Raw genomic sequence first — 72,089 nt, 5'->3', positions numbered from 1 at the left:
AGACCTGGCTGATGGATGTAGCACATTGTGGAAACGAGGAAAGAAGGGTTATGAAATGAGAAAAGGATTTTGAATATAAAATAAATGAAGACTGGTCTGATTTTTTGGTTGTTTTGGGTTTTTTTGTATCAATTTATGTACATAAATATAAAACCTCCAGCAGATTCCTAATTTTTTTTATCTGTGTGTTTAGCTGTTTCCAAAGGGAACGGAAGAATCAGAATATACTTTTCTGGAAACACCATTACCTTTTGCTTCACCTTAAATGTTCTATTGTAATGCTCAAAGTGTGTTCAAGATGCTGTCTCCCCCCATTTAATCACACAGTATACACCCAGGGCAACATTTTCCCACTCTACGGATCACAAGTCTCTTTTTATTAAGTGCATGATAAATAAATAAAGAGGAAGAATCTCCTATTGGATTATGTGGGTCACCATAAAAAAACTGTCTAATTAGTCAAGAAATATGTTTTATTTTATCTGTAAGCATCCGTGTTGTTTCCTAGAATGACAGAAATGGGGATGTCACGCGTAGAAAGGAGATTTCTGCGAATAGCAAAGGAAGGACAAAAGGCTGCCTTTGTACCTAGTAGCCTTTTGGAGCTTTTGCTTCTCATTAGTTCTCTTACGTCATTTCCTAACAAAAAAGCTCTTTATGCCAGCCTGAAGTCAACCCCTAAAATGAACATCATCTTTAAAAGAGGGAAACCCATTCACATTTGTTACAAGCCACGTTTGTGATTTATTACTCAACTGTTAAATCCTTACTCCTTGCAATTTATTGATGTGAGTGGAAATTTTCTATGGCAGAAGGTCCATTAGTTGGGTGAAGTTCTGTGTGAGGCTTTGATACAGCCTGAAGTGGCTCTTTGCTGTGGTCCCGAGGGCCCCTTTGAAAGTTTCACTTCGGTGTGGAAGGCAGCAAAAGGAAATAACAAATAACTTAAAGTAAAAAAAAAAAAAAAAAAAAAAAAAAGAAAATGAGTGCTATAACTGTTTTCCTATATATATGTGTGGCTTAAACACAGAAACATGGTTGTAACCTCTGAGGCAAGTTATTTTACTTTAACTATAAAGAACTCGTATGACCTCTCTGTAAACTTGTGACTTTTGTTCCGCTAATAGGAAACTCAAGTAAAACATTAAGTCAGAGTCTTTAAAATTCAGACTACCCAAATGTGTGTTGGCATCAAAAGTTCCATTCAGATGTATGTTGTACATGCTCACGGAGACCTAAAGATGAACTATAGATCAGCCTTTCTCAAGCTTTTTAACATGGGAGAACCCTTGAAAAAACTTTCTGATCTACAATAATTCCTATTATATTATTATATCCACAGATCACAGTATATTAGTATGGCGGTCAGTGAGAAGAATTCCTCTTACATTGCTGGCCATTGGGAAGAATGTCACCCTTACAGATAGCCAAAAAGATCACTTGAGTCAGACAACCTAACTTGAGGGTAACAAATTGCTTATTGCTCAAAAAACCCCTGGCAATGCCAGAAGGAATCTTATGGATTTGTAGAACCCTAGTTGAAAAACACTGATCTAATGTCTCTACTCAAGTCATATTTTGCTAAAATAAATCTAAGACCAGTTTAATAGTAGAGGCTTGAAACCTGTCCAAACCTTATGTGGATAGTGTCCAGACCCAAATTCAAACCCCAGGACTTTTGTGGTTTAAGGCACAAGTCTTAAGCAATGAGCCCCCAAAGCCATGCATTTGAACTAATATTCATCTAAAACTAAAGGTTCCACTATGGATTCTTCCACAGCCACAAATCACCTGGTATTAGTAGATGTAAAATACAACTAAATAGAAAAACAGTTTTAGACAAATTTAATAATACACACTTGGTTCATTAAAATCTCATGAAATGTTTATTATTACATCTAGTGTGAGAACCTAAACCCTTCTTGAAACCCTTCTACTTCTAATTGTTCTATAGTAGTGCTTATTGAAAGTGGGAAGGTTTTTACCACTGCAGGCAATTTGCTATTATTATTGGAAAGTCAGTCCACAATATGATCACCATGTAACAAATCCTTGACCAGCTATCACCACCAATTGCAGACCATAGGACACAAGACATGAAATACAGAAAATGGGTAAGTCCAGCCTTACCATTGCAGTATTCAGCAGGCCTGCCAAGGTTGGGGTGCCAGTAGATCTACAGAAAGACTTTCCATTGTTGGCACCAGCACTACCATTTGTGCTGCCAAAACAGTCTGTAGATGATCCATCCCTTACAGTCCCGATACCCAGAGTCCCATCATCCATCACAAGGAGAAGAACTAGAAGAAAGGTTGTTTGCAGCCTTGCAAGTGTAGCTTCACAATATTATTCAAGTGAACATTAGTCATTTACTCCTCCAAATTACAAGATAGAAATCCATGTTACCAAGAGTCCTGATACCAAGAGTCCCCTAAACCAAGACATAGAAGAACCAGCAGAGAGGTTTTGGTAGCTTTGCAGGTGTAGCTTTACAATAGTATTTGTGCTGCACTTCAAGAAAAGTACATTAGCGTGCCATATGGGGTGCCATATGGGTCAATGACACCACATTGCATCAACACAATTAATATGTGTTGCTGTTCTTTATTGTATAGTACAATAGTGTAAATGGGACCTCGCGGGGTGGAAAGGTTCAATCAAATGGAATCAAAATGGAAAGACAACCACTATTATGCAGATTCCATAAAAAGAATATAAGAATTGATTATAAGCTTGGGTGAAGATTAGCGTTAGCTCAATTTAAGCACCACCTCCCCCATCACCTGGCCAATGCCCCCTACCATTTTAATTTAGTACAATAACACTTTTTTCTACCATTTTTTGCTTGGTTATGTATCCAGGCTGAAGTGAGGTCCTATTTAATCATTGTCATTCAACCAGTTCTAGGAACTGAGGCTGCCATGATAATACCTCATGAATTGAATATATGAGGCATTTGACTCAAAAAAATTGTTCGAATGGCACTTGCTAAAGACCTGGCTGATGAATGGAGCAGGTTATGGAGATTTGGAGGGAGGAGATATAGAGATAAGCACAAGGAAGAAGATACGGAAGGTCAACTGAGACACAGACAAATTTGGTTTCCAATGATGGGAAGTCCTTCCAAATGTGGGGCACTCGTATTTTGACAAACCATGACATTATCAGGCTGCTCATGTTTGGCCACCAATTCAACAGTGCCAAAAATGAAATGAAGACCTCAAACTCAATCCAAGCAGTAGATTTACAGACCCATTGAGTCATTCAATTGTTCTATATGTTTTAGGTCCTTTGTTAGGTTTGTATTCACTTTTTGTTCTCAGAATTGGCACAAGTAGTTGGCTACCAGGAGCATTTTTCTCAGAACATGAAGGGATTGTGTAACCACTTCTGGATGAAATGACCATGGTGTTGCCAATGTCTATGACAGCATGAAATTTCAATAAATGATGAGTGAGGATTTAGGGTAAACACACTAAACATTGACATTTGTGTAATATTTTTGACCTTGCTGACTAATATGTGAGGTGACGTTACTCTGTGTTCTTGTCAAGCAAATGATTGTTAAAAATTTTAGATGATGATGCATGAGACTTGGGAAAAATATAATGATCACATTAGCTTTTTAGCCTTGGCAACCAATTAAAACAAGCTCTTTGTTTTCCAATAAAATAAAAAGGTGAAACATGAGTGATGGTAGTAGCACTCCAAATTTATTTTCATTGTTTTCTGTACAGCACTCATGATTCACTCATCAGAGGTTGGGAATACAAAGTCATGGCAAATCATGTTCTGTTCATTTATTGGCTTGTTTTGTATTTTTTTTTTTTTAAGAAATTCACTGAAGGTATGTTTATTATAGGTTTTATGTACCTATATTTGTAGGTGTGGCTTTAGTTACCATATTTTCATGCAAATATCAACCAAAAATCAATGCATTTTAGCCTAATTGATTGTACATTTATAAGCAATCTGCTCATATTTTTCCTTCCTTTCCCACTCATCCCATTCAATCTGCTAATACATTTTTTGAAATAAACAATTTTTATTTAATTGCATACATTATTCTAGTTCTAAATATGTCACCATTGTGCATCCCTGAGCAATGCAGACAGTTTATGATGGCTCTGGGGAACAACAAGGTGGTCTCCAAAGTTTCCTGAAAACAATACACCACCCTACCTTGTACCTGATACAAGCAGGGGCCGGCTCTTCGGGGAGTTATGCAAATATCAGAATGCCTTAGTGGGTGGAGGTGAGTCTGGGGAAGAGGGAGCTCCCAGGCAAGCTGTACAGGCCCACGCCTGATGCTGAGCGTCCATGTCTCCATAGCTGAAAGAACTGCAATCCTATAAATGAAAAGCGGTGGGCCTGAGACAGTCAGACAGGGAAGGTAAGAAATAGATAATGCAAGAAATCCTTCAACCAGTTAAAATTGGGCTTGCGATCAAGTGAATTAGGTTTGCCTGCTTCTTTCAACAGATAGAGGTCTACCCATCAATGCTTTCACTCAAGATTAAGGCCAGTTTTAGGGAAAGGGCCAACGTGGAAAATAGTGCCAAGTAATCTCACCTTCTCCAGAGCCCCAACTAACAGAATGGCACAGGTTCAGGAATATGAAAATCTGTGCTTTTGGGGCCACCACTTTATATTTGCCCAGGGCCCCATTTTGTCTACAAGGTTCTCCACAGTATAGACTTCTGTGGTTAACGCTAAGTCTAAGATCTCTTTTACATAGTAGAACTCATATATGTTACTTGGAATGCTACATTGGCTTGCAATTCTATCTTCCCCATCTCTAAATTCTTGATATGTCCAGGTTCTCCTAATGATTCATATCAAGCATCAGGGCTTCTGGAAGCTTTATTAGGTGTATCCCAATGTTCCCCTACAGTTGAAAGCTACAGGTCTGTTGAGTTGGAATATTTTCCTGAAGTACACATGGACTCTCAGTGGTTTGACCCCCATGTTTTCTATTTGGTTTAACTCATTTGGACAGGATCTTCCTCATCTGGATTTAATGATTAATTTCTTCACAATGCTTGTGGATAGAGAGATAAATGATGGAACTTTCATTGCTTGATTAGAATATGTAAATACTTTACCATGGGCACATATTTACTTTAACAATGGTAAGATAAATTCCACAACTTAATTTAGTGGAGCTTTATATTTAGTATGAAATGTAGGCTTTTCACTTGACAAACCCCCTGGCAAAAAATACTTCCTATTCTAGGTGAATGTGATGATATGCAAATATTACCTAATTACGGTCAAGGAGAACCAAAACAAACAGGATTTTTGCTTGCTTTGATTGGATAGTTGGACTCAGCAGCACTTTTGTTTATTTATCCCCTTGGGAGGGGATGTTTCAATTTGCTATGTGAACAGTCCATATTATCAGCCCCATTGTGTTTTGAGTTGTTCAAAATTCCAGCACCGTATTGTACATTATATGGAATTAAAATCTTTAGAATTATGCATTAAACATTTCAGAACACATTCAATCATTGTAATTTAATCCTCACCACATATGGCTCACTGTATATGGTACGTAATCAGACTGATTAAACTTTGTGCTGTAACAAACATAAATTACTGTACATTGTTTCCAATCAAACTAATTTGTCTTTTAGCACTATGCATAATTCACTGTGCTTCATATTCAATTAAAATAATGTTCTGTTTCAGGTTGGTGACAAGATATCCTGGTGGTAAGACAATATGGAGTTACAAGGAATGTAAGGGGGAAAACTTGTTTTTTAAAAATGGAGTAGATGAAATTCTACTTATGAGAGTTTTGCCCCAAATCAAGGCTGGTAATAAGGTAGGGCACAATGGGCAATTTTCCAGTGCCCCCACATTCTCTTGGTCTCCAATTGACAGAATGCTGTGCATTTGCCCCCCCCCCCCCCACACACACTTAATGTTTGCCCATGTGCTCAAATCCTCATGGTCTAAAACCATCCCTGCACAACAACCACAGACAAGAATCTTGTGGACAGCCTTCCCCAGACAAGTGGAGTCTATTATGACCATAGAATAAGAAGCCAATTTATATTAACAAATCCCTTTCCCAGGACTATATACACCCTATGGACCAGAGTTGCTCTATTGATTCATGTCTGAAAGATGAATCTAGTGTAGGGTATACTAATTCACCTCCTCTAATGTTTAAGGTGCTGCTTACCCCTATGGATGAGCAATAGCAAATGAATAAAGAATAGGAGAAAGTAGGGTATTTTAAATGCAGCAGTGTATTAAAAAAGTAGACAAAACATATACAGTGTTACATCACACAGTTAGTACATATACTTCATGTTCCTACAATCCCCTGAGCAATATGCCATGGGGGATGTGGAGAGCTAGACATTGACCCCTATTATAGAGGTGATAAGCGCATAGGAAGTTGAAAAATAGATGTTGAGTTCTGACGCGTTTTCCCTATATTGGCTTCTTCAGAGGACTTTTAGACATTGAAATATGAAGTTAAGAGTGGGTTAAAGAAGATTCAAGGAGCCACAATCACAAATGATTGACAGGGCACATCAATTCAAGTGCTGATGGTTGGCAATGAAACAGAGCTGTATGCTAACCACCAGCACCACCACCAGGCGCATTGGTTCATAGAAAATTGCAGATACCAGCTCTGCTTCATTACCGGGCATCAGCACTTGAATTGATGTGCCCTGTCAATCATTTGTGACTGTGCCTCCTTGAATCTTCTTTAAACCCACTCCTAAATTCATATTTCGATGTCTAAAAGTCCCCTGAAGAAGCCAATATAGGCGAAACGCGTCAGTACAACATCATCCATTTTTCAACCCCCTATGCGCTTTTCTCCGCTATAATAGGTGTCAATGTCTAGCTCTCCACATTCCCCACGGCTCATTGTTCAGGAGATTGTAGGAACATGAAGTATATGTACTAACTGTGTGATGTAACACTGTATAAGTTTTTCCACTTTTTTAATACACTGCTGCATTTCAAATACCTTACTTTCTCAGATTATTTATTCATTTGCTATTGAGTCACGTCATTAAAAAGAACATAATTTATTCTATAATTTATCTTATGACATTCACAAATTTTAGTATTACAAATAAAATAATGGGTTTTTCTTTATTTTGTCCATTTTTAATACAGGAGTACAAAATAAAAATAAATACAAGTAGACAATCGAAAATTCGTCCATCGATAATCCGAATCCTTCAGATTCCCAGCATTAATTTTGGATCACATTTCCAATACAGAGACTGCTGTACACTGTTTGGCCACTAATGTTTTCATGGTGCTGTTCTGCAGAAACAGCTGTTAGGTCTTGCTTGCTAAACTAAATACACGTTGAGACATCCCTGCTGCCTGCTCCCTGGAACTGTGCCAGATGTCCGCGGTGCTGCGAGAGGAAGGCTGGCCTGTGTGTGGAGGTAAGAATAAAGAAAAAAAAATTCGGACTTTAAAAAAATCCGACACTCCTCAGGTCCGGAGGTTGTAAGATTTTAGAATGTCGGCCTGTATAATATAATAATAGAAATTAATAAACAAAACAGCAAAAAATCCCTAAAAAAAGAAGGGAAAAAAAGTTATTTTGGAATGATTATAGTTAACTTAGTTTTTTATAGTATAACGCTCATTTTTTTTTTTTAACTGACATGAAATGCAATGCAGGTCAGAGGTCACCTTTTTAAGAATTCTTTAATGTTATACATGCCCAGCAGACAGCAGCTTATGTTGCACACTTTCCACATATACCAAGGCAACTTCTGGGGAAGCCAATTCATTTACCTGCATGTGGGGGAACATGGAATGCCCAGCACATGAAAACCTATGCAGTTCAGATAGGGCCCTGGTCAAGATTCCAACCTGACACCCCAGCACTGCTGGTTGTTGCACTAGGCAAACTAGCCACCAGGATACCCATGGAGGTCACTTTTTTTCACAATATACATTGGATTAGTATCTATATAATAAAAAATATTAAATATTGCTACATCATAACTATTTTTAACAATGTAGTTACTGTATCAAGTGACACTAAGTAAGTTAAGTTCTAGCTGTCATTGTGACAGCTTGGAATTGCTGCCAAATGCGGCTGAAGACCTGCGGAGAACTAAGTGGGGCTGGGCATACTAAACACATCCAAAATATAAAAGTGAAGTTTTTTTCTTGGTAATGTGCAGCACACCCAACAACCATAAATGGTTCGTGAATTTTGGAATAAGATGTCTACCAAATCCTAATAGGCTTGATGGTCAGAAGTCCACAAACTTTGACCATACATTGTATAATAAATATACCAACGGCATCCTAACATATTTACTAACCCCTTCTATCAATACAAGTAACATAACTCATCACTTTTTTAAAACTTACAATAAAGTGATATCTATATTTTATAAAAAATTGGCTACTCTAGCCACTTTTGGAGAAATATCTGGTCTCCAAATTAACCATAAGAAATGCTCAGCATTGAATATTATTCTGCCAAACTTGCTTGTCACTCACCTCAAGGTATCCTTCTCATTTTGCTGGGAGCAAGTCAAAATTACTTTATCTGGGTGTATATATCACAGTATCTTAAGATATGCATTTGCTGCAAATTATCCAGCCTTGATATGCCAGAGAAGGCTACTTCTTGAGACCTGGAAAATGTACCAGATATCATGGTTGGGGCGTGTAGCAGCAGTGAAGATGACACTTCTGCCTAAATTTTTGTATCCCTTCAGGGTGCTCCTAATTTCAGTACTTTTCTCACCTTCTCACTACTTAGGTATAATTCAAAGAATGATTCCTAATTTTATCTGGGGTAATAGTAGACACCGTATCACCAAACAAACCCTCTTCCAATTGAGCAAAGATGGAGGCCTCTCTGTACCACATATTTAAAAATTGTTATATAGCAGAACCGTTAGCTTATATTTCAGTATACCATTCTGAAACGGACACACCTTTATGGGTGGCCATAGAGGCAGAAGAGGTGTCCCCCCTCTGTATACAGTAGATGGTCTCTTATGGATCCCAGCAGCATTGCAGGGTCATATCTCTAATCTGATAATGGAACATACAGTGGAGGGCGCATAATTTGAAAAGGGTCTTTGACATACTGTCTATACATGGTACTAGAAGCTTTGCGTCCGTAAGACAAAAACATCATTTTCCGCCCAATGAGATTTTCCGTTATCTGCAGATTAAACATTTTGTGACTGAAACTTGTAAAAATACACCTAATCTGTTGGGCATGACCAGCTTTTAAAGAATTTGCAGGCTACTATCTATCCTAAAAGGTAATATAACAATAATTTATGGTTCTCTATTAGCAGGTACAACATCTAAGTCTCACACCTATATGTTTAATTGGGAAACAAATCTACAAATGAAACTTCACCCTGAGATGTGGTGCCAAATATGGGATAGCACAGCTAGATGCTCTCCCAATAGTAATGGCACCTGAGGCTAACTATAAATAATAAATTATTAATGCGTTGGTGCATGGTACCTGCCAGGCTCTGCAGATTTTCGTATGAATGAATAGAGAGGAAAGAGAGAGGTTTGAGGCTCATATGTTTTTCATGCAAAAAGTAAAGTGTATTGATTTAATATTTAGTACATAAGCCATCTAATACACATATAAACATATATTGTTTCCATCTCTGTCCTGTTAATATTTTACAACACAGAGTAATTATACATACTATACAGTATGAATTTTTTCAGAAAATAGTACACATACCCATAAAACCGTTCAAAAGACCGTGTCGTGGCGCGCAATGATTCAACACATTTCGCAACGAAGGGCTTTCTCAGGGATAGATAATAATGCATGCTTATTGGTCTGTTATGTATAGAAATATAATAGGTCAAGGATAGCATAGTGGAAAACATTTTAGGATAATAAATCCAACAAAGTACACCGTAAATTGAATACAGTTATAACATGATATATGAAAACATGCTAAGGACAGAAAATATTTGACAATGGTTTAAGGGTAATCAGTAAGTATGACTAAAGTCAAAGAATACCTTTGGGTATGTTCAAAGTGATTCATTCAGAGTAATTGGTTCAGACAGTATTCGAAGAATTAAAAAAATCATAAAATGCTACTGTTTAAACAGAGGAGCACATATGGATATATAATATAATATTGTTATTCACGTCCCTGAAATTAGGAAGATGCCCCACAAGGGGGGTGTATATATGGAGTTGCTGCTGGTGATAATGGTGAATATGATCAATAGAGTATGATTAAGTATACACATATGGAATAGGGGGTATATTCAAAAGATAGCAGTAGGTATAGGAATACATACCTAAGGTTTGAAGTAGTCATTTACACTTTTGTTAGAAGTTTTAGCACAGTTTACAAATGTTTCATGGGTGCGGTAAAAGCTGGTCCTTGCATCCATCAACCAATGTTATAAATGGGCCCTTGCTGTGGATGCACACCCAGCCCCTCCTCCCGCATGTAGGAGAATCCCCGTGACATCAACGGGGCTCCACAATGCAGGAGAAGGGTGTGGGACAAGTGTATCTGCCCCCTTCAACCTGAATGGGTGATTCGCCCTGACATGGGGTGGATCATACAGGGGACGGGATGGCCAGCACAGCGTGTGCCGCGCAAAATGTACGGGGTTACAATATGTGGTTTAGACAGAGGCTACTGAATATTACATTCTGGCATTTGCAATCAATATGTAAATTGTTAAAATAAAGTGCTTACATTTCTTTGTACATTGCATTATTACAAAAAAAAAAACAAAAAAACAACCAATTGTAGAAGTTTGGGTAAAAATGTTATACATACACAAAAACTAAAGAAATTTAAAACATATATATATCAGAAGGGATATAGGACAGAGGTACAAAGAGTCCTTGTGATGATAAAAAGTGGATAGTACTAGTAAGTTTGAAGTAAGTGAAATTTGTTACTTAATGATATATAATGTATAGGTATGAATGTGTACAGGAGTATAAGAACCTGATATCATAGGCGTATTGGAATTAGAGAAAGGATTTGAAGCTTACTGCTTTGTTTAAGCCTGGTGGGTAGGTTGCTTTGAGGTTTACTATCCACTATGTAAAAGTTTTTTTATCTAGGTCGCCTCCTCTCGAACTGGGGAGTATGTGTTGAGACCAAAAAAGTTTAGAACTTTTGGATTATAGTGGTTTTTGGTGCCTACATGATGGCATACAGGTGTAATTATTTTGCCCACTTCTATGGAATGTATATGTTCGTAGATCCTCTTTTTAAGGTCGTATTGTTTTTCCTATATAGAAGGAGTCACAGATGCTGGTAATCATATAAATTACGCCTTTTGTGTTGCAATCAATATATGTATTAGGTCTATGGTTATCACCATTTGGTAGAGTGATCGTACATGATTCATGGATCCACATACATTGGCTGCAGTGTCAAAATTTGAAGGTGCCATTCGTAGTTTCTCCAGATATTCTGCCGCTTCCTCCAGAATGTGTTTCAGAGGATGCACAATTAAGGACACATTATTCCACATCTGGTGGGAGAGCCCAAGGATACACAGATTTTGGATTGCTGTGTTTCAGCTTGTTTACACGGTGCTGGGAAGACTCATACCAAAAGACCCTAAGGTCGTTTTACTAAATGTTAAACCAGAACACTGTACGTTGTCCCAGTTCTGTCTGTTGCAGTTCATTTTACTGCAGCTAAACAGGTGTTGGCTAAGGCTTGGAGATCAGCTAAGCCAACGGTGGCTCAAGAGAAACGGAAAATGTCCTGGTATCTAACCAATGAGAAGGTGTCCGTTATTCTAAATGACAAACATGATGAATTCCTGGGAATATGTGAACCCTAGATTAAACACTATTTACCATCTGATTTTGATTGGTCACCATTAAGCATTTCAATCAAAGTTCTGCACCACGACTTGTGTGAAAGAAGCTGCGGGTTCGTGAAGTAGGTTGCAATACCATAGTTTTTTTAGCCCAGTCAGACCCCTTCCGCCCCCCTTAACTTTGTTTCCCACCCCTCTGTGTGTTGTGTTGTTGAGTGTTTGTGAATATTAGAATATAATATCAAGTACTGCTCCATATGCCCCAGGTTATTTGCAGCACACTGATATACTTCCACTATATTTCCCCTTCTTTTTACCTTGGGACATTGGGAATTGCTGGCGCTGCGGCTGAAGACCTAAAGGGCAGTAAGAAATTTTGGGATCAGATGTCCAACAAATGCATATGGGCGTGATGGTCTGAAATCCACAAACATTGCCCATACAGTGTATAATCAATATACCAACGGCATGCCAATATTTTTACCAGGCCTTTCTATCAATACAAGTGACATCACTCATCACTCTATTCCCACACTGCATATTGATGGCAATTGATGCAAACACACTGGGAATAAGATTAGAAAAGGCAAACAGAATGATAGATGCACATAGCATTAAATCAGCATGGATACCAGTCTAATTGTATCTTTTAAGAAATTCAAGGATATTTCATTTTATTTGCTGTGGATTAAGACTTGCTTTGCTAACCAAATATTTTAAAAGCTGATTCTGAGTTTTTATTAGGCAGCCCCACTAGTCTACTGATTTTGATTACTGATTTGGATGACTGCTTTCAAAGTAATGAATCATTTTAACGGGTGGGAAAACCTAAATACACAAATCATTTTTTATTCTCAATGACAAAAATATACAACTGTTTTATTAGTGTGGTGCCTTGCCGCATTGAATTTTCTGTGTTACCTAACCACTACACAGGTAGTTGATCCATCTATATATGTACCTTGTTGCACCATTGACCAATGGCAGAACTGGACCTGTGGGGGAAAAAAATTATGTATGTTAGGAAGAAAAGAAAAAGTTGACTAAATACACTATATGACCAACAGTATGTAAAGATAGCTATGTCATAGATATGAATTGTTGGAGATACCATCCCAAAACCAAGGACATTATTATGAGTCCCCCTAGCCTTATTCCCTTGAGACAATAACTGACTCCATTATTCTGGCAAGGCCATTCATAAAACAATGGAGTATATGAGTATTTAGCCAAAAGTAGGTCAACCGTTGGACTTGAAGACTTTGCTCACAATTGATGTTCCAATTCATTAGGATGTTCAGTAGAGGTCAGAGCTCTTTGCAAGCTACTCAACATCCTTTATACCCAACTAGTCATGTCTTTACGTGGCTGGCTTTGTATATAAGGCACAGTCATGTTGGAACAAAAAGGTTCTTCACCAAACTGTTACCACAAGGCTGGAAGACCATTTGTATGATGTACCTGTTACCACTGTGCCCACAGCTCCTCTTTCTTTAGCAGCTTGCACCATTCCCAGCCTCCCTTTAGTAATATGCGCTCTCCTTATCTCTGCATCCCTGGTAATCTGTGTACAACTGGAGGGGATTAGAGACTATGTCCTACAGCCAATGAGCAGATTAGTTCCTGGTCGTAATCCTACCCTACTATTGGTTATCAGTCCTATTTAAACCTTTATAGTTTCAGGTTCTGGTTGCTGAATCCTTAATATAGTCATCCATTATTCTTCCTAGCATTATCTTGATTCTTCTCAGCTTGACCTTGACTTTGCCTGTGATTTCCATCTGCCCTGGCCTAAAGGTGCGTACACACTTCCAATTTTTATCGTTCCAATCGAACGACGAACGATCGATTGGGCAAAAAATCGTTCGTAAAAAAGTAACCAACGACGCCGACGAACGAGGAAAGTTGTTGGAAACGAACGGCCGGACCGGCGGATCGGATTGGGCGACGATCGTTGAACATCGTTCGTGTGTACGGTCGTTCGTTGATCGTCCATGGGCTGAGCATGCGTAATGAACGAACGCTCGTTCACTTTCCTGTCGTGCACATAGTTCCTCTATCGCTCAAACGATCGGATCTATTGTGTGTACAATATCTACGAACGATCGTGTCGTTATCTCTATGTGCAGGATCGGTGCTATACGATCGTTCGTAGATATCGTGCAGGATCGTTCGTCGTTCGTTTTCCAACGATAATAATTGGAAGTGTGTACGTAGCTTAAGCCTGTTAATTGACTTTGCTTTGGTTGCTGCCTACCCTGATATCAGTCTATTCTACTATTCAGCCTTGATGTGTTGTGTTTCTGCCTGATTAGCCATTCCCACACTAAAGCTGTCTGATCCCAGTCACCACTGGTAGGGCCTTTTAAGCCAAGCTCTGGTTGCTGGATCCTTAGCGTGTTATCCAATATTCTTTCCAGCGTTCTTTTGATCCCTCTTGGCTTGACCTTAACCTCAATTTTGCCTGTGATTGCCATCTGCCCGGATCTCAGCCTGTTCTACTACTCAGCCTTAACTTATTTTATTCCTGTCTGATCTCAGTCACTGCTAGTGGGACGACCCTGAGGACTGGGACCTGGTGACCAGCTTGCAGAAAAGTAGTCCAGTTGTCACTAGGGTCACTGATCCATCACTCCATATGGGGAAATTTGGTGAAGACCAAGAGACTGCCAGGGGGGACCCATGACAGTACCCTTCACCAGAAAAAAACCTAAACCCCAACGTTATTTTCATATCCCTTTAGCAGAAAATGTAGGAAAACAAATTTGTTACAAATGATCTGTTTCTTCTAATACAACACTTTTATATGGAATATAGCAGAGCTGATGCGTCATTGGGTACTTATTGTGCAGCTCCAAGCTTAACAAGCACAATTAAAACTATAAACCAATGTGGCTCATGATGTAAAAATGTTGCAACTGTTTTGAAATATTTATTGTGAATCATTTGACTGAAGAATTATACTGTAGTCAAAGATACAAAAAAAGGGAAAATATCCATTAAAAACAAAAATTTGGCCAAAATAAATTAAATAAATTATAAATTAAAGATCATTGTAATCTGCTGTAGCAGTGTTTCTCAATCAGGGTTCCATGAATATCCTGGGTTACTTCAGAGGTTACTAGGGGGTCCTTTGAATAATGAGCAATTTGCACCTCTCAGGTCAGTTTAGGTGACACAAATTATGTTTCTGGTTATCTGTAAGGGTGACATTCTTCCCAATGGCCAGCAATATAAGAGGAATTCTTCCCACTGACCACCATACTAATGTACTGTGATCTATCGATATAATAATTTTAGGGGTTCCCTGAGGACATGAAGGTTACTTTAAGGCAGTGTTTCTCAACCAGGGTTCCTCCAGAGGTTGCTGGGGGTTACTTGAGCAATGATCAGTTTGCACCTCTCAGGTCAGTATAAGTGACACCAATTATCTTTTTGGCTATCTGTAAGGGTGACATTCTTCCCAATGTCCAGCAATGAAAGAAGAATTCTTCCCACTGACCACCACACTAATGTACTGTGAGCTGTGGATATAGTAATTATAGAAGGGGTTCCCTTTTATATTCCCCTAGGAAAGGATTGCCCCGCCGTTTTTTTGCAGACTCTGCCGTGCCACCGTGCACAAGTCTACGGAGTCCCCGAGGAACAAGATCTGTAACCTCTGCGGGGAGAGAGACCACCTCTACCGGGCATGCCCCAAAAGGACACGTTCCTGTGCGGGAGTGGTCAGAGGCACAGGACACGTAGGCGAAAATACCGGACGTGACAACAGAGGGGGACCATCTGCCAGAGGTAAGCATAGGCCCCCAGATGCCCGAGGACAGCCCGCTTCCCCACCTGTTATTTCCAGACCCTCCTCCTCCACCCCTAGGCCCCCACCGCCCAGCCTCCCACTGCCCAGGCCCCCACCCAGGCCACCCGGCCAAAATCCTCCCCCAGGTCCACTGGACCTGGCCCTAAGGAGACCCCCTCCTCTCCCCCCTGTCCAGTTTACCAAGGACCTCGCTGAGGTCGTTGACTATCTGGACAGTATACCCCACGACCCCAGTCTTTTCCAACCCCCCCACGGAGGAGGACAACGCGTTCTGGGAGTCGGTTGAGGAAGAGGGAACTGCCCCTCTCTTGGTGAAGGTCGTACAGTCTCCGACTGAAGTGTCACTTTTCTCCAAACTATCATGGCTAAGATATCAATCTTTTCCCTCAATGTGAGGAGCATAAGAGACCCCGTCAGAAGGCAGACTGTACTCAGCTTCGTGGACACCCAACCAGTTGTCATTGTCATGTTGCAGGAATGTGCCCTTCCCTCCTCTAGGAGATACAGGCATCTGTGCTCCCAGGGTCCCTCTTACTGGTCTGGGGGCAAGTCAGCAGGCATAGCCATTCTGATCAGGGGTGGGCGTTTCACGCTTGACGCTGTCCACGATCTCGTCTGTGACCGACTTCTGGTCATAGACGATTCGTGGGCAGGGGAGACCGTTAGGCTCATCAATGTGTACGCCGCCCCTGAAAAGAATGAGCGGCTGGAGCCCTCAGGTTTCCAGACCTTGAGGACCCAACTCGCAACCACCAGGGCAGTAATAATGGGCGGTGATTTCTACTGCCCAATAGAGGAGGATGGGCGCAGCTCCGGCATCATGGCAAAGTTGGACGTTACCTCCCGCCTTCTCAAAGAGATGGTGGCAAAAGCTTCCTTGAAGGATGTCGTAGGCTCCATCGGAAGTGGCAATCCACGTGCAAACTACTCCTGGTGCCGCCCGGATGGATCTGTCTGCTCAAGGATAGACTTTATCTTTACATCGAGAGAGATAACGTTACATTTATCTTTACATGGAGAGAGGACGCCCCCTCACTTTGGAGGAGCTGTCCTCTGCCGTCAAGTCCTTTAGGCAGGGTAGGACCCCGGGTTGCAACGGTCTCCCAGCGGAGCTCTATGTAGCGCTGTGGGATCTCGTAGGCCCGGACCTGCTCGAGCTGTACAAGTAGTTGGTGGTGGAGGGCAGAATGCCGCCATCGCTGAGGGAGGGCATGATCACGATCTTGTACAAGCGCAAGGGCGAGAAATGCTACCTCAAAAACTGGCGCCCCATCTCTCTCCTTAACGTGAACTACAAGATCCTTGTCAAGGTACTGGCCAACCAGCTAAAGAAGGTTATCGGACAGTTCATCCACCCGGACCAGACCTGCGGAATCCCAGGGCGACAGATTGCGGACAGCCCCGTACTGGTTAGAGACACAGTCCACTACATCCACGCTGCCCTGGTCAGTCTGGACCAGGAGAAGGCCTTCGACCGTGTCTCCCACGGGCTCATGCTTAGAGCCCTCCGTAGGTATGGTCTCGGTGAATGTTCTGTTCATATGTTAACCTGATGTACCTTGACATCCACAGCACAGTGCTGGTGAACGGCTGGAAGACTGACCCCTTCCCGGTCCTCTCCGGGGTCAGACAAGGCTGCCCTCTGTCACCTCTCCTTTTTGTCTGTTGTATAGAGCTCTTCACCGAATGCATCAGACGGAACCCAGAGATCAGAGGGATCACCACACGAGGACCAGACAGAAGGGAAGTGAAGTGTTCGCTCTACATGGACGACATGACGGTGTTCTGCGCGAACAAGTGTTCCATCGACATGCTCGTCCAGATCTGCGAAGACTTCGGCCGAGCTTCAGGGGCAAAAGTCAACTGTGGGAAGTCAGAAGCCATGCTCTTCGGGAATTGGTACCTGCCTTCCTCTGCGTCCATCCCCTTCAACATCCAACTGGACTTCATCAAGATCCTCGGTGTCTGGTTTGGGAAGGAAGGAGCAGCCCTGGGAGTCTTGGGAAGAGAGGCTCTCGAAAATGATGCAGAAATTCGGCCTCTGGAGCCTCAGGGATCTCACCATCGAAGGGAAGACCCTGGTACTCCGCAGCAATATCCTTCCTGTGTTGCAGTACCTCGCCCAAGCCTGGCCCCCACGCACCAACACCTGCAAGGCCATCATGAGGGCGACCTTCCACTTCATCTGGGGCTCGAAGACGGACCGAGTGAAGAGAGCGACGATGTTCAAGGAACATCGGAAGGGTGGCAAAGGAGTTCCGGACATCGCGACAATGTTGATAATCTTCTTCGCCTGCAATACCATGAGAAGGACACTAGTGGATCGATCTTCGACCTCTGCAGGGAATGCCATGTCAAGATTCTTCCTCCTCCCACTCTGGAGGAGCCTAGGATGGGACAGGTGGGACAGCTCAGTGCCGTAAAACTGGGACACCCCTTGGTTCTACTTGGACACTTTCAAGTTCATCAAGGAGAATGAGCTGCAGGGCGTCAGGACCGACCTGTGGAAGCCGAAGACGATCTACAAGCAAATCCGTGGAAAGGACTCTATGGAACCTGTTCAGGGTAGGAACGGAGCCACCTGCAAATAAATCTGGATCGACATCAGGTCCAAAAGACTTACCAACAGGCACAGGGACTTGGCCTGGATGGCGGTTCAAGGAGGACTACCCTTGAGAACTTTCATGCACGCCAGGAACTTATGTAGGTACAGACACTGCCCCTTCTGCGTCATCGAAGAGGAGACAGCTTTGCACGTCTTCTGGCAGTGCCCCTACGCCCAAGCCGTGCTGAAGACCATGGAACAGGAACTTAGCCAATTCATCACGAGAACGGCCATCACATACTGCGCTGTGCTGTATGGTCTGTTCCACGGCCAATTCACGAGAGAAGAAGTCTAAGGAACTTGGAGGATTTTGAACTGTGCTAAGGACGCTATCTGGTGCGCCAGGAAGCGCCTTATCCTCCGGAGGGAGAGGATGTTCATCAAGGACTGCCGCAGACTGGCCCTCAATCTGCTCAGAGACTATAACCTCATGGACTTTCTGGAAGAGAAAGAGGACATCTGAGAAGGCCCCCTTCCCCCCTCCCCTCCGCCCCTCAAGCTTCCTTTGTAAAAATTGTTTAAAGAACTCTAATAAAGCTTCGGGCCCGTGAGTTCCTCCCCCCCCCCCCCCCCCCCCCCCCCCCCCCCCCCCCCCCCCCCCCCCCCAACCTCTCCCCAATGCACAGCCGTTCTTTATTAGATGTGTGAAATATGTGATTCTAGTTTTGTAAGAGCTCAAATAAAGCTTCGGGCCTTGGATGAGCTCTTAGAGACAGTTTTAGATAAAGTATTTTAAAGGTGTGGATCAACAATCTGTCGGGGTGGTTTGTGGTACAATGCCGTAGTATGAAGGGATGTATGTATTTATTTGCGAGTATGTTGTGGGGGATTGTAATGTAGTGTTATGCGCTGCGTCACAATTCCATGTATGTATGAACCTGGATTGTTTTGTTTTCGAATCTTGTGATTAATAATATACTTTATTCAATCAAAACCTGAAAGTTTATCAAGGGTTCCTCCATTTAAAAAAGATTGAGAACACTGTACTGTAGTTTTACAACTACACCAATTAATGACTACTCCAAAATGATGTATTTAGAATATAGGAGTATAGTTGATAATAAATATGGGGATATCACTTTGACTAGTTTATGGATACTACATTCTAAATTCATTAATTCCACAAAAGATATATGGAAAAAAAAAAGGGACTTCTAAGATATCTTCTATAAACATCTATAAACGTACTTTAGAACAACTTTTAGTTGTTAAACTCTGTGTTAAACTCTGTTCATTATTTAAATTGAATAACATGTGAGTTCATTATTTCCATCATATTTATAATTAGCCCTGAATTTATAACTTCTAATAATACTCAACCCGTTTACAAATTCCCTGTCTGCTTCTTCAGGAGCAAACTTTAATAAAGAAATTCATAAATACATTAACCTGACCTGACACGTTTCTCAGATCCTAGTTTATGCTTCATCAGGAGTCTTACATGAGACCTATAAAAATATATATCAATGTATTATACAATGCTTCCTCAGGAGTAATGAGATACTTATGGGGAAAATATGCAATAAGGAAACATAAACCAAATATTTATAAAATGAAAATGCTACAAACACAGTTACAATGGACATTTTAGATACGTACAGAAAAACTTCAGGAATAATTGGAAAAAGCTGAAAGTAACCTAGTGGACAAAGGTGTGTCGTGAGACATGGCTAGTACAAGAAGGAGTCAGAGGGTGGCATGGGCATGGATGGTATCTTAGATTGTAAGCTCTTCTGGGCAGGGTTCTCTCCCCTCTTGCCTCATTGTTTGTATCTTTCTGTCATTTGCAACCCCCTATTTAATGTATGGTGCTGCGTAATATGTTTTCATTGTATAAATACTGCCTATTATTATAATTATTATTAATAATAATAATAATAATAATAATAATAATAATAATAATGGTGATTGTATTTCTTATCTTGAAACAAAACAGGATATCTCTAAAGCCTTTTTAAAATAAATCAATGGTGCAGCACATGACTCAAAAATATATAAATCCTAATCCTATGATCTCTATTAAAGATCTGATTTTATATATATATATATATATATATATATATATATATATATATAGTATCTTTGCAACTGTTCATTTATTTTTTTTGCTCATCATCAGTACTTCATGTAAACACTCTGAAAGACGCCAGAATAAGTTACCATTCAATGACCTGACCTGTCAAATATACATTTCATAATGCAGTTTAGACCCGGATGACTTATAGTGGTTTCCAGCATATTGACGATTGTGTTTTCAGGAATCAGAAAGTGATGAGTCGTTTTATTACCTTGTTAAACCTCACAAAACAATTGAAAGGAGAGATTCACTTTAGGCTTAGAACACAATCTTTAGGCATGTGATGTTTAACAAAGAACAATTGGGAGTCACTCTCTTTATCAGATCATGTACTGGGGCGCTATAACTGTAGGCATTCCTTTTTAAAAGTAGCTGTTTATACTTTTAATGCTATATATTGGTATATTAGAAATTAAAATTTGCTATCTAATTAAACTATTTCAATGCCAGGCAAGGATGAAAGAAGTATAAATATGTTATATTTGTTTATAGAATATATATTAGTACAGAAGAACCTCGGTTATCTGGCACCCACGGGGAATTGCCGATTCCGGATAAGTGTAGTAACCGATTACCTGAGGTTACTCTAAAACTTAGATTTGTCAGCCACTCAGCACTAGACTTGGATGCAAAGATTTTTCCCCATTTACCTCTAGTGCTGAATGGCTCCGAAAAGGAAAACCCTGATGACGCTTGAGCCGTCATTAGGGTTTCTCTTTTCTTAGCCAATCACGGAACGAAGCAATCAGCGGAGCTCTGCTTTGCTGACAGCTCCGCTTACTGGATTGCTCCAGCAATCCTAGCTGAACAGTGGAATGTGTTCTCGAATGCAGAACACATGCCACAGCTCTGCTAGGGCTGCAAGAACAATCCAGAAAGCGGAACTGTCAGGTGCCAGTTATCAGTTTTCCGGTTATCTGAGTTCCTGGTAAACAGGGTTCTACTGTATATAGCAGTAAAAATGTGTTATAATTACTACTTAATATTATTATTATTATTGGGAAATTAAAGTTGCATCAATTGAACAATTCTTTATAAATGGTTCTTTCCTTCTCTAGCTTGAGGGTTTTATGGATGTATTTTTATGTATTTTTTATTGTTATGTATAATGTTTTTTCTCTACATGACTATGCAACTGTACAACTATATGAAAACCTTTTAAATAAGAATCCAAAAAACAGATTTTGGTTTTAAATCATAAACTGTCCTAACTGCAATTATTTTCAAAATTATATTGTTATCTGTTATACATGGATAAACACTGTTTGGCCCAAAAATGACCCAAAGCCTGTAGGGGCAGTGTGATGACCTGGGGTACATGTGGGGGCAGTGTTATGATCTGGGGGTGCCAGTGGGGGGCAGTGTTATGATCTGAGGTACATGTGAGGGCAATGTTATGATCTGGGGTACCTGTGAGTGCAGTGGTATGATCAGAGGTGTACTGTGGGGGTAGTATTATGATATGGGGTGCCTCTGGGAGAAGGGGTTTGATCCCAGGTGCCTATTGATACAGTACTATGATCTGTTGTGCCTGTAGGGGCAATGTTATGATCTGGGATGACTGTAGGGGGCAATGTTATAATATAGGGTGCCTGTGGGGGCAGTGTAATAATTATGGGGGCAATGTTATGATCTGGGGTCCCTGTGGAAACTTTCTTGGACAGGAATTAGGGCAGTAGGTGTTTGTGCCCCCACCCCTCACTCCATAAAAAGCCCCTTGCTAAAAGCAGGTAGGTCCCCATGCAAAAGCAAATCTCTGCCTGCCTGTACCTCACATTTACAATTATTACATAGCATGATTAGCTAATCTTTCAATGTATCATTCTGAAACAGACACACCATTATGGGTGGCCATAGAAGCTGCTGAAGTTTCTCCCATCCCCAGAGATGATCTTTTATTGATCCCAGAATAATCCAATATTAAAACATATATTACAATTATGGAACAAACACAAAAAACAGTGGGTCTAATATCCCGCCACACCACTCTAGCACCCTTAGAGGGTACTTAACTAAAGGCACATTGTTCCACATCTGGTGGGAGGATATACAGATTTTGATATTATGTTTTTCACGGTGCTAGGCAAATCTATACCAAAAGATCCCAAAATGCTCTACTAAATACTAAACCTGAAAACTGTACATCTTCTCAAATCCACCTCCTACAATTCACTTTTACTGCAGCAAAACAAGTACTGGCACAAGCATGGAGATCAGCTACACCAAAAGTAACACAAGTGAAGAAAACAAATATCGTGGAATCTAACCAAGAAAATGTCTGCTATTCTATATGACAAACATAATAAATTTCATAAAATATGGTAACCGTGGATTACATTATCCATTATACAATATTATCTGATTTTGAATTAACAATTTAAATCAAATCTATGAATAATAACATGTAAGAAAGAAACTTTTCTTAACCTCATCACAACCTGAACACCTTCCACTCCCATTACCCTTACTTCCTACCCTTCTGTGTAATGTCTGAGTGTTCTTTTTATAGTCTTTTTATTTTTTGTGTAAATTAAAATATAATGTCAAATATTACTGAAAACACTATAGATTATTTACAAAAAACTGATGGACTTCCACTATATCCTCTTTTCACAATGGGACAATATCTCAATATAAATTAAATATTTTTTTCTGATTCAACAAACTACATCAACGATATGAAGAAATACCACTCCTAATGTAATTGTTCTTTTCAGTCTATGTATTGTTCTTGATATTTTATACTATATAATGACATAGTTTTCTAGCATTATACTTATACAATTTATATACTCTAGTTAAAATGTTCTTTGTTACAAATTTTTTAAAAAACTAATAAAAATTTGGGGAAACAGCTTTTCCTCACAACGTGACCTAAGCGTGGAAGCCAAAAACCTGGAGGCCACTCTACTAAAGACGGCTTCTAGATTCCAGTAAACTTTCAGCCTACAGACCATCCCTAAAAAACTGTGGTCATATTGTAGGGATAAGGCCCTCCCTTGTAATGGTGGCCCTTGCTGTGGTCTAAATTTGCCCAAACACATGGTTGGGGCATAAACACTCTATGGCAAGCCAGATCCCAGAGGACCCCTTATGGATAGGAGATTGGACACACATAATTGCTGATCCACTAGGGAGGTTCCAAGCCTAATAAAGGATCTGGTTTTATTATAAAATGTACAAGAGTTTTCAAGCATTTGCAAAGGCCAACAGTAAAAGTCTACGAAGAGAGCAATGGTGGCAAACCACCCTAGACATCCATATAGTAAAAATATGGTTACATAGTTAAACATATATAAAGTTGCATTGCAACATTTTCCTTTAGAAATATAAATTCATCACTTTTATGATTTTAAATAAAAATCTGCAGGATAGGACAGATAGAAAATCACAGTTTGACCTATGAACAGGCCGTATATTACCTATTGATAACTTTGTTTTTTTACTCAGAGATGCAATGCAGCAAAAAAAAAAAAAGAAAGAAAATGAAATTGTAATCATTAAATCTGAGAGGCCATCTCACTGATGAGCTGCAGCGATGACTGCAACACAATGACCTCATCGGCTTGAGTCAGCTATTAGTCATCTGCTCCACATTTACCGAAATATCATCGCAAGATCTCAATCAGCAGACTTCGGGCATACCTCTGCTACTATTTTGCTTGCGTCTTGGCATGATCTCCATTCAATCTGAACTACGAAATGCATCTAGGATATGCCGTTGTGAACACTTACTGTCAATGTGAGGAACTCATTACTTAGTTAAGTGACATTACAAACAATCAGCAGAATTAGGAGCGGAGGAGAGACGAGTAAGCTGTGATTTCCCATGCAGATAATCATGATGAGCCTCTTCATCTGCTGATTACAAACTTGGCCATGGATCTATATATATTAAAAAAAAAATGCATGGGATCCAATTTTAAAGACCAGTTGAACCATCAAGTAGCTGATTTAATAAAAATTTTCTTTTTTATTTATTCTTTTATTAATGGAGATGATAAATAGGACTGAACCACTAGCATTCTCGAGAAAATTTGCTCGAACTTCCCATGATTGCACGAAATTTCCGCTAACCGATTTTGTGAAAGCATCAGAAGATCGAGGAAATTATAACAGGAGGATTCACAGGAATGCTCCTGTTTGCAATCCTCGAGGCACTTCCCATGATTGCACGAAATTTCCGCTAACCGATTTTGTGAAACCATCAGAAGATCGAGGAAATTATAACAGGAGGATTCACAGGAATGCTCCTGTTTGCAATCCTCGAGGCACTAGAGGTAATTAACCTCTAGTGCCTGGAGAACTTCTCAATGAATGCAGCCGGGGCCGCATTTATTGAGTACAGTGTGCGTTCCCCGGCACTAGAGGTTAATTAACTTCTAGTGCCCCGGGGATCACACACTCTACTCAATGAATGGAGCCACAGCTGCAATCATTGAGAAGATGCCCAGCACAGGAGAACCTCCTGACATTGTAATATAAGTATCTCTTACAAATGATATATACATATATATTACAGATACAAATGTATCATTTGTAAGAGATACTTTTATTACAATGTCAGGAGGTTCTTCTTTGCCGGGCATCTTCGCAATGATTGCAGCTGTGGCTGCATTCATTGAGAAGAGTGTTCAATTCCTGGGGCTCTAGAGGTTAATTACCTCTGGTGCCCGGGGATCCTCCTGTTCAGTGAGAGCTCGACCTCTCTTCGAATCAGAAGGCTGTTCTTGCTTACATTTTTGGTAAGCTAGAAAGGCCCGATTCACAGCGAGATTGAACTTAATATTCTGGCTTGCTCATCCATAATGATAAACTATCAAGAGAGAACATGGGAGATCCTGGAATAGATCTGGTCCAGAATTTAAACATTTGCCAAATAATATCAATATTAGCAAGATATTTTAAGAAATTTATTTCAGGTTTGCTGGACCCCCAAGATTCTCCTATAATAGTCTATCTGCTCTAGTCTATCTGTTGTGGTAGTTGTAAAATCAGTGAATTGTGGAACCCCAGGGCTGGCTGTCCTCCTATCGAATGGTTCCTGTATAATTTTGGATCTGACACCGCTTGTAAGAGCCATATGACCACAATGTTCTTTTTATCTGTCTGTGTAAAAAGATCTTAATTCTAAACTGTAAGGAATACATTTGGACCACCGCGGTAAAATAGACATTCTTCACACTGATCATCAATGTAAGGAGCATTTTTCCATGAAAATGAATATATTTTTCCTGAGATACTGAATAAAATTCAGGTTCCTTGAGGTAAAAATGTTGAGACTGATTGCTTTAAGGAGATCTTGTCAGATCTCAAAAGGGCAAATCCAGCACCCCTTTGTAAAAGAAGAAAGTATATAGTTCCCTCTACAATGGCCCATATCTCTTGAACCCCACTGCAATGTCCCTAAGCATGTCATGTATAGTCATCAATGACCCCATTGGAGTGGGGTCAGGGCATCATGTATCAGCTAAAAAAAATGTAGTGTTTTGTAAAGAAAACCTAAACTACTGTCATATAAATTAATTTTTGAAGCCAGCAAGAGTACATTTTCTAGGTTGATGGGTGGGTTTAGATTAGATTTAGACATTTGGCAGCTTTTTGTCAGAAAACCTGCAGATCCCTATGTTGCCTGTTGGTGGCACTATAGTTTAGCACATTCATGTACTTCCACTGGAAACCAGTAGGTTGCTTGCTACATGCAAGGCATGCTAAGCCACAGTGCCACCATCAGGAAACATAGGGAGTTGCAAGTTTCCCTAAAAAAAACAGTGAAAAGAAAATGTTACTTTCTTAAACGTTAATAATTAAACTTTGATTTTTAAAATGTTCTTTATTTTTCACTTGGGACATATCCCCATAGCCTCCCTTCTCCAGTAACTCAGGTGACAATTCTATGTTAAGCTTTGAAATAAATTTTTGATAAAACTACATTTTTCAATTTGTACTTGCTACCTGCCTTAAACTTAGAATAAAGGAAGAAGAGGCAGCAAAGCCAATTGGTTACCCTGCAGTGCAAGATGTATGCTGAGAAGAGGGGCCTATTAGTTTGCAGCTTCTCTTAACACTATCCAATTAAACACTGATGAAGGGACAAGAGCTGAATGTTATCTAACTGTAATATAAGATCTCTTACCAAACTCAAAAAAAAATTTGGGCTTTATTCACTTACTTTATTGACTTTGACATTCATTGTGCAGGAATTTCTGTAATGCATTCACGTTGAATGACTTAATGAAACAAAATCCAAACATCCCCAGCAGGTAAAATAAAATCCAAAATAGTAATCCTATATTTTTATCACATCATCATATAAACTCAGCACTAGATGGCGCAGTAGATCTAAAGAGGAATCAGTGTAATACAGTAGTGTGTGTGCATACACAATGCAATTTTCTATTCAACAAGTAGCCCCGCTGTGCTCTTAGCTTAGGTTACATTGAAAACACAACATACAACCTTCCAAATTCTTTTTAATGTTTATTTGTATTTTAGAAAATGGGTCCCAGCAAACATGCTCTATGATTGATGACTTTCTTATTTCTACCAATTATTGAGCCTCTAAACAGCCTCTCTCTTTCTACAGAAAAAGCATTTAATTATTAAAACCAATTCATTGGGGGTCAGTGGGAAGAAAGGCCCCTACATAGGTAGTCGGTCAGAAGAATGGACTTCATATTGGTCGCCTGTAGGAAGATAGCCCCTTCCATTGGTGGTTATTTGAAAGAATGCCCCCATTGAAAAAATGTCCTTTAGATTAGTGGTCAGAGGAGTGGCCCTTACATTGGTGCAAAAATGCTGCTTTCATTGATGGACATTGAAAAAATTGCCCTTTAGATTGGTGGTTGGTGGAAGGAATGCCCTTTATATTAGTGGTCATTGGAACAATTGCCCCTTACATTGGAGGTCAGTTGAAAGAATGTCTGTTCCATTTATGGTCAGTGGGAAGAAAGCCCTTTACATGGATGGTCGGTCAGAAGAATGTCCTTTAGTGACCAGTGGGATATTTGCCTGTTCCATTTGTGGTAATTGGAAAGAATGCCCCTTACATTGGTGGTTGGGGCAAAGAATGCCCTGATCAGTGGAAAGATGCCCCTAAAATGTGTGGTCAGTAGAGAGACTGACCCATCTATTTATGGTCAATTGGAGAAAAGCCCACATATAAGTGCTTGGTGGAAAGAATGCCCTTTACATTGATGGTCAGTGGGAAAAATATTCCCTACATTGGTGGTCACTGGAAATAATGGCTCCTATGTTGATGGGTTAATGGTTGGTTGTAGTAAGGGGTCAGTGAAACTGTAAATTAAAGTAATTGTATCCAATGATTACATTATTAAACAGAGACACACTGCCATCTTCAGGCTGCACTGACATTTACAAGCAAAGTTTTTTTCCCTTTAGATCTCTCTTGCAATCACTTTGCCATTGCTGACATAGTAACCACATAATCCAAAACCACTCTGACTGTTCCTAATCCAAAATTAAAACCAGAGCTTTGATTGACACATTTGATATTGTAATTGTATTCAATGTTTACATGATTAAACAGAGAAACATTTATCACATCAACAAGCTTCACTGACATCCGCAGGCTATTTTTAAGCCTTCAGTCTTCTTGTGATCACTATGCCATTATTGACTTGGTAACCACATGATCCCAAATAACCCTGACTGTTCCTGATCTAAAGTTAAAACTAGAGCTTTAAATGACACATGTTTGATATTGTAATTGTATTCAATGTTTACATGAATAAATAGAGAAACAGTGCAATCAACAGGCTAAATTGACATCTACAACCTATGTTTTTTTTCTTTATATCTCTCTTGTAATCACTATGCCATTTGCTTGCTCAGTAACCACATGAGCCTAAACCATATCATGATCTATTGGTAAATCTGAAGCATTGAGTGACATTTATTTGATAATGCAATTGTGTCCAATGATTCCATTATTAAACAAATACAAACTACTATCTTCATGCTGCACTGACATCAATAAGCTATGTTCTTTTCCTTCAAATCCTTGATGTGACCACTAAGCAATTTCTGGCAAAGTAACCACATGATCTGATTTTTCCCGATCTATTGGTAAACCAGACCTTTGAGTGCTACCTATTTGATACTGTAATTGTATCTAATGATTACATTATTTAACAGGGAAACATTTTTTTTTTTTGCACAGTGAAGATTTGTTTTTTTTTTATCAGAACTTTGCTTACAAAACTTACTAACAATAAAGAGTTTCCATGGGCACCAATAGTGCAAGTTCTTACAAGCAGAACACTTACCAAATCACTAAGGCCATTTGCATCAACAATGGTTATTACTTCCATGCCATTTGTGTTTGTAATTATGACTTCCTAACTGTGCGGTCATTGTAACATACTACTGAATTACATAAACAACTTGACATTCAAAAGGACCTACTCAGATGAATACGCTTCTGTGCTTATTCTCTAATGGGGATGTTTGTTTTCAGGTATTGGCTCGGTTAACTAATTATCGCATGATACGCTGCAGTCTATAACTGCTGTACAATGGAATTGAATGAGGTTAATAAGCTGATCTCCCACTGCATATTCAACATGAATTTCTTTTTTTTTTCTCCTGTCTGTTTATACGAATTCGCCCCTTGTTTACATGTCGTGCTGGAGTTGGAGGATGCATCTGTTTTCTGTAGAACTTGTTACACTGATTCCTCCTGCTTCGCATCCTCATTTGTTGAGATACAAATGAGTCACGACTTTGAAAAAGCAAAAGATGTCTTTTTGTTTTTCACTGCGTTGTTTTTTTTTTTTTTTCTTTAGTTCTGTGAATTTGCGCATCTTTTGTTTTATTTGATTTAGAAACATTTCCCTTTTTTTTTTTTTGTTTTCCCATCTGCCTTTGCAATCTGGGATAAATGTGGTAGAGGCAATCTTTGGGTGAACTGAAAATATGTTGTTTTCAAAGCATTTAGCAAAACAATATGAAAACAATATGTTAGATAATATATTTATGTCGATTGGGTTTATGGTAGCACGGCTTAAAGGGGAACTGTTGCGGCCCATTCAGATTAAAAGCGCTTGCTGCAGTGTTATTCTATATAGCCTTCTCAGTTCTGCTATGAACTACAGAACATCACCCACCTCCAAAGACATGAGGAGAAAAGGAATTCTAAAGTAGTAACATACTTCCTGTGTTGGATCTTTGCAGAGGAACTGCTGCTTCTTCATAGAGAATAAGGACCTAGTGCAACATGACCACCAGGGGGTGGCATTACAACACCTCTATGTGGAACTGGAACCTGCTGCTGCTGGCTGACAAGATCTATTGTATCACTCTTCTCTCTCTATTCCATTCTCCCTCTCAATATCCCCTCTCTCTACCATTTTCCACCCTCTCTCTCTCTCTCTCTCTCTCTCTCTCCCTCTCTCTCTCTCATCTTCTATTTTTGTTCTATCCTCTCTCTCCCCTCTCCCTCCCCCCCTCTCTCTCCCCCCTCTCTATCCTCTTTTCTCTTTCTTTTTTGGCCTCTCTCTCCCCACTCACTCTCACCCTCTCTTTCTCTCTGCTTCTTCACACTTTTTCCCATTCTATTTTCTCCCATTCTATATTGCCCTCCATCTTTCTCTCCCTTCCCCTCTATTTTCTCTATTACCTCTTTCTCTCCCCTCATCCTCCCACTCTCACTTCCACTTCTCCCTCTCTTCCCCCTCTGCCTTCCTTCTCTCCTTCAATTCTCCATATCCCCTCTTTCATCCTCCCTCTCTTCTCCCTGTCTCTCTCCCCTCTCCTTCTTTCCTCCTGTCTCTCCCTTTTCTCTCTTTCTCTCTATCTCTCCCCCTCACTTTTCTTTGCACTCTTCTCCCTGTCTCTCTCCACTTTTCCTCTCTTTCTTCCCTCCTGTCTCCCCCTTATTCTCTCTCCCTCCACTCTCCCTCTCTCTTCTCTCTTCTCTACTCCATCTCTCTCGCTTCCATGTTCATTTTGTTCTCCCCTCTTTATCTAACTCTTTGTCCTTTCTCTCTTTGTCTCCTTCCTGTTCTTAAGTCTCCCTCTCTTATTTCATGTCTTTCCTCTCCTCCTACCTCTCTCTCTCTCTCTCTCCTCTCTCCATTCCTCATTCTGTCCCCCTCTCCCCCTCTTTCCCCGTCTTCTTCTCGATCCTCCTCCCTTCTTCTCCATCTTCCCTTCCTTCTCCTTCTGTTTCCCCTTGCATGTCTCTTTCTTCCCCTCACTCCCTCTCCTTTTCTTTTTTTTTTTCTCTTTTTCCCATTCTATATTGCCCTCCATCTTTCTCTCCCTTCCCCTCTATTTTCTCTATTACCTCTTTCTCTCCCCTCATCCTCCCACTCTCACTTCCACTTCTCCCTCTCTTCCCCCTCTGCCTTCCTTCTCTCCTTCAATTCTCCATATCCCCTCTTTCATCCTTCCTCTCTTCTCCCTGTCTCTCTCCCCTCTCCTTCTTTCCTCCTGTCTCTCCCTTTTTTTTCTCTTTTTCCCATCTTTTGCTCTTTCTTACCATTTTTTCCCATTTTATTTTATTCCCCCTCCCCTCATTATCTCTCCCCTCTCCCTCCCTCCTTCTCTGTCTTCCTTTTTCTCCTTTCCCTCTCCCTGTCTCTCTCATTTCTTCCGATCTCTCCCCTTTCTGATCCTCTCTGTTCTTTCTCTCTCTCTCTCTCGAAATAATGAGAAAAGATGGGGGATACAGGATGAGAATCAGAGCAACTGTATGATGGAATACTATGATACAGTTGCTCGCACTCTCCACCTACATTCCCTGAAGAAGCCTTCAGGCGAAATGCGTCGGGTTACAGAAAATTGCGCCTACTTTCTACACTTGTTGCAACTCTTAGTCAGACAACTGATTTTCTAGTAAGCAAGGCATTTCCCTACCTATAGCGGTTCAGGGATGCCTTAGACTGAATGTCTTTTATATCTTTTTGTTTTTGTAATTGATTCCTATTGTGATTTGCACTTTGGATGTTATATAAATAAATATTTTTGAATATCTCTTTTTGACAAGTAAACCCCAGTCTTTTCCCAATATTTCTTCATTTTGACTTATTATGGGGTTGGCAGATCTATTACTGACAAGATAGTTAGAGTCACTCCCCCCCACACTGTTTTGTTTCTTTCTCTTTCACTCACTTTTTTTTCTTGTGAAACAGCTTTTATGGTGTGTTTTGTGAGTATCAGAATCAAAAGCTGTTATTAGTTAGAGGTGGCGGGGGGACAGCACAAGCTAGCTGGTCTAGGGGAGCAAAAAGTATAAATTCAGCCCTGTCCCTATAGCATTAATGAAAGACACGGGCATGAACAAAGTGGTGTACCCAAATGTCCAACATTCTAACTCTTCGCGCCCCCTGCCATTCTGTCAATTTGGGCTCTGGGTACCCTGGGCAATTTTTAAGTTCTCCTCCCTCTAAAACTGTCCTTGCCTGACGGATATTCTCTCTGCTTGTGGCTGAATTCTAAAAATAGAATGTAAGAAATCTATTCATATAGATGAAGCTGAAATTCAGCAAAGTTTTTCTACAGGTGAATCCCCCAGGTCCATGTGTTTTAAATGGCAATAGTAGCATCACCACAAGAGAATGTTTGCTGTATCTCAGATTCTCAGGTACTTTAAGCACCTTTTGTTCTGATGAATCTTTATTTTTTTTAGCTGATTTAAAATGAATGTTTGGATTTTTTAGTGTTCATTTCACATTTGTAAGGTGAAAAGTGTGCTATTAGCTTATTCCATTGCCTCTTCAGTATTGTGTGGTTTTACTCAGCCTTTGTTATGTCAACTACAATTCAACCTCAACCACACTCAACCTCTGCGTGGTTGAGTGCAGTTGAGGTTTACTGTTGTTCCAAATATTCATGAACTTGATGCATAAAAGGAAGCAACCACATCAATTTTCAACCTTTTTTTGCTTCTCAAAAGCTGTGAGTTGCAATTGAAGGTGATTCCATTCAAGTCAAAGGAAGTGGCTGGCTTGCTCAGGGGTGGCCAGAAGCAACATTGTGCATCAAGCAACAAAGGCCACAAACCACTGTAACTACAATGTGACTATCTGCAACCTCATGCACAAAGTTAGTCCCAATCTCCCATTCAGGTTCCTGGAAACTGCAGTTTCATAGACAGCCAGCTCCTTCCATAGACTTGAACTAACAAACTTCAACCACAGCTCATTGCAGTTGGAAAGCAATAGGAGCACGGCTGAGCCTACAGCAGACATAAGCAGACAACTACTGGTCCAAAAATTACTTTATAGGGAATTCCCTGCAATATCTGTTATACAGATAAAAACATTCAGTCTAGTTATCATTGTAAAAAAAAATGGAAGAATCCTTCTATAAACCTAGCTATGCCATAAACCTGCTACAAGCATTGCCTTTTTTATGATCTGGGAATGGCATAGTGAACCATCCATTAGACTACATAAGAAATATTTAACAGGCCTAACCTTCCACCATATTTACAGCATGGAATTTCTAAGCATTCCTTACTCTCGAAGTATGCTCATGCTCACCTGACAATTAGACGTTGGGAAAGGTCAATGATGGGTAAAAGTGACTTCTTGCGTATTACAAATTCAATTTCTCAGTACTATCAACCTTGCCCAGCTGTGCGATTTACATTTTCTTTTTAGCAGATGAGGGTGGGAATGAAATTACAGAGTTTTCCGCACACAACCTCTGGGACATGACATGAAGTCAAAGCTATGTCGAGAGTTAAATTAACTTTGTAATCCTTGTTTGTCAAAACTTTTCTCTCATACATAAATTGAATGAGCATGGCTTTCAAGGTCAGTAAGATTTTTTTTTGTCTAAATTTCCTTGTAAAATTCATGAAGATTTTCCTAAAAATCCGGGGCCACATTGATTCATTGTCTTCTTGGATTTTTAGGTCAATGTGCTACATTGGAGCACTAAGGCTGACACAAAACTTTTGCAGGTAGAAACAAATCTTCTGGTACTATGATGGAGAGGTTAGATTGTGGCTGGACTAGGGTTGTCTTGGCAAAGTCAAGAGATGAGTCTGCACCAATGCCAATATCTAAAACACTGCCAACAGAAAAATACCATAGACCAATCCCATTTTGCTTCAACCAAGGCAAATTCCTGAGACAACATCACATCTCTTTCTAATAATGGCCACCATTGGATCATTGCTGAACAACCCACCACCCCCCATCTCAACAATAATTTACAATCATGACCCTTCTCTGTACCTTGGATTGTGTTCAAGTTTGGGAGCTGATAATCCAGAGCCAGGAATGGTTTATCCCTTCCTGTCTCCTCATACAGATATCATGATTTTGGTTGCTTTCAGATGATCCACCAATTGATCTTGCCATCATGTACAGAAGAAATCAAGACTTGGGACTGGGACACCACATGACTTTGGATTTAGGAAAGTAAATGGGCATGAGTTTTCTTTAATATGGCCAGGGATAGGCAGAGGGTTGAAGGGCGTGTGGGTGTGGAACAGCCTAAAGTTTAGCTTTAAGGTACCAATTATTACTTTTTAATTATATGAAGACTCCCCCCTCCAACACACACTCATACAGACATCCTAAAATCAGAAAGAAACTAAATCCAGAGTCCTTCTAATTTCTTTTCACTACTTGACTTCAGCAATCTTCTGGAACAGTGTCATACAACCCATTTCCTTTGAGCGCAGGTTGTCACCCACTCACAACCTGGGGGGGACATTATCAAGCAACCTGGGCCCTGCTCAGAGTAGTACTTCACCCATAATTACAAATATATTACTCAATCTAGAAGAAAGAACCAACTTTCATCACAACTGGCAGCAGACGAATGACCCTATACCAAATCCATTTTCAAAGCTGGAAGAAGGACTATAAGACCTGAGTATGAGTCTCCATACCACAAGAGATAATCAAAAAACTATGTGTATAGGATAATATTATCAACAAAAAAAGTTGACAAAATGCCAATAGATAATAATCAAATAAAAATAGTCCAACCATTTTCAAAAGGGTTTTTGAATCTTTCTTTTTTTTTCTGTGGCTCCTCCCGAATTTGCTTTGGGTTCTATTAACAATGGAGCGGAAAAAAAAGGACGAGCCATGGTGGAACTGTCAGACACAAACCAATAAAATAAGTTCCAATCATCAATATTTTGGTTACTCCAGGAGAATAAATGTTTGCACCTTACAAACCTGTAAACTTTTTTACATGTTTCCCCCCCAAGCTACATATATGCCTCCACCATCCTTGACCACACTTCTTTGTTTTTATTAATAAGAGTCTTTAGTGTTCCATGTTATTATTCGATGATCCATGTTCCTGAATCATCAAGTGATCTTCTTATTCCATTTCTGTTGCAATTTTAGGACTTTTCCTGCGACCAGAGTAGACTACCAGAGGTCCATGTCTAGTTTTTTGATTCAGTTTGTCTTAAACTTTTTATAATCACCACCATTCTTGGTCCAATTTTGTTCAAGGTTAGGGGCTGATAATCCAGAGTTTCAGATAAACCGGCATTGGGCAAATCCCCCCACTTTGGTTGCTCTTGTAGACCACAAGAGATTCAACCTTAGAATCTGACATCTCCACTGTTCAAGACATCATACGATATCTTGAACAGAAGCTATTTGCCAAATTTCAGCCAAATAGCATTGGAACCAAATAGTGTCATGTCTCACATAATCACATGTGTTGGTGGCTGCTCAGGTTTTCAACATAATTTACAATCCTGTGTTGTGCATCTTCATCTCATGTATCTGATCAACTTAGATCCAGTGTCACAGATCCCTGCAGATCCAGAGGATCTGTGCCTCCTTCAGTGCCACTCACCTTTCACTCCCCTGCTGCCAGCACCAGCTCTGCTAAGGCATCATCTCTTCAGTACACTTCCTGGTCCAGGTCATGTGGCTCCCAGTCAGCTGCTCCACTACCACAGAAAAGTAGAGTGTTTTTCCGAAGTGCTCCCCCTGCTGGTGCAGGTGTGAACCCCACCAACCTCAAGTCTCCTGGACTTCCTCTGGTGGTAGAGTAGGATGCAGCAGGTAACATGACTCAATTCATCACAGGTCCTGCCCTTAAAATGAAGTGAAGGGCAACAGGAAGTTGCCTGAAGAAGGAGTTCCTTTGGCTCTGCTTCCAGCTTCCTGTTTGTTTCTCCTGCTCCAGATTTTTTGTGTATGGACCCCGGCTTGTTTCCTGACTACGCTTGTTTGCTGCCTGCCCTGACCTCTTGCCTGTTTCCTGACCAACCTTGTTTGCTGCCTGCCCTGACCTTTTGGCTCCTCTGACTACTCTTGGATTTCCCTTTGACACTATGTTTTTGTTTCAGCTTGTTAGCAGTCACCTGCCTCTGAGTGCACGGGGGCCACAACCTAGCTGTTACCCGCAGCGCAACACCCTCACCTCTGGAGGCACTGGTGAAGACCGGGCAGCTGCTTAAAGTCTGCGTCCTGTGCACGCCTCTACCAACTGAGCTGGTGACACGGGGGTTCACTATACTGCCGTGCAGCTACTGTGACATCCAGTCTGCTCAATACCAAGAGATTGTCGGGCTTCACTTCAAAGACACTTCTACCTCTGGGTCTTTTACAGGAACCCACAACACTTGCTATCTCTAGGGGTACTAGATAAAATAAGTAAAAGAAGTCTTCTTCTCCAACGCTCAGTTTGGTTAATTACAAGCTTGACTAACTTACCTCCCATCAATTTTCCCTTGTTCAACACCTTCTTATTACTGCCAAATTATGCTTACTTAATGTAAGGTCCTGGTCAGCATGAGTCTTGACCAAACACCAGTCCCCCAACCTAACACCACAGTCTTCACCTATAGTAAGCCCCCGCTCAGCCTCAGGAGACTGGTTATATCTCCCAGCACTAGGTTGCCCCCAGGACTTACTGCGCAAGGGATGGCATCTTGGGATGGGCTGCCAGCAAGCCAGGAGCTCACAGATAAAGGAGTACCAAGATTCCAACAGAGCAAAGTTCAGAATACAGAACAGAGGTCATAGACAGAATATCAGTCCACCAATATACCAATATACAAGGACAAAACACAAGCAGAGTCAGGGTCACAGGCAAAAGGTCGGTCCAGGCAGCATACAAATGTTAGCTCAGGAACAGGCAAGGTCAGGAACAGATGAAAATTATACGAAAACACACCACCAGCAAGTCAGCCCAGCTTAATGCTACAACAGGCACTGGTGACTGGGAGCAGAGAGGCTATAAAGTCCCAGCAGCCAATAGCAGTGCAGGACTGAGTGAGGACCCATATGCCTCTGAAATCCCCTTAAGCTGTGCACAGCTTAACAATAGATGCTGGGGATGCCATAAAATACATCAGGCTGCACAGCTAAAGGGAAGCAGGGGCTGCTGCTATTTCTCAATACACTTTGCTGCTGCAAGTGACATTTCTGGGCAAAATAGGCTGTGTGGGATACTGCAGTGATGCATAGCATGGAATCACTCGTCAGTTAAGCATTTCTTAACACCTAAGGCTTTAAAATCTCCTGCCCCAAATTTTCAGAACTGAAGTGGCTCGTCTCCTGGTTTCATGCCCAGGAAAAGAGAATGACTTCACATCTAAACCAAATGGCTACATTTGACCTAAACTGATCCTGACAAGTCACCTATTTCCTTCTTCATTTGATCATATCTTACATATGGTGTATCCTTGTCTGGGCTTTGCCTCCAGTTACCTTCACTTCTTTTTCCCATCTTCTTTCGCATGTCAGTTCTCTCTCCACCTGGTACCAGTCTGCTTCTAGTCTGCTCCTAGTCTTTGCTTTGGGCACATACTTTCCAATGATCCGGTGTTAAAACATGCAGTTAGGTTAATTGGCTTCCCCCCAGAATTGACTTTGGCCTGTGGTAATGACATATGACTATGGTAGGTAGATTGTAAGATCCTTTGAGGGACAGCTAATGACATGACTTTGGAATTTTTACAGCACTGCATAATATGTCGGCGCAATAGAGATAATGTGTAAGAATATTAATAATAATAATTGTGAGATTCTCAGACAACTGTGTTTAATATCACAAAACAGCTTACTTTGGGATTTGCTTTGATATGTTTTTGATGCTCCGAACTTTTACCACTCGTGTTTGTGGTATTCTTTTTGAATTTGTCTCCAGAGCCTCCTCACCCTTTTGGTCTCCACCAAACTAGTATTAAATAACTGCTAGGATCAACAGGAATTTCATACTCCTAGAAAATATATTGAGAAATGAAAACACAAAAAGTATCTTAAGGAGACATTTGTAGAGTTTTACTTTTGGGTTTGAAGACACATTAAGCTATGAGGATGATGACACATTAGACAACACTGCTTTGTGTACCATGATTGTTGGGGAAATCCATCACTGTATATTGTTGTTTATACTACAAATTCTTGGAACTATAAATATGGATTACATTTGTTTAGGCACTGACTTGTGAAAAAAGCCATTATTATATCCAAGTTAAGTCACATGTCTACATCTAAACAGCTGGAACCTAGAATGTATCACTGGTCTTTACGGTCCTCTTTGTTATACAAAATCTGTCAACAGTTACAGAATGTAGCTTTGCACATTAACCGTACGGCTACGTTTTTGTGGCTGTGAAGAGATGCAAGCAGAGTGAATACACTTTGTTTTGGACATCTTAACAAGAATGACTTTGGACAGCCATTGCCAGAGGGCTGCAGTAAAACTCATTTGGCTTCCACACATTCCTGAATGCAATGTTCACAAAAATAAACATTTTCACAAAGAAGCTGGGGAGATGCCAAAACTCAGCCCCCGCCAAGACAGACACTGCGTAGTACCACGCTATCGGCTCTACACTTTTACTACACATGCCCATACGTACTGTATTCTCTAGCTGTATTTTGTGGCATTCATTCGAATACAACTAAACTTTTAGTTTTAATTAGCTATATATCATTTTGATGCATCTGGAAAATATCTCCAGATGCATCTAAACAAAAGGTGTTGTAATTCGTACAGTTGGTTTTCTTTAGACAGCAGAGTAGAAAAATCTGCTGCCTTCTAGAATAATGCAAAGAAGGTTCCCATGCTGCCTGTGTGGAAGCCATGATCTCTCTGCACAGGTCTGATAAACTCCATGTTATGTCAGAGCTAGAGCCCTCCAACTAGCAGGGGCTTTATCTTCTTTGTTCTATGGTTTGCAACATTTGTAGCTTTTCAGTTTGCAAGAGAACAGGAGAAGAGACAAGAGACAGTATTCTTGTTTCCAGGCGTGATGACGTCACATTCAACGTACACGCCATTCACCCTCCAGAAGACCATTTCATCCATGGGCATAAAAGAGCAGTTGCTGCTGCTGTGCCCTGAACGATTTTCTTGGTGTACATGCGGTTTGCATATCTTTTTTCCTGTTTCACAGTGGCAGTTGTCCAAGGTAAGCCTTATCTTCTCTAGAACCTTCGACCAATGTCTTTGGAAATAATATTTTTTGTAACTTACCTCTGACCTAATTCATAAAAAATAGGGCACCAGCAGTTTTGCATTATTTTATACCATGTATACCATATATAGATCTTTGAGAGTTGATATCTATCTCTCTCCGCTATTGTTTTTCTATCAACACTGTTGTTACTTAACAAACCCTTATTGTTCTAAAAGAACCATATTGTATCAAAGAGCTCCTGTCTACCTGTTACTAATTATTACAACACCTGCATACCTGCAAGTGAAAGTTACTGGAACCACCTGGTTGCAACTCACCTGGGCCCCTTGGTTCTGGATCCAAGTGCTACAGCAGCTCTGTATAAACCCTCCTCCCTTCAACAGAAGAAAACGCCATTCATGTATATATATATGTGTCCTTCATAATCCAGAAAATTAAACCTTTCTCCTTTTTCATAATAACCCATACATGCAATACAGAGATTAAATTAGTTTATTACTGGATACTTTGAATATTGTGTATAATTAGGAAAACCTTTTTGTCAACTAGTTAATAGTAAAATAGTATTAGATCTTTTCATAACAATCTGGATACCACATTATGTTTGCATGCAGATTACTACATATTGAGACCAGGTATATATATATTTATATATATATATATATGTACTGTACAATATAAGTTAATGACGCACATAGATTCACACATTTTGTGGGGACACCTAAATGTTTATTGTTTATTAATTAATTATATATTTCTGATCTGACCTGCCACCTATATGTTATTTCTATATACAAGTATATATGATATTCATGATCATTTCCATTTTTACTTTATTGTACAGACGCTCTGACTCTCCTTGCACATCCCCTGATGAAGCCTTCTGGCGAAATGCGTTGGGCTTGAGATTTTTTGAGCTTTGTACATTTCTGTTGCAACATTTAGGCAGACTACTTTATAATTTAGTAAGTGAGGCATATCCCTACTTATCTTCTTTTATTGGTTCAATTAAATTTATGTCACCCACTTTGTACTTATTTGAAAAATACACTTCAATCTTTTGCCCCTGCTTCTTTCCTACTTTTTTCAAAGGAGAACCAGAAAAACCAAAGATCACGTGAAGGTTTCATTGAGCTCTCTACAAGATGGTTGGAACCTAAGTATGAAGTTGTATGTAACCCTCAGGACATCTCCTAATGCAGATTTATTCATATCTTTTTGCCATTTGGCTGGTCTGTTTCTCACTTCATTTAGTAGACTGGAGAAGATTTAAGTCTTTTGTTTGTTTTTTACTGGTTGACTTCTCTTTTGGGTGGTTGTCTCCCACTTCCTGTCCCATTGGAGGAAAAAATGAGTACATTAAGGAGTAGGACAGAAAGGCATGGACAGCAAAAACAGATGTTCCAAATCTTCTTCGCTCAACTACATGGATGGTTTTGTTTTGTATTTGTGTTGGTCCCATGTATTTGTGATTTGTCACCACCAAGTCCATATAGCAAATACGTAGAAAAGTTGACATCTAAAACAGATTCTAACCCAACCATTCAACCTTTACCATTGATGGGACCTGGAAATTACTTCTGCTAAAGCCAAACTGAAGGGGGTTAGTGAGAACAAAAATTGGTCATTAATGGGAAGGATGTGACAAGTAAAAAGTGGTGCTAAGCAAATTATGTTGGCCCCAGAACTTTTCAAGATCATCAAATCTGCTAAAGGGAATTCAAAGAAGGTTTATGGGAAGGTACGCACATTGGTGGTTAATGGGAAGAATGAAGCAGCTTAAAAGATCATTGTGCCATGCTAATGGTTATACTTAGTGATGTTGGACTCCAACCATAAAATCTCCTAAAGCCAATTCAAAGGTGGTTAGTGGGAGAAATACCCACATTGGTGGTCAATGGGAAGAAGGCAACAGCTAAACATTTCATGGTGTCATGCTATTGGCTATGCCAGGCAATATTGGCCCAAGATCTATTAGAAACTATTAGAAATCTAATAGGGGGTCAGTCAGACACAGGTTAAGGAACCCCTGGCAACCTCCTGAGGAAAGCCAGAGTTTTATGAACCTCAGCTTAGAATGGCAACTCCAGTCCTCAACTGGGATTAAACTTAGATTTCAAGAAATAGGAGTAAGAAAGTTACCTTTGAAACAAAAATAATTACAACCAACCCATTTAGGCATAAAACAACATAAAAAGACACAAATATGTGTTCTAGGTCTGGTAAGATAGAGGGGTTGTATGATTGTTAGCATGACAAACATCAAACATATATATACAGATGAAAAGTACATTTTCTTGGAAATTCTCTTACTAAGCATATCAGAAATTCTCTAATCATATACATGAATGCATCAACAGTTGCAGCAAGATTATCATAAGTTAGACTGATTTCTTGGCTACGATAGCTTCTATTGTTCCAACGTGTTTCGCAAATGTGCTTCATCAGGGTGTAAAGAAATTCAGGTATCAGACAACTCATGGGATGTATCAAGAGAGGTTAGATGAACTTTTAGAGACTCTCTCCTACCAGTCATAGAACAAATACATGAGTCGTTGTATTTTTGAACTGAGATACCCAAGAATCCCAAAATGTATTCTGCAGTAGGGTTTGGTTAAAAGGTAAGAGCAAATCTAACCTATAAAATCTGCTGATGAAGTCTGAGACCTCAAATGGGAAGAATGAGGATTCATAGCTTGGGAGAACTTTGTTTCAATTAGAACTGTTGGTACTTGACTCAAAGAGTGCACATTCAGAAAGTGAACACAAAAACTCCATGATCTTTAGTTCTTTCAAAATATTAGGAGCCATGGTGGCTTTTTCTGTACTTACAGAGACTGAGGAACTGAAAATCTGGAAGATCTGGCTTTGAGGAGCTCCTAAAACTGATATAACCCTTTCAATGAATGACATTAATGGGGACCCACTGATTTAGCTGGTGATCAGCTGATAATTACATATTTGTAGAAAAGAATATGCCTAGTTTATTAAAGCTCTCCAAGAATGGAGAAGATTATGAGACTATAATGGTTAAACCTGGATGATCCAACCAACCTGAAACTGATATGCTCCAGGATTGAAAACAATTTCCAACTAATAAGAAATGATTTTTAAGAAAATTTATTCCAGGTTTTCTGGATACCCCAGGTTCTCTCGTGATAGTCTATTATCTCCTGTCTTGCAGAACTTTAAGTATGTGCAGTACGGCCCGCAAAATCATTGTTCATTGAAAATGCTGCTTATTGAGTACATGTCTTAAAGTATATGCAATTCTATCTCTCCAGACCTGGGAAGTTACACCAATTCCCCTGCAATAATCTGTTGATTGGACAGTAAAGGAACAGCAGCAGATTTAAGCAGACTTCTCATTCAGTTCTGTCCTCCTATCAGCTAATTTTTTGTCATCTAATTTGCTGTACAGGAGATAGCCGGAGGCAAATTCAGTCCCTTTTCCTGCTCATCTAATTGGCTCCCAGTCTCGCCCCTAACTCTCCAAGCTGTACAGTGGATTGCTGGAGGCAAATCTAGGTCCTTATTTTGCTCATCTAATTGGCTCCTAGTCCTGTTCTTCCCTTTCCCAGCTGTACATGGGATTTCAGGAGGCAAATTCCGCCCCTTAAACTGCTCACCTGGTTGGCTCCAAGTTCTTTTCTTCCCTCTCACAGCTGTACACGGGGTAGCAGTAAGCAAATTTGGTTCCTTATACTTCTCCCCTGATTGGCTCTCATTACTGCCCCCCCCCCCTCTTCCAACCATACAGGGGATTGCAAAAGGCAAATTCATACCCTTATACTGCCCATCTGATTGGCTCCCATTCCTGTTGTTCCTTTACCCAGCTGTACAGGGAATTTCAGGAGGCAAATTCAGCCCCTTTTATTGCTCACCTGATTGGCTACCAGACCAACCACTTCTTTTCCTAGCTGTACAGGGGATTACAGGAGGCAATTTGGGCCCTTTTACTGCTCACCTGATTGGCTCCTAGTGCAGCCCCTCCGTCTCCTTGCTGTGCAGGGGATTCTAGGAGACAAATTCAGGCCCTTATACCTTTTAAAATAAAACTATTAAATTATGTATTACTAATCATATAAAAAATTAACTCTGATTCTTTTTTTTATTATCCTGGAGTTCACATTGCTGTAGCTGACTCTCTTTTGACAGAATACATTCTCTGCTCAGCATTTCATTTATCAAAAATTTTAAGTCCCATTGTCTTTCTTTTTTTTGTTTTGCAAAAGCTGCAACATCTTAATATGACAGATAGCCGAATAACAAATTCACTCCCACAAAATATGGCAGAGATTTCATTCTCCGATGTGAAATGCATCTCCCGTACAGGTGTAATTCCTCTCTGGTGACACAAACTACAATAGCGTAAAAAAGATTTTTACCGTGTCGTTGGCTTCCTTAAAGCAGAGATTTGGCCGGCTCATATTTATCTGGAAGTGATATGTGTTTTTCTTTCCAGAAAAGTCTTCTCGGCAACAGGGTGGGAGCAAAGCCTGTCACTCAATTCTCTATCCTTAACCCACCCTATCATTGTTAGCCTGTACACTGCTGACAAGCTAGAAAAAAAATTTGGTGGGGGGGTGGTTTGTGGGTGGAGGGGGGCGCTATAGGGGGATGTAAATTGGGGGCCTGGAGGGAGACGATAGTGCTTTAACATTGTACCGAACAAAAGTCTCTTCTCATTTACTTAAACTCAGATGTTTTCTCTGTATTATAATATTTAAAAAATATTCACCTTCAAAAATACCAATTTAAAGCAAACTGCACTTTAAAAATGTATTCAGATACCTGTATAGATTTATTATTATTGTGGTTTGAATTTGCCCTTTCCTAAACTAAGGTAAACAATTCTGGGTTTGGAATCTTTTATTTGGAAGATTTTTATCTGGTTGGTTGTTAATGTGCACTATGGGCTGAGCTGCTATTGGCTGGTGTTTGACCTGGCCCTGACAAACACTAGCCAATGGGAACCCTGCCGGCTATGTACATTAATGACCAAACAATATTTACCTTGCCAAGTATTTTTTTTTCCCCCTGTAATATACAGCCTAAATGATACTTAACTTTTGGATTTCTACAGTAAGCCTTTACTGTATGTACAAATATGTTTTCCTTCTCATCGTTGGTCAAGCTCTTCATATCTGTTCAGTTTTCCAAGCCATTTCCATCTTCACTCAGCATAGTCCTGTCTACCACATTACACTTGCACCAGTAGAAATGCATCCATGTTATTTCAATGTCTACTTATCCATGCCCTCTGTTCACTTCACCCTTCCATCTTACTCCACTGCTCTCTTAGCCATGCCCTCTGTTCACTTCACCCTTTGTTTTACTCCATTGTTTTCCTAGCCATGCCCTCAGTTCAATTCACCCTTCCTTCTTAAGGTGCGTACACACTTCCAATTTTTATCGTTCCAATCGAACGACGAACGATCGATTGGGCGAAAAATCGTTCGTAAAAAAGTAACCAACGACGCCGACGAACGAGGAAAGTCGCTGGAAACGAACGACCGGACCGACGGATCGGATTGGACGACGATCGTTGAACATCGTTCGTGTGTACGGTCGTTCGTTGATCGTCCATGTTCAGAGCATGCGTGATGAACGAACGTCCGTTCACTTTCCTGTCGTGCACATAGTTCCTCTATCGCTCAAACGATCGTATCTATCGTGTGTACAATATCTACGAACGATCGTGTCGTTAACTCTATGTGCAGGATCGGTGCTATACGATCGTTCATATATATCGTGCATGAACGCTCGTCGTTCGTTTTCCAACGATAATAATTGGAAGTGTGTATGTAGCTTTACTCCATTGTTCTCTTTGCTACTCCCTTTGTTCACTTTACTCTCTGTTCTTACTCCATTGTTCTCTTAGCCATGCCCTCTGTTCAATTCACCCTTCCTTCTTACTCCATTGTTCTCTTAGCCATGCCCTTTGTTCATCTTACTCTTCAATCTCATTCCACTGTTCTCTTTGCCGTGCCTTTTGTTCACTTTACCCTCTGTTCTTACTCCATTGTTCTCTTAGCCATGCCCTTTGTTCACTTTATTCTTCAAATTCATTCCACTGTTCTCCTAGCCACGTCTTTTGTTCACTTTACCCTTTGTTTTTACACCACTGTTCTCTTAGCCACGCCCTCTGTTGATTTCACCCTTGGTTCTTACTCCACTGTTCTCTTAGCCAAGCCTTTTGTTCACTTTTACCTTGTTTTTAGACCACTGCTCTCTTAGTCATGCCCTATGTTCACTGCCCGATGCATTCTTACTCCACTCTTCTATTAGCTACGCCGCTTGTTCACTTCACCCTTCATTTTCCCCCACTCTTTTCTTAGCCATACCCCTTGTTCACTTTACGGCCTACTTAATTTCCACTCCTCTGTTCCCTTAGCTACTTCCCCCCTCAGAATACTATACAGTCCCATTCACTACTTGATCCCATTTATAGGTCCCAGGGAAAACCAAGCGATTGGCAAACAGTGAGACAGTTAGTAGGGTACACAGAGGGCAGTGTACCATACTAAATTTTGAGCTGATTAATTATTTCTTGTAGAACTAAAGCCAGTGTGGGTTGTTGATTTGGCACTATAGTTTATACCTGTAATCATAATAATAATAGATGTAAATCTATGTTCAACTATACGGCCATTTATGAAATCCTTCTCTCTCTGATGAGGGGTCCTCTGCTGTCCTCCTATCTTCTGACTTTGCCTTTGAGCAGTGCTGCTAGTATAAGAAACACAATTTGAATCATTATCCCTCCAACATCCTACTGCCCCGGTCATAATAACTTCTGAGGTCACATGATCCAGATGGCCGGACTGCTCTAGAAGAAACCATTTTCATCCCTGTTGGCCATTAGCCCAACTAACAGATAATAAAACATAAAAACATCATTTCTATAACAGTGCCCTCCATATTATACTGACCACTGGCCCATTTCCCAGCCAATTTCCATTTTATGGATATAAGACCTCTAACTAACTGGTTAGTAAAATCTCTGAGAGGGAAAGATGCAGAACTCTCCTCCCTGCCGGGTAATTGTCGCTGGATAGTTGGGAATAAAATATTGCAGCATTTAGAATACATTTACACAGCACAAACCCCAAACACAAGCAGCTTCATTGCCCATTAGATATGTTTCCATGAACTTTTTGTATTTTTACTGTACGCCTTATCTATATTTACATATGCAGATTTAATGTGGTTCCAGGGGCTTCGTACCCCGTTGTGTGATACATGCACTTGAACTTTCTGTGTTTAACAATTTCATATTCTTTAAAATCTAAACATAAAAATATGGAAAAATAGTGTTTTTTGAATTACAGTATTTCAAGCACTACAAATTTTAGAAATATAAAAAGTAATTTCATCATAAAAAAAGGTATGCATTTTTTCTTTAATGTATCCCATTTAAAATGACAGAGCAAAGGTATTTGCAAAAAAGAAAGTTTGCTTTGGATCAACTTTAAGTATGTTTTTCTCCCAATACATATATATTTTATTTACATATATAGTCAAGTATAAACCAAATGCTTGGACAAGATCACTAGATGGTGCTGTGTCCCTATGTAAATGTTTAACAAACTCTACAGTCTAAGACAGATTTAGTTTGTTACACTCTTTACATAAGGACACAGCATCATCTACTGGAGGCCAACAATAATGCACAAAACATTTTTTAAGAGTATGTGACTTATTCTAATCAACTCAAAAGTCCAAAATGCATTACCCTGTAAAAATAAGGCAAAAAAAAATATGTCATTTTAATTTTCCCTTTTTTAAGGAAATGTTTTTAAAAATACACCATGGTTAATAAACAGTACTTATATAGCGTCAATATATTATGAAACCTATTATTAGGGGTTGCAAATGACAGACAGATACAGACATTGATGTAAGAGTTGCCAAGGTCCCTGCCGTGAACAGCTTAAAATCTAAATGGTTGTATTTATTCCCAATAATTTTACTGGCTTTTCTGTTGATTACTATTTTGAATGCTAGAAATGAAACTTTGTTGCCTAGGTTTATACTTGTGTCAGTGTAGTTTTCCTGTTTTTTTAGGTACCAAGCACAATGGTTTATATTTAGATCGGTTTATATTTACATATATATATGGTATGAGGTGATATCTGTAGTATAAAGCATATCAAGGGTGAGCTTGATGAAGATGGACAAAAACAACAGGTTCTCATGAGACGCAAAAAAAGCCATCAAAACTAATGTGTGCCAACCTTTCCTAAACAAAGATGGAGACATTCAACACCACCCATCAACCGTGCATAATGCCAATTTACCACCTCTCTGCCCAGTTGGTTTACAAGTTTAGCCAATCAACAGTCTGCCTTAGCACATTTAAAAACATGATGCTTTGGTTGGGGTGATGGAGTTTCCATGTACGTTCCCTTATTCAAATATTTCCATTTCCCTATTTCCACCCCATTTTAACATGGAGGAGCCCTTCACAAACATTCAGATCTTCAGGAAACCTCTTCTTTATTAACCAAACCCACAGCTCACAGTATATTAGTGTGGCGGTCAGTGGGAAGAATTCCTCTTACATTGCTGGCCATTGGGAAGAATGTCACCTTTACAGATAACCAAAAAGATCATTGGGGTCATTTATACTGACCTGAGAGGTGCAAACTGATCATTGCTCAAGGAACCCCCAGCAACCTCTGGATGAACCCTGGTTCAGAAACACTGCCTTTAAGTAACCTTCATGTCCTCAGGGAACCCCTTCTATAATTATTATATTGATAGATCACAGTACATTAGTGTGGTGGTCAGTGGGAATAATTCCTCTTATATTGCTGGCTATTGGGAATAATGTCACCCTTACAGATAACCAAAAACATCATTGGTGTCACCTAAACTGACCTGGGAGGTGCAAATTGCTCAATATTCAAAGGACCCCCTAGTAACCTCTGAAGGACCCCAGGATATTCATGGAACCCTGATTGAGAAACACTGCTACAGCAGATGACAATGTTCTTTAATTTTATTTTGGCCAAATATTTGTTTTTAATGGATATTTTCCCTTTTTTTGTATCTTTGACTACAGTATAATTCTTCAGTCAAATGATTCACAATAAATATTTCAAAACAGTTGCAACATTTTTTCATCATGAGCCACATTGGTTTATAGTTTTAATTGTGCTTGTTAAGCTTGGAGCTGCACAATAAGTACCCAATGACGCATCAGCTCTGCTATATTCCATATAAAAGTGTTGTATTAGAAGAAACAGATCATTTGTAACAAATTTGTTTTCCTACATTTTCTGCTAAAGGGATATGAAAATAACGTTGGGGTTTAGGTTTTTTTCTGGTGAAGGGTACTGTCATGGGTCCCCCCTGGCAGTCTCTTGGTCTTCACCAAATTTCCCCATATGGAGTGATGGATCAGTGACCCTAGTGACAACTGGACTACTTTTCTGCAAGCTGGTCACCAGGTCCCAGTCCTCAGGGTCGTCCCACTAGCAGTGACTGAGATCAGACAGGAATAAAATAAGTTAAGGCTGAGTAGTAGAACAGCCGAAAAGATCATTGGGGTCACCTAAACTGACTTGAGAGGTACAAAGTCTTTGATCCCACAGAACCCTGGCTGAGAAATACTGAATGAGGGAATTATCTAAATCTCTTTTTATTGGTATAGTTCTTGTATAGTGTCCTGTTTTACCTTGCACAGGGAAGGGGGGTGGGGTGCCAACAATTTTTCGGTATTTTGGAATTAGTATGGGATTTAATGTATAGCTAGTAATAAAGCTGACCTCCTTAGCTTGCTGGGATTTTACCAACTAGGAGTGTGGTATCATTGGGTACCAAAGTGTATTATGCAGCTTTGCAGAACCGTATATCCATCTCTGCAATTTAATATCAGCTCTTAATGTGCTGATGTTGCATTTCAGTAAGAGGGGACATTGATTTTTTTTTCTATGATACTTTGGCAAGTGTTTTTATTGCAGGTTTGTGAAAGGACATTGCAGCTATTTTTTTTTTTGTTCTGCATAATTGAACAGCAATGTGCTACTGTTTTCTATTCCTTGTTGGCTTTGACTTTCTGCATCTGGTGAAGAGTAATTGTTTTAAAGAAAAGCACGAAACTGGAAGTATTGTGTTTTTGTATGTATGAGCTGATGGCCAGCCAATGAAATGGTGGCAACGTTGTTCAAGGAGGTTATTTCAAGTTGTACAGCTCAGATTCTTTGCTTTGGAACCAATACTGAACTATCCAAATCCTAGGTTATGACTGAACTGAATAAGTTGAAAACCTTTCTTTGTAGGCATTTGAAGATATTGCAGTTGAATTGCAGTTCAAGAGATCCCTGCGGCTCAGAGTAGTCTGGCGCTCAACTCCTTCCATAGACCTGAATAGGAGTGCCTTCCAACCCCATTACGAAGAAGTTGCAAAGCAGTCAAAATGTTTTAAAAGTCAGTGGATGGCCCATGATCCTTTGTGCCATGTAGCAAAAAAATCACAAATACCTTTTAGAGCACTTCATCAGACAAATTAATTTGATAACCACCTCTTCACCTCCACATTGAAGCCTATATGCTCCTATGTAGCCCCTACCAAGATGGCCATCTCAACATAGGTACAAAACAATACATATTAGTTAGTAATTGGAGAAGGATCAGCTCCAGAGAGACCACAGGCAATAGTACTTTGCCCTCTGTCAATTTTAGTCCCAACTTTCAGAACTCTTTTTTAAATCTGTTCTCCAGCCTCACCTTCAATCACATGTCCTCCAGTCTCCCTCTCATTAAATTGACCCTACAGCCTCTCCCTCATTAAATCTGCCCTTCAGCCTTCACTTCATTAAATCTGCCCTCCATCCTCTACTCCTCTGCATTAGTCTGACTTCCAGACTTCACTTCAATAAATCTGCCCTCCAGCTTTCACTTCCTTAAATCAGCCCATCGACCCCCCCCCCTTCATTAAATTTGCCCTTCAACCTTCACTTAGTTAAATCCGTCCTCCTGCCTCCTCTTCATTAGTCTGTCCTCCAGCCTTCACTTTATTAAATCTGCCTTCCAACCTCTCCTTTATTAAATCTACCTCCAGCATCCCCCTAATAAATATGTCCTTGAGCCTTCCCTTCATTAAATCTACCCTTCAGCTGTCCCTTAATTAAATCTGTCCTCTAACCCCCACTTTGATAAACCTATCCTTCAGCCTCCCCTTTATTAGGTTTGCTTCTCAGCCTTTACTTCGTTAAATCTATCCTTCAGCTTTTCCTTTATTAAATCTACCCTTCAGCCTCCCCTTCTTTAAATCTGCACTCCAGCATCCCCTTTATTAGTCTGTCCTTCAGGCTTCCCTTTATTAAATCTGTCCTCCAGCCATTCCTCTATCCTTCAACCTTCCCTTCATTAAATCTGCCCTTAAACCTCCCCTTTATTAAATCTGCACTCCAGCATCTCCTTTATTAGTTTGTCCTTTAGACTACCTTTTATTAAATCTGCCCTCCAGCCATTCCTCTATTAAATATGCCCTCCAGTCTCCCCATCAATAAATCTGCCCTCCAGACACTCCTTCAATAATCTGCCCTCTAGCCTTTGATTCCTTATATTGGCTCCCTAACCCCCGCACCCCCACCTCTTCAATTAACCTGCTCACGAGCCTTCTGTTCAATAAATCTGCACTCCGGACTTCCCTTCATTCAATCTGTCTTTCAGAGTCCTCTTTTTGGGACCAACTCTCCTGAGCTGAACTTGCTTTCTCTGATTGCACTGCACCCGTAAGCTTTTAAAAAATACACTAGAACCTGCAACAAGTCAGACAGAGCCTTCCTCATTTCTTGGCTGTGAGAAATCCAGCATTATTTAGCCCTCTCTATCCTGAATGAGTCTGAGCCCACCTTTTTCATTACCTGGATTTCTTTTCTTTCAATCATACAGGCTCAGCATCACATTTTATTATTATTATTAAACAGGATTTAGCACATTAAATTGGGGTTGCAAATGACAGACAGTGATACAGGAGGAGAGGACCCTGTCCCGAAGAGCTTGCAATCTAGTAGACATGTGGAGGTTTCCTAAGGTGGCCTGCATGGAAATACAACCTGGCTATCTGTCCTCACTTATAGAAGCACATGAAACCAATAATGAGATCAGTAGGTCTATGTTAAGGTAGGTCTTAAATTGGAAAGGTTTTATTAAAAAAAAAAATACATTATGGGTGAGTGAATGGAGGAACCAGGAATGCCAAAATAAAATCAGAATAAACTTAAGCTTCTTGATAATTGTCCCAAATATACCGGTAATAGATATCTTTGAAAATGATATTGCAAACATTATTCTATTTATCATAATTTCCTTGCTTCTTCTCTTTCACTACACATTCCTCCTTTTTAAACCTTCCCATTTGCTTACCCCTTTTTTTCACAGTTCTAAACATCACTTGAGTCCAGAGCAGTGTGGTTAAAAACCTGGCTGGTGATGGCGGGGAGGATAAATCGGTATTGGTTATTTAGAAGCATGAATTAGGCAGATGTTCCATAAGCCTGAAGACTTCAGCTTTGGCAGCGAAGCTGTAATTACTTGCACGGCTAGCTGTATCATTGACGTATGCTATATTTGTTCTCCCCTTTCTGAACCTCTGCAGACTCGTACTAGAATATTGGGTCCCATGTTTATGTAAAACCACACACGGCCTGACACGGGGAAAAAAAAAAGTCCTCTTCCTGGAATGCAGCAGTGACGTCACCCATGGCTAATTTAAAACCCCCAAATCTTCCCTTTTCCTAGAAGGCTGAGATACCATGTCTGCTCTGACTGCTGGAGTGGCTGCTTAGACGTGCAGAAAAATTGTAACTGTATACAAAAAAAAACTTATATAGATTTAATTATTCATCAGTTCGATCGCTGATATGTATTTGTTACCATTGGGTCTGTTACATCAGATAATGCAAGCTTTACTAGAAAATCTGAAAAAAAACATACATTTTAAAAAGCAAGGAGCTTCCCAATATATTAACTCACATAGGGCATGGTGGCTCCATTGGTACTCTTGCCTTTGCCCCACGGGTGTCCCAGGTTTGGATCTTGGCTAGGACACTACTTGTATAGAGTTTTTATATTCTCCCTGTGTTTGAGTGGAGTTCTTGTGGGCACTCCTGTTTCTTCCTACAAACCAAAAACATACTGGTCGAGTTATTGATTCCCCTATGTGATCAAGTTAGGGAAATTAGGTTGTGAGACTTTTTGAGGGGTGGCTGACTATACATTTTGTAAAGCGCTATGTAATTTGTTGATGTTATTTAAATACATACTAATAATAATAAAAGAGAACATATATGCTAAATTTACTAAACGTATACTTCAGGCTCATAACTACCTACCTGATTTGAAAGAGGTCCACATCCTTCCTCCAGAAAGAAAGGCATTTTCATATCCAAGATACATGAATTTTTATAAATGCAGGAGACCTTTATGTTCATATCTCAGACACAGCATCTCAGACACAGCAGGAGCTCTTCTTCCACGCATCTTCCAACCTAAGTTCTGCAGCTCAATCCTGGGCTCCTCCTTGCTAATTCAAAAATGAACTCTTGAGTTGTGTTCTTTTTGGTTGGCCAGTAGGAAAGGAAGACTGGAAAGTGACCACCGTGCTGATCATGGTTCATATTGGGTTATGTTACAAGTGGCTTGGAAGTACAGCTCCTGCTGTGTTATGTCCTGGGTGTATCCATGAAGATTTCCTGCACTTAGAAGAGTGCATGCATTAAGGGACCCTTATTTACTGAAAGTAACATCAGGTAAGTGATACCATCTCAAAAACTCTCAAAACAAGTGTCTTGTGGTATTTGCATGGCCACTGTTAGGAGGAAATAAGGGTTACATTTGTACTGGTTCCTGATCAAGAAAGGTTATCTACCACAATGCTGGATAATGGGAATGGAGGGCACTGGAATTTTACTTACTATGGGGCTCATAAATTTCTGATTGTGGCCCTGTGCATCTGGTAGCACGTTGGCTCAGATCCTTCACATTGCCTCCACCGGCACGTCTTCTTCTCTTAGTTCATCATGTTGCTATCTCCTCCTTAGGTAGAGGATGTACATGCACAGACATCTGCATGATCCAAGAAAAAATATGATTTATCAGACCAGACCACCGTCTTCCATTGCTCCATGATTCAGTTCTTCTGCTCGTTGTGGGAACTCTTGGTGGAGGGCAGGGGTCAACAACAAATCATTCCTTTTGAAGAATTAGGGGAATTGCCAAAAAATGCAGAGTGTTCTGTTTCCACATTGAAAAGGTCAATTAAATAGATAGATGGACAGAGCAGACCATATCATGAATATTCCTTAAGCCATAATTAAATAGAACACATGGAATGAATAAATAATCAATTCAAGAAAATGATTTATAAGTAAGTGAATGGCAAGTGTAATTTTAACCTTTTCATAACAAATGTGCCAAGAAAATATATAAAAGTGACACATTTGAACAAAATGCTCACCTCCCCTAATGCCTGCATTGTCAAATGTCACTCCGATGCAAAAAAATTCCAGGGCAACTCACATCAAAATAGTACATTTTACCAGCTGCTGTTTGAGTATAATGTAACATTGCTAACTAAAGCATTGGTTCATGGAATTGCAGGCACAATCACTAAGAGTTAAATAGCTTTCAGAAAAACCTTTAATTCCGCATTCCAAAAAAGACGAAGTTTATGTGTGTGAGATTGAGTATAGTACAAGAGATAGCAAGGATAATAGTTGTTTTCCACTGCAGCCAAGTAAGTGATGAATAGAATACTTCACTTTGTTAAGAGAATGCTTGGAAATACATGACAAAGAACATGAGTCGAATTTGTTGCCTGGAACCAACAGTAAATTCATTGTAATTTTTTTACTACCCAAAGTGTGTGTCCAAAAAAGAGTATTCAATTGACTAAGATGTATTGTGTTTGTCCGTGTAGTCTAAAATGAAACAAATAAAAGACTTTCCTTTCGGTTATACAAACATACCTCAAATTAATAAATAGGATAAAGAACAAAGCATGCTTAATATATATATCTACTATTTTGTTCAACAAATAATATTATAGACAGAAACAAAATACTGTATATGATTCTTTTCCATCAGTCCTGTTTCAAGCAATCCTTATCCTTCAGCTTTCCTAATATGTCACATTGTTCACCAATTTTTAGTATTGATCCATTTACCTTTCAGCTGCGTATATAAAAACTAAAAATTCAGATGACCCAAGAAGATTTCTTTCTGGAAAGGGCTGTGATTGCTTGTGGGAACAACAACTATATATTACGTAGCATCTGTCAATGACTGCTGAGGTCTGAAAGTATCCCAAGATAAGGCCTCTGGCCCATCATATTTTGATTGCTCTGGGACATTTTCCCAGCCCTTACAACCTAGCCATTTTTAATGGAAGAGGGAGAATGCTGTCAAACAATGGATGGCAACCAACAATATTGACAAAGCTTAACCTGTCACTCTTGAAGAATATTTTGGGAGAAAAAGATGCCAACTGAGAGAAACTGGAAACAACTGTTTCCCAAGATAAGAAGAAGTTGGTCATGTAAAAGCAGGAAGAACCTTAAAGAGCTGTAATATTCTCAGCCATTGTCTCACTTAACTTATTCTTGTGTAGAAAGACATAAAACTTATGAAAATAGACATGACAATGTATTCCCAATCTTCCGCTTGCTTCTGCTAACTTCTTGATCAGCCACATCATGCAAGCAGTGGTGTGGACACTTCCAACTTGCTGCACATAGAGATCCTGTAGAAGAAAAGTGAGACCAGTTGAGCTAGACAGAAGAGAAGCAGATGAAGCAAAGGAGTTGGAGCTTTTGAAAGACCTAGAATGGCAGTTTTTTGTTTCACAAAGTAAAGTTCCCCTTAATAAAAACATGTAGGAGGAGGTTAGAGTGTCCAGGTGGTGAGCAGGAACCAGATTTTCACCTTGGCTTTAACACAAGCTGTAGTTGACCTTATTGCTGGAGGTATATATTGGAGGTATATATTCATTATAAGCTATTGTCACATTTGAAGCTCTAGCCATTACCTTTGCATATGAGAAAGGTATATGGGAAAGGTAAGTAATTGTCTGCATTTTACCCTCCAGACTAAATGAGCAGTAGACACTTACATTGTAGTGGCGGGGATGGTATAATCACCGAAAATCCATCACTTGTCATGTTGGTTTGATGGTCATTTCAGGCCACTGGTTCCACATCTGTTTTTGTGGAGGACCTGACATGCTTTTATTATACTGGAGGAGCCATTCTCAACCAGGGTTCCTCTAGAGCAGGGGTGCCAAACTAGAAACTAAAATAGCACCGCTACTTCAATTCCCTGCGTCAAGCAAATGGTCCATAGCGGGGCTTAAAGTTATGAGTGGCTTGAACTCCCTCTTCACTGAAAAAGCACCACTACTACAATTCCTTGCATCAATAAAACAGTCCAATGCGGAGCCACACATAGGCAAAGAGTCCGCTGCTCTATAAAGGCGGGTGATGCCGCTACTACAATTCCCAGCATTACTTGCGTCTATAAAACAGTCCAATGTGGGGCCACGCATTGGCAGAGAGCCCGCTGGTCTACAGACGCGAGTGATGCTGGGAATTGTAGTAGTGATGCTATTTAAATGCAGCTGAAATTCCTATTTAGGATTCTTTTGGAAGCCAAAAAAAAGGACGTTGAGGGCCGGATTTGGCCCACGGCCAGAGTTTGACACCCCTGTTCTGGAGAATCCTCCTTTATCCTTCATCAAATTTTTTAACATTGGGAAACCCTTGAAATAACTTCGTGGTCTTCAGGTAACTCCTTCTATAATTAAAAAATCCACAGCTCACATTACAATACTGTAGTGGTCAGTGGGAAGAATTCCTCTTACATTGCTGGACATTGGGAAGAATGTCACCCTTACAGATAGACAAAAAGATCATTGGGGTCACTTATAATGACCTGAGAGGTGCAAACTGCTAATTGCTCAACAAACCCCCAGCAACCTCTGGAGGAACCCCAGGGTTCCACTGAACTCTAGTTGATAAACACTTTTCTAGAGATTGCTAGAAGCTTTTGGGGCTTTGTATGATTAATGTCCCATTGTGTGGCCAATGCCACGTGGCAGAGTCAGCTGAATGATACCAATAGTACCTTTTCAAAATGTTTTATCTGTAAGGGTGGAGTTTGACCACCGCTGTAAGGAGGGGGCATTCTTTCTTTTGACCTCTAACATGATTTTTTTATTACCGGTACTTCTAATTGTTTTAGTAGGATGAATCCAGGGGTTTCTCAGTAGTAGACAAGTTGAGAAAGGCTTTACTGGAGCTCTCCATGTAGAGTTTTCTTTCTTCTGCCCAAAAGTCTATAGTTATAAAGCAAATATATTCAAGACCATATTATGGAAAATGTTGGTTATTTAGTATTCCTAAGTAGGTAATTTATGTATAAAACCAGAAACATAATGTAGGATATATGGCATAGCCTGGCAATATAACATACCTAGGGATTCTTCATATAATGGTAAATTATAGATGTACTATGGGTTGTGTTTTAAAATAAACATTTTGTATCAATAAATAAAAAAAATGAAAATACATTTACAACCTTTTTCTTCTCCTTTTTAAGGGAAATAGGGAGTTTTGAACAGGCAAACTGAAACACGGCTAAGTTGAAACAGAGCTAACTACTGCTCAAAAGTTTCAAGTAACATCTACTACAAATAAGGTTTCCTAGAAAGGGAAGTCCAGTGCTGAGAAGAGAATATACACCATCTGGTTCCCTTGGAAAAAAATGACTGCTCAAGACAGCACTGTGCTTTGTCACTACATTTCTTGGAAAGTCTCAAGCCCCCTCCGATCCAGATTTTCTACATCCTGAACTAATACATCCTGAGAGTGCTTTCTTTAATGCAGCAGACTATACTGAATTCATATATGATTATCAAAGGAAAGCACTCTGGATCAAATAGGAATAGTACGGGATGACTATGTTGTGTTTACATATGTGAAGAGGGTTAGGATTGAAAACTTTATTATTATTTTGAGTAGAGATGAGCCTGCTGATCTGCTCGAACTAAAAGTCCCTGCTGATTGTGCCAGCCCACATAAAGTCATCACAGTGCGCCATATTGTTTTATTGGATGACATAGCTCCAGCATACAAGGGAACATTTGTAAAGTGGTAATGAAAATTGATCTCCAAAAATTAGAATTAATAAGTCAACAGCCATCAAATATGTGAGGTCCACTGTGGCTGACAGCTTCTCAAACAATTTTAAAAAGATAAATGTCCCATTTATGCAGATGCACAAGCATTAGCTACTGTAAATCTGATGCACAAATCATGCTTAGATCTGTTTACTATTATCAGCTAGAATATGAGAGGAACATACGTCTTCCCAATCTTCATCCGAAAAAGTTGAAATAGGTAGTTGTCAATGATTCTTGTATGGGTTTCTTAAGTTTTGTATGCAGTTGGTAAGAGTATATATATATATATAACCTGGGGGAAACTTAAAAGAACCTTTTCCAGAATAACTATTTACATTGTAGTGTGATGATCAGTGGGACGAATGACTCTTACATTGCCAAGATCATTGGTGCCGCCTAAATTTACCTGAAGGGCACAAAGTCCTCCATGCTCAGCAACCTCTGGAGGAACCCTAAGATTCTACGGAACCCTTGTTGAGAAACAATGCTTTAGACCCTGAGATTTTAAAATACAGATCAAAGGGTACAAAGAAATATAGCATATTCTTCCCTAACCCTTCATCTGGAATTGTTTGTATTTGGTTTAAGGTTGGATTGTCCCAAAGTAGAGCAATGTTAGAAAAACCTGGAAATAAGGCACAGTTCTAGGAAACCCAAACAATCTTTGGAGCAGTGTTCCTCAACCTTTTTACCATTGGGATCCCCTTGAAATAACTTTCAGGTCTTCAGGAAACCCTTTCTACATTTATCATACCCACAACCCACAGTATATTAGTGTGGTGGTCAGAAGGAAGAATTCCTTTGAAATTGCTGGCCAGTGGGAAGAAATGTCACCCTTACAGATAGCCAAAAAACATTGGTGTCAGTAGTAACTGATCTGAGAAATCCAAACTGTTCATTGCTTAAGGAACCCCTACTAACCTCTGGAGGCACCCTGGTAGATAAACAGTGCTCTTAGAAATGATCTAAACATCTTTCTATGCTATAGCAATACCGGTACCCTTCACTGACAACACCTTAACTTATTACACAGGTCAACAAAAAATTGTTTTTATAATCCTCAGAAACCACAGCAAACTTTTCTAAATCAGTTTTATAAGCAGGTACAGTTCCTAAGTTATGTGTATTATTATAGTTACCATTGTACATGCACGTATTTTGTACTAAAACGTAAGCACCATTGAAGTGAATGGTAATACATCTTCAGTGTGAAGTAAAACAAGGCACACTGTGGTATAGATCTACTGAACAGTGTCAGTCAGGTACCATTGTTTCTTCAGAAATGCCTAGAGTATGATTTTCTTGTGTACTCTTTGTCTGGATTGTTTCGGTACAGCATCCAGCAGTAGTTGGCCATCATACTTTCATTCCAGAAACCTTGGTAGCGGTGCTCTATTAACTGAATGTCCTGGTGAAAACATTCTCCTTGTTGGTCACTCACCATACCAAGATTTAACAGGGAAGAATTCTAGATGTGAGTGCAAGAAATGTAATTTTAATGACATGCAACAACCCAAATTCTGGTATGAATCAAGCAGATTCTGAACTCCTTCCGTGTATGCAGGAGACTTATGGTTGCCCAGGAAATTTTCACACAGCCACTTGAATGCATCCCAAGCTTCTAGCTGCTGAGAGAGATTGTTAGAAAAGACTTGATCTGTGGCCCTGTAAATATCCCTTCCTTCATTTTTGTAGTGCTTATGTTTGAAAACTTCTAAACAAGGTACTGAAAACCCATGGAGTTTGATTTACCCATGGCCTTTACAAGGTTCTTCATCAAGCGTAACTTCATATGGAGGGGTGGCAGAAATATTTTATGTGGATCAACCAGAGGCAGAAACGTGACACTGCTTGTTCCAAGCTTATAGGTATCTCTTAGTAGCCAATCACACTTGACATAATGGTCTCCCGTCGATCGGCCGTCCCACAGGCATAGGAAACAGCAATATTTTGTGAACCTTCCTTGTATTCCCATCAGCAAGCCAATGACCTTTAGATCCCCACAGATGTTCCACTGGTGTGTTTTATACTGGATTGCTTCAAGTATTAACTTCATGTCGTCATATGACTCCTTTAGGTTAATGAAATGAGCAATCGGTAATCTTGATTTGGAATTACCATTTTGCAGTAAGACTGCTTTCAAGCTTCTTTTAGAGGAATCAATGAAGATACGCCATTCAGATGGAACATGCTCTTGTGACAAATTGTTAAAGAGTGCATTTATATCATGACAGTAGCACAGTCAGCCATCACTAGTGAAGAACGTTGTCAAGTTATGATTAAGATTTCTGTAGTGAGTTACAGTTACACCCATTGCAAGCAAGTGCTTCTGTTTATGCCTGGAAGCATTAAGTTCTGCTTTGTCTTTGGAGAAATTTAGATAACGAACGAGATCATTCAGCTCTGCTTGTGTAAAGGTCTCTGGTTCAGAATCTTCATTGGCCAAGTAGTCAGGATCAGATGATTCGGGGGTTGTAACTGGCTGCAACTCCAGCGCATTCCTCATCACCTTCTACAGAAGCAAGTCCATCCATTTATTGCCGGAACTGGCAATAAATGAAGAACAGGCCTAATTGCAGAATCGAGGCGCTTAGATTGTCTTGATTAGATGGTCTCCCGGTCCTCTCCACACCATTGGGATTGCAAATGGCATTGCTGCTTTACGCCGATATAGCCGGTCACGCAGTCCGTTGGAACAACTGGTACAGATGACATGTGGAGCCCAAGATTTATCCTTAAATTTTTAAGTTCTGTGGTAATTTGGCGACGTTGTGCTTTCATCATCAATGAACCACACACGTACCAGAAACTGGATCATTAAGGCAATTTCCAGGCACGATGACAAAAGTAAATCTATCGCAGTTAGTGTGGTCTCTAACCTTAAAAAAAGAAAATTGACGTAAAATGTTGTAATATGTTAAGGCTAATTATAACAAAATTTACACAATATATATTTAGCTGCATCACAAAAACTAGACGTGCTCGAGAAAAACTGAGCACATATTTGAAATCGGCATCAACAATACTACAAATCCCATATAAAATTATATCTCATGAAAATTACATGTTGACCTGTGTTATTAGGAGTATATAAGTAAGTACATACTTTTTACTCTATAGGTAGTTGTCATGCTTAGGTGTTCTTCCCTGTCACTGGAATTGTTGAGAAGCCCACCTGACTGAACCCGTCAAAGCTTATTGTTTCTGCTCCTTTGTGACCATGTACGATAGCAACATTTCTGCATGACCACACAGTGTAAAAATGTACAGATTTCAGGCTTGTGTCACAAATTCAAGCTTTGCTGAGCAGGGTGAAATTATCATAAAACAAACAAGGAAACTTCCTATGTACGAAGCAGATTGTAAGTGCTATGCACCCTGATGTGTTTAACCTTCTGTTCTGACTGCCAACAAATTTACAGTAACAGCTTAAATATAATAGTGAAGTTAGAGGAAAATTGTATGCTTATGTATTTAGCAGCCCAGCATGCTTTGCACAGCAGTTGTAAACGTAGTATAAACAACAATTTCTTCTCTTAGGTTACAGCTTTTTATGGTTTTAAAATGTATGGAAAATAAATTTAGGAAAATACATTAAATAAATCTACTACATGCACATTTTTAAATGTGTCTTATTAATATTTTATTAACTAAACTAAGAGTTTACAGGTAAATATATGCTGTGCATAAAAATAAAATCAAATAAAAATCTCTAAATTCAATTAAAAAAATAAAATAAACTCTTAGGCCCCTTTAATGCTTGTGATGGAAACCCAGAAGTGCCAAACAGGCCAAACTGAAGCAGACACTTTTGCACATAGTTGTGGGTTTTCCTGTAAAGAAAGGTCAATTGCCACTTTCTGGAACTGTGCAGCAATCTACCAAAGCTGGGTGCATACACGTGTGCAAAACTGGTTCCCAACCATTCCAATTCACTTAAATGCTAGCAGTTGGGACTGGTGATAAACAGAATGCTGAGGTCAACCTCAGGCCTGAAATGACCAGTACTCTCTGTCTGAAAGCAGTTGCCTATCTACAAAGGTCTAACACCCCTTTGTTCTGGGAGGTAGATATCTCTAATTAAAAAGGGGCATGATTTTAGATGGTTTCGGACCTAGGTGTCTGTATATAAGGGAGCATGTCAGTCCTTTGTGGAGAGATTACTGTTTTCCTGCCTCTTCTTGCAATAAATAAAAAAAAGCAATAAATACATTAAATTGTAAAATGAATTTTATTGTGAAAATTACAGAAAGATGGAACCTCATAAGTAAGAAATTGTGGGTCTTCCAAATGGTAAATTACTGAAAGAGATATCAATGACTGTTAATCCACCAAAAATTAAGTCAAGGAGTATGTTCCTAACTTTCTTAACTGACCACATGATGTGCCTTCTACACTGAAACCCTATGCAGTTTTATCAGCCACAATTGCTCAGCTACAGAACACCTCCCAGTCTTCAATCATTATAAGAGAAGGTATTTTATGGACCAATATTTGAGAACTTGACAACACTGGTTGGTACTTAAATGTAGAAGAGGCCCCATGTTGTCAGCGGGTGCAGGATTTCAGGCACTCATTGGATTTCTAGTAGATCGGCAGGTGTTTTCGTGTTCTTGCAGTATGTTTATATAGACATAACATGGGAAATGTATATAATAGATAATCCTTCCAATGAAGACATGCCCTGATATTTTTTTTCTTTTTATAGGGTATTTTAGCCAAAATTTACACATTATTTCACATTGCTGTCAATTAGAAAACATTATAAATGAAAGAATTTTTAAAAATTAGAATTAAAGAATTATGATTCATGAGTAAACGTTAAATTACACATTTTTGAATTGATTCCAATGTGAAAAACATGTAAATTGTAGGTAAAAAATTTGGCAAATTTTGAATAAAATATTTATAAATAGACCTCTACATACAGTATATCAGGTACAACATTTAAGTAAAGACAATGTTTGCAATGGAAACATGATTTAGATATCTACTTTGTATTTAGGATCATAAACCATTTTCTTTTCCTGCCGTTGCTGAAAAGCTATTGTATGCTCAGTGAGGTATCTGTTCCAAATTAAAGCCCAATTTTGTACAATGATCAATAATTGTGTTGGGCTGGCAGAAACATCTACGTCAGATACTTGAATCCCAGAAATACTTTACAAATCATTGTCTATAAAACGAAGAGCTGTCCATGTTCAGAAATATCTTCTACGTCATCAGCAAAAAGGGGAAATCCATTTACACTGTCCAACGTCAATGCGGTATCAGTCGTAGCTTCTTCGAGTGGCATCATAAATTTAATTTTAACATGTGCAGATGTGCAGCTAGCATTGAGTAGTGAAATGTTAAGAGTTTTCATGAATAGCATTCTAGGTCTTAATGGTAGAACTGGTAGTACACAATGTTAACATGGTAATACGTATGGCAAACCAACTTTTCTGAAGTTGGGTTAAGCTTAGGTTTTAGGGTTAAACGTAAAGAATTAGAACGAGTTAAAACGTAAGAATAAGATTAGGTTTAAGGGTCTACATAAAATGGACATCTTAGGGTTGGGTGTTAGGGTGAACAGCTCCAATATTGCTGCAGGGTGCCGCCATCTTGGATGTGATGTGAACACAGCAGGCTCAGAGCTGTCACTCATTTATATATTCTATAGTATTTCTCCTTGCACCTTCTCCAGTCATCCATGTAAAAAGGTCATATAGGAAGGTAAGGACAGGGTTCATGGAATTTGGACACCACAAATAACAAATGGACAGTCCCAGAAGAGAAAAGGTCAATGACATGCAAGCAGCAATGAGAGCTGAGATGGGGAACTAACACTTTTTCAAGTTACATTTTCATTTTGCAGTTAAGTTTCGCAAAAATCAACAAAAGCTGGTGACTTATGGTGGTGTGTGCTTCATTGGCTGGTGGCATCATGGGTGGTTCGATTCCTTATGAAGACCACCAACTAATGAAAATGTTTACCTTTGATACAATAAGTTTTCCAACAGAAGCATTGACAGTGCATGCTCAATCTGCACAATAAATATCTACCCAAAATTAGATCAAACAGTGCAAATAAGAAATAAACTCAATTTTGGATGCGGACAGTTTTCTAAACTGGCAAAACCACTGTCACCAGCTACTGCTTTTTTTTGTAGCCAACTACCACTGTTAATGCTACATTGATAATCCTGCCTGCTGGACTACAGAACCTTTTCTTTGTGTTCTGCTCATCTGCCGCACTACACATGTAGACATTGATTTCCTTAAGTAAATGGTGCTGCTGTCTTGATTCTTAACAATCTGAAGAAACATTATGGTTAATTAATAAAGTTCTCCATGGAGAACATAGATTAACATAGTAGATTATCAAAGGAGAACCTGAGTGATCTAGCAAACCTGGGATGGACCTAGTCCAGGAGTGAAAATATTTGCCAACTAATAGCAAATGATTTTTTAACAAATCAGGTTTGCTGGATCACCCAAGTTCTCCCATGAATACATAATTCCCAAAGTACCATGCAAATGGGAACCGAGCTCCCAGAAGCTGCTGTTGCAAAACTAAACTGGTAATGATGTCCCTTGGGGCAGCAAAAGCTGTTTCTCACAAGTTTTAGATACAATAGGGTGAATATGAAGTAGGGGCCCCAAATGCGGAGATTTCCAGCTTTTTTCTCCTCTGCCATGCAGTAAATTGGAGCTCTGGAAAAGGGGCAATAGCCTAGCGTTCCTTACCACAAAACGAGTCAATTTCTCACAATAGGAACTAAGTAAAAAAAATAATACTGAAGAGGGAGAGAAAGGTTTGGTGCAAATTTGCCTGGGCATACCCTTTTAAAAGATTATACTATTGGCACACACTTTCTTTTACTCATGTAAAAAATTATAGGAAAAAAATAATGTTTTACATACAATATATTTATATATATAATTTGTTATCCTGTTTTCCTCACTCTTGACTTATGATTTCATCAGCCAAGCAGAAAAAAAATTCTACAAATCCATTTTCATGCTATTGCAGAGAAAACAGAAATCTGCCTTTTTTCAAACAAGTTTAGACATGTTCAGGCAAGTTGCTTCAAGCTAAACAAGGACATTCCCTCATCTGTATATTTTATTAGCAGGTTAACATTATACACGCCGTTTCTAAACAGTCCATCTTTTTTTTTTTTTTTTTTTTTAAGGGAGCAAAACATTCTAAAATGTCTTCATTTTTAGGTTTAAAGGGGACTGCTTGATAAAAATAAATGCAAAAAAACAAATAAACTTTTTTAATGTTATATTATTGTGTTTTTTAAAGAAATTTTAAAACTTTGTCATACATGCTTGCAGCATCGTTCCTTTTCATATATTAATAAATATTTTTCATTTATTTAGAATGTGCAAACTTTCTACAAATTATTGACTACTCCAAAAAGAGTCAAAATCTTAACAGTTCTCCCTTTCCATCCTGCCACTTGTACGTAATTGTCTGCTCCAAAAACAGCCTTTCTCCCCTGAGGAACCGTTAAAATCATTTTCAGGTCACAATGAACCTTCTCCTTTTCAGGATGTGTCTAATTACTGTTGCTGCTGACCCAGCTTCTTTGACATCATCTCGGTACCTAACATTCAATATAGCTGATTGTTGAGTTCTTTTGCTCTATGTTCACACATGTAGCTGTAGATGTCCATTTACCTGCTGGAGAGGAGTAAAGGGAAATATTATAGAGCACCATTTTTCCCTTGAGGTGCCCTTGACATGATTTTCAGGGAACCCTCTTCTCTTTTGGGAATGTCTTATGTTGACCAAGCTTCTTTTACCTCCATATATATCCTTCTACATGACTGCTGGGTGAGGTAGGAAATACTACAGAGCTGCTCCTCTCAAAGTTACATAGTTAGGTTTAAAAATGTTTAATCACTGAGGTAAAAGTTTATACTAGTAACAAATAAAAAATTTTATTCTTTTTACCCCTAAGAAACTATTAAAATTATTTTCAGGTTTTAACGATCCCTCTAGTCTACTTGTCGGTGCTGACCAGTTTTTTTTACCTCACCTCACAACCTAACCTATATCATGGATTGTAGAGGTTTCCATGCTTATTTATCCTCTTCTCATCTTGTTCTCTTTGCTTTTCTTACCATTTCCTCTTTTCTTCTTTTCTCATTATTTTCTTTTCTTTTCCATTCCCTCCTCTTATCTCATCTCCTCTCCTCTTACCTTCCATTCCATTGTCTCCCCTTCACTTCCATTCTCTTCTTATTCCTTCTCTTCTTCTCTCTTTTCTTCTATTCTTGTTATAAAGCAGCCAAACCCAATGTGTTCACTCTTGAGGAACCCTTGACAATGTTTTTAGGTCCAAGAGAACCATCTTCTCTTCCCTGATTGTCTAATAGTTTATATCTATTAATATAGTTTTACTGACAATGTTTCTTTGCCTCTCACCTCCTTCTATGTAGTTTCTGGGTAAGCTGCAAAGGGGGAAATTACATGCTTACCGATTTTCTTAATCTATTTACCCCTAAGGAACCCTTGAAATGATTTTCAGATTTAAGTGACCCCATTCCTCAATTAGTATCTGGGTTGACCATGGTTGTTCGCTTCTTACCTCCATACATAACCTAGATATTTAGTTTTTGGGTATAGGACTATTATAGAGCAGCCATGCTCAATTGTTTTACCCTCAAGAAACCCTTGACAATGTTTTAAGGTCAATTTTATGTAGACCCTTAAACCTAATCTTATTCTTACCTTTTAACTCCTCGACAATGTTTTAAGGAACCCTCTACCCGTGGTATTTAAATACAGTTTTTGCTGATCATGCTTCTTTCCCACTCACCTCAATTCATATCCTTCTATGAAGATGCTGGGATAAGGCATGAAGAAGAATACTATACAGCTGTTTTTTTCAATCTTTTTACCCCCGATGAACCTGTTAAATGACCTTCAGATTTCAATGATCTATCTCCTTTTCTGTGACTGTTTCTGTGACATAATCTTCTATGTTGATGTTGGGTAAAGAACTACTATAGAAAAACCTTTGTTAATTTTTTTAAACCCTGAAAAATCCTTAAAACTATTTTCAGGTAGCTCTCAAAGACACTTAAAAAAATATTGGTGTTATCCTCCTGGCTCTGCTAAGTGGGGGAGTTCAAACTATGCAGACTCCATTACCTAGGAGAACCATAAGCCAAGGATAAAGAAACCCCCAAAAACCTCTGGAGAAACTCCAGGGTTTCATGGAACGCTGGTTGAGAATAGCAGTAATGGAGTGTCACTTCAATGAGAGCTCTTAATCTGTTAGGGCTGCTGACATCAAATCCAAAATGCATTTTCCGGCCTATTGAGTGTCTACACAAGGGAGGCTTTTACTGAGAAATAACAAAACATTAGATGACCTCTCCATTGGAATAAATGTAGATCCTTTCAAGGCCAATTAGAAGACTTTTGTAGCAAGGTCCCCTGTGACTCCAAGTTCTTTGGGAAAAGGGGACACCTAATAAAAGTGTAGATATCCATTAAAGACCAAAACATTTCCTAAATTATATTTTTAAAAGAATATCTAAACTTTAGAGCAAAGTTATAATAATACATACATACATACATGAGTCCAAGCATTGTACCAAGCTGTTTTATGTGTCTCTAGAAAGTATCCACCTTCTTTTGAAGTTAGTTTTCAGAAAACATGAACCACAATGGGAACAAAAATATCAATATAAAGAAGAGGACTACAATAATTGCCAGTGTGATGAGGGACTCTACACTGATTACTAGTGTGATAGAGGCTTGACACTAGCCATGGGTGAGATGGGCACTCAATACTGACCACTGGTGAGATGGGGGCTCAACACTGACCACTAGTGTAATATTGGGCTCCACATTTACCACTAGTGGGATGGAGGCTCTACATTGGTGTGATGGGGAGCACCAAACCAACCACTGGTGTGATGGGGATATCAACACTGACCATGAGTGTAAAGGAGGCTCTAAACAAACCGCTAGTGTGATGGGGAGCTCAACACTAACCATGAGTGTGATGTGCTGCTCAACACAGACCATGAGCGTGATGGAGGCTCCACACTGACCACAAGAGTAATGGGGAGCTCAACAGTGATCACTAGTGTGATGGAGGCTCTTCTCCGACCTCTAATGTGATGGGGAACCTAAAACTGACCACTAATGTGATGGGGGCCTAATAATCACCACTGGTGTCATCGGGGGCTCAACACCAACTACTCCAGTGAAGGGGGACTCTACACTGATAGCTAAGGTGATGGGTGGCTCAACACTGGCCACCAATGTAATAGAGAGGCTTGACACTGACAACTGGTTTGGCTCAGAGACAGTACACTAACTACATACTTTGGGGGCAGTCAAGTTTTTTTTTAGGACTTTTTTATAATTATTATTATTTTTTTCATTATTTTTAAGTTCATTATTATTGTGAATGAAAAAAACTTTGTTTATTGAGGAGGTGGTGTTAAATAAAGGATCTAATCCTGGTGTCAGTGCTCAGCTCCCAATGTATTTTGCTTGACAACTGATTATTAGCCGCAATTTGGCAAGAATCAAAAAACACAATTTAACTTCCCCCTATGGGATCTGCAAACTACGAACCTTATACAAGCTTAGCAAACACGAACCTCAACTGTGGTTATCATATGTGCAGCTGTTTAGAAATGCCTACTGATGTGCGTGTATGTACTGTTTGTGTATGTATACATGGTATATAAACATTTCTAGAATATAAAGTGGTGTACAGTGCAGGGGAGCTGATAAGAAGGACTTTTCACACTTTTGTTTGCAAACTAAATGTCAACCATGTAAGTGGTAGAGAAAAAGAGACAAACACATGTGTAGGCTGGATAATAATTTATATATATATATATATATATATATGTACTAAGTGAGTTTTATTAGTGGCATACAACACACATATCATACAATAAAATAAAATAAAGATTATGGTGGTCTGTCCCTTTTTGATGCTTGTCCAAGCAGGGGAGGCTAGTATTTAAACCAAGAGATCTAGGCAAAGTATACTCTAAGTTAGTCGCAGTAATGGCAAATAGGTAAGCAATGTAATGCATCCCAACGCGTTTCACCTGAGCAGGATTCCTCAGGGGACTTGGAGCATTCAGATTGTACAAGTTAATTGCTTTCAAAAAGGGAGTTGATAACGCTGGTCAATTAAAAGGTGAACAATGGAGTAGATAAGTTGAGCTGCTGGCCTTCCACAATAGCACCACCATTAGGCTTCTCTTTACAGATGCTAATAATACCATCTATAGCATTCGCTCTGAGATCATACCCCAATTGAATCACGTTAGTAAATTCCACTATGCAAATTTATTTCAAGCAATCAACTACTCTTCTACAGTTGTAGTTACTTTCCAAAGAGCATGACCTACCTAATTTTCCCCCAGTGATAATGTTTGAATTTGGGTCATTCAAAAACCAACATTTTTGGTCCATTTCCACCAAATGGCCCTAGTATGAGACAAATTCAAGCAAATCTATCTGCCTAAAACATACCCTTATATATGTCTTGTAAGGAATGCAGAGAAAGAAACCTTCGACATTGGAAAAAGTGCAAGACAAACAAAAGAAAGACTATATACAATATAAAGAATCAGAATCTACAGCTCCCTCGTGTGGTGTACAATACTGCTGCAATCAGGGTAGACCTCATGAAGTCCCATGTTACAATTGGGTCAGAGTTATTATTAAAAAATACCAAACAACACTCCATGTAATGGTCCATTGAGACCGCCAAACACCAAAGGGACTATATAACATAAAATAATATAATGCATTATAGAATATATATTTGTACACAAAAAATAAAAATGTACAGAAAACAAATATAATAAACCAAAAAATTACTAATAAACTTCATTTGTGCTTCTTTCCATACAGTATTCCATGTTACATTACAACTAGCCTGATGGGGGTAGGGGGGCGAGTCTTCCAATGGAGGGGAATATAAAGTATCACCTGAATATTTATGCACAAAGGCAGTTTGGATTTGCTTGATTTATGTAATCGAAATCAATATGAATCCAAAAATATTTTAGAAGCCTTATAAAGCCAATATTTTTCAATCTGCAGCTTTCATTAAAATTATACCAGACAATCCTAGATGGTTGTTCAAGCACTTTCTGTTGAATGGTGACACCCTTCTATTTCTTGTCCAGCTTTTGCCTTGAGTTTGTCATCCTTGAGGTCTTTTTCCATACACCTTTTCTGTGATCACCAAAAGAAAATGATGAGAAATGCATGAAGATGGGGAGTAGCAATGAGACTTCAATAAGACAGAAAGAGATCAGCAGCATTTTTAGTCTATAGACCTGCATTAATGGTCTCTTAAAACTAAACAGGTGATGCACCAAGAAATAGGCACCAAAAAAATAAGTATAGTTGTAAGGGGTTCTATAGGTACCTTGTAGGTGTTACCAATCTTCTTCAGTTAGGTAACAGTTAGAGGTGACTAGACAGATCAACCCCAGGCTCCTGACAATCTTTAATAACTTTGAGACAGAGACTTTGCTTGTTATCTTAGCCCAGATCTTCATCAGACCAGAAAATAGTAGAGAAGAAGGTATGGTGCCATTAAAGAAACTACAAGACATAAATAGCAAAAGCAAGAGACAAAGAGCCTGGATTTAAAAAAAAAAATGTTCACTAACTTTATGTTGTCCTCCACAAGGACTTCATGATGACAATACCTTTAGGTTTGATGGATAATAATAATACTACAGCCAATATTCTTAACAGTCTGTTTTGCAACTGCTCTCCATCTGCTATCCACATTGTATTATTATGAAACTCTTTTTGTCTAAAGTACATTCTTGGTAGCTTTATATACCTCATGTTCTTGAAGTTCACCCAACATTGTAACTACCATCTTAGAAGAAACAAATACCTATTAAAGCCTAACTCCTGGTTTGGAAAACCGTTGGAGAAACCATGCACGTATAAGAAAACATAATTACCTTTTATCAGGTGTTGGTGTTGTGCATTAAGATAGAAGATCTCATAGGCAGGGGTGTAGTGGGGTGGGCACCCTTTGCCCTCACTTTTTTCAGGAATGAGGCATTTACATAACAATAATGCACATGCATGCTCACCATTGATAGTACCGTGCCCCCCTTCTATTTTTACGACTACACCCCTGATCATAGGTCTATCTCTTCACCCTTGTCTTCCTTTGTCAAACATAGTCTTCAACTCCTGCTTCCTTCCCCAATCCATCATCGTGTAGCCTTCTTGTTCTGTAGTCAGGTGGCAAAGCATTAAACTGGGTTTATCAACATGACGTTGAGGAGAAGTTATAGCAATGTATGAAACTGGATTCACGGTCATCAGGTTTAGAAGCAGCCTGTGACTAGACAGATCAACTCCAAAGCAAATAGTGATAGACCCCAGGTTCCTGACAATCTTTGACATACAGACCTTGCTTTTTGCCATAAACAAGGTCTTTATCATACCATTAGATTTTAGAGAAGATAGTATAGTGGTATCAAAGGAGCTGTGAGATATAAACTCCAATTCAGCTAGGCACAAAGAGGCTAGATTTTGGAAACAAAAATGTCCACCAGCTTCATGTTGTCCACCACAAGGACTTCATAATGACAATACATTCAGATTTTTTGGATAATATCAATACTACAGCCCTTATTGTCCACCTGGATATTAAAGCCCAGCTCTGGGTTTGATCCATCACTGGAGTAACTGTGCATCTACAAAAAATTAATATACCCTTATTTTCCAATGTCCATGTCCAGCTTCAATTTCAGTTTCTATCTTCAAGCCAGTATCATGTTGCCTTCTTCTTCTGTATTATTCTGCAATGTGTTTACCTTTATTCATGGTCATGAGGAGAAAATATTGCAATACAAGAAACCAGATTCATGGTCATGAGGGTTAGAAACACCCTGTGAATAGACAGATCAACTTCAAAGCAACTATTGATGCAACTATTGATTGACCCCAGGTTCCTGATAATCTTTGCCAAACAGGCATTGCTTGTTGCTTTAGACTGGATCTTTATCAGATCAGAAGAAAGTAGATAAGAAGTCATGGTGCCATCAAAGGAGCTGTGAGATATAAACTCCTATTCAGCAAGGCAAGGAGAAGCAGGGTTTTGCAAAAATAAAAGTCCACTGACTTCATAATTATCTTTTTTTTTAAGTATTTTCCATTCAGACAGATAAAAACAAAAGACAGATAATACCAAGATACCATAGGTCCTCATTTCACCCTCTTCTTCCATTGTCCATGGCGAGCTTTAATTCTAGTTTTGTCCCTCAAGCCACCATCATGTTGCCCTCTTCTTCTCTAGTTAAGCTGCTATACACTAGATTCATTACCATGTGGTTGAAAAGCAGATTTTGCAATGCAAGAAACTTAACTCATGAGGTTGAGGGGCAGATATGGGCACTCCCATTGTGACTTCAAACATTTTCATTTAGTTATGTCTCCATAGGGTTATGCAATGCATGTTTTGATTTGTACATAAATACAGAATATTGATTTGTACCCCTGCTGAAGTAATATCACCTTCCAAATCCTGAAGGGCTGCCAGGCTGACATGCTAATATTGCAGTGGCCAGAACAAATGGTCATGTCACAGCACGGTATATACCGTGTCTACTGATATCCTGAGAACCTCAATAAACCCATTAAAAATTACACTGCATCACAAAAAAAAATAAATATTGACTGCTACTTGGTCTAATCCATGTATCCCATACTAAACCAAGTGCACTGAATCCAGATCTGCAGTCTAATTCTGCCTAGGATGGCAAGATCCTAAGTTATTTACGCATATAGACGTGATTAGCTACATTCTCCCGTTCCGCAGTTACTATGTAATCTCTATACATAACTAACTTTTGCCTCATAGTTCCAAGTCATTACAAAAACATTTTTTTGGTTTGGTTTTATGGTTCAACAACATATACAATTACACATAATTCACCTGAGTCCTTGTTCAACACACATGTACACTTTCAGGCACTTGCTTTTGCGTTTGCTGTCTCTCCAGCAGTAGTCGCCCATCATGTTGGGGTTGCACCAGCCTTGATATCTTGTTTCAATAACAGAAATGTGGTGGAACCTCTCCCCTTGTTTATCACTCACAACGCCCAAATTTTATGGGAAGAAGTACAGATGGGAATGTAAGAAATAAATTTTAGGTGAAATTTGGCAGCCAAGTTAATGGT

Source organism: Pyxicephalus adspersus, chromosome Z (assembly GCF_032062135.1).
Source record: "Pyxicephalus adspersus chromosome Z, UCB_Pads_2.0, whole genome shotgun sequence".
NCBI classification, from domain to species: Eukaryota; Metazoa; Chordata; class Amphibia; order Anura; family Pyxicephalidae; genus Pyxicephalus; species Pyxicephalus adspersus.
This window is presented reverse-complemented; position numbering follows the sequence as displayed.